The sequence below is a fragment of the Alligator mississippiensis genome, chromosome 5 (assembly GCF_030867095.1).
Source record: "Alligator mississippiensis isolate rAllMis1 chromosome 5, rAllMis1, whole genome shotgun sequence".
NCBI classification, from domain to species: Eukaryota; Metazoa; Chordata; order Crocodylia; family Alligatoridae; genus Alligator; species Alligator mississippiensis.
The window spans coordinates 105003009-105075097 of record NC_081828.1 but is presented as its reverse complement, the minus strand read 5'-3'; the positions used below and the strand labels follow the sequence as shown (position 1 = coordinate 105075097).

Sequence of the window (72089 nt, the reverse complement as noted above, 5' to 3'; positions counted from 1 at the left end):
ATTTTTCACCCAATCTAACCTCCCAAATATCTGTACACACCCATAGACACTTGAGTGTCAGCACAGTTATTTGTGTACTATAGGCTCCTAAAGTATCTAATGCATAATATATGTAAATGGCCAGATAAGACACCATTCGTAAGCCTTGCCACAGGAGCAAGGCTTTGTCTTTAGTTTTGCAGGCCTTGGGGAATAACTTTAGGCTTTCAGGTAGCAGGTTGAGAGTTTTGGCTGGCAGAAGACACTGCAGAAAGCCCTGACAAAAAGGCCAGAGGCAGTAGCTGATTTCTAATCTTCAGAATTGAGTAGGACCTGAATTGTTAGATTTAAAGATGCAGGAGAAGATCAAATTATTGTTCTAATATTTCCTTTTGCCTTTTTATTCTTTATTTCTATCTCAATATATAGTTACTGATTTCTTATGAATGCTCTCATTTTTTATAACAAATGCTTTTGTATATTTTATAATATTTATTCGTTGTCAGTGATAAGTGGGATTTCAGAGCTTTTGACCACACAGGAAAAGGAGAGATTTAATTTGAGCACATGACCAGAACAAGGTTAAATTCATCAAGCTGGCAAAATTCCCTTTGCTAAGAGCTGGCAGGACCCAGTCAAGAAGGTGTCCCCATAGTACATCTCATTTCATTTTCAAGGGTCAAGCCTTAAGACTGAAGAACACCTCTGTATGCATCTCAAAGGCATAGCTGACCAAATACAGGGTCAGGGTGTGTCACATGGTCAATAAAAGAATTGGAGAAATATATCCTGTTAATTTTCTCTCTTAATCTTAGTCCATAGATAGATGCTTATTCACAGTGCTACAGAAATAGAGCATTATATGTTCACAGACTCCTTGCTGGAGGGCTAGAGTCACTGGAAAGACATGCTCTTCAGGCAGGGAGTAATAGGGGTGCTCCACCACTCCAGCCCCCACTCCCACCCCCTACAGCTAAGTGAACCAGTCAGTGAGTCCAGTCACTGGCAGGTTGCTTTCTATTCTTCTGGGAAAGGGGGACCACTGGACAGGCTGTCAGGCTCTGACAGAGGACAGTGAGCCATCAAAGACTATGCTTCCGTCACACAGGAAGGCACTGAACTGACAGATACCCTGCTGCTTCCCTGAAAAGATGGTGAGGAAATCCACTACTTCCTTGGTGATTGGGGCAGCAGCATGTCGACAGTTCATCACCTCTGCCACCCTGGCACCAATTGTCCCCACTGTTGCAACAAAAGCCATTTCTACCACGATCTTTGCCACTTCTGCTGCTGAGGCTATAGCAATGGTCCCACTGCATTGGTGGGCAGAGCTGTTGCTCCACAAGAATGGGGCATCGGGAGGCTGTCTGATGACTCATTCCGATGAGCATAACTGCAGTGCCTGGTCTTGGTTTGGCTGCAGCTGTGCTCCCCAGAAGACCGTCAGGGAGTCAGCTGTACTCCATCTCCCCCTTTGGTGGGGGTGAGGGGAAGGTGAGGAGAAGGAAAGCAGAATGCTGTAGGAGCAAGACAGACTCTCTACCCCTAAATGAGCTGAACAGATTTTACATGTGGCTGTACAAAAAACAGAACTACAGAGAACTTTTCATGTCAAATATGGACCTTTTTTGTAGCTCACACTGTTTTTGTAGTACCACAAGGGTTGTGCACATCTGGGTAGAAATATGGGTAGACATCTCCTTTCATCATCTTTGTGCTACCATAAAAATATTTTTGGAGGCACAGAATGAAAGCAAATAGAGATCCATAGCCTTTGTCATTCCACATGTGGCAAAATTTGAGGCCACAATGAAAAGTAGTAATAAATTGTGCTGTTTATTGTGCTATTTGCTTTGTCTGCACTCCCTTAAGGGGCTCATTCCTGCATGCCCAGGGAACTCTCATGCACAGTTGGGCCACTTGAGGCCCAGGAATATCTGCCCAGCTTTCCCCCATTCCAGAGACATTCCTAGGGACTTCCAGGGGAGAGCCTCTGGTAGCCTGGAACATATCACCTGTTTGTTCTGCCCACTTATCTTACAGGACAAATAAGCAATATGCATTTTTCCCCAATGAAGCAGATTAGTTGAGCTGGGAAACATTTCTAGCCTCTGTTTCCTAGGCATTTGTATTTCTACCAAGGTCTTTGTACTACAAGTGCTACAAATCTAATATCCCTTAGTAAACAGAAAGTGATCCAGTTAATATCTTAGGTTTTGGAACAGCCATCATTATGTTGTACTCAGATAAGTACTCCCTCCCTCTGATTGAAGGGGGATTGTTAGCTGAGAGGTGTGCTGTAGGCAAAACTGCAGACAACTTACAGTTCCCCTCTGTCCCTAAAGAACCAGGTGAGGACAGTTATGGAATGTAATTATGTACACATGTATTAATGTATGTACAACATACAGGAAGAAAGGAATAAAATTAATAACTCTATACATATACATACACGTATATTCAACACGCTATTTATACATATTTAAATTGCTATACATCTATAATTGACTTCTGGGGGATTGCTCTGAAAGGCCTTGAACCCATGCAGGTAAGTAAGGAAACTGGAACAGTTAAATACAGGTGAGTTCAGGTAATCAGCAAACACACATAGGCACACCCAGATAAATACTGGCAAATCACAGGGAGGTGTCAGCAAGGGGGTTTCAACACGATACATACATATCCACATGCATATATAAAAAATAAACAACAAATGGTTATTAATGACAAAAAAATGAGGCACTGGATACAAAATATAAGGCCCTTCTTCATGGTATTAATATCACTGTGATTACTAGAATCTTCTTTAGGGGAAAAGAACCTGGGCCCAGCTCTTGAAAAAGGGGAAAGGGCAGGCTCCCAATACCTCCCTGCCCTCCAGGGCATGGTCAGGATCCTTCAGGGCCCTTTCACAGTTCTCCACCCCCCCCCCCCACCTTCCAAGGGGTTTCCTCCCCTGTGGGAAATTCTTGCCCTGATAACTCACGACTCCAAGGTCATAAAGGGGGATCAGCACTCTTCCACCTGAGCTGCTACTCGCTGCCAAGCCTCTCAGGCCCTGGCTCCATCCTAGCCACCTGCCTGCTAGTGGCCCCAAGTGGTCACACACTTCTGGAGGCTACTGCCTTCTCACTGGGTTGGAGCCCCAGGCTGCTTTTGGACCGAGCCGCAGCATTGAACCTCTAGGACCCTTTGTTCGGGGAGATTGGCCTTGCACCCTGGCCCCATGCCAGGGGTTAAAGACAAGAGCTACTGATATCGGCAACCAGGGTTTGGGTTCCGCTGTGCACCATCCCTGTGCACCAAGGCCCTGGCCACTCACCAGGTGTTCCAAACCTGAGCTGCTTTGCATGGCTCCCAGGGTTCAGCTCCGTGCAGCGGCGCCTGCACTGTGTGCTGGCCACATATCAGAGGTTACAGACTCAATCCCCTTGCTCCCACAGTCTGGCTCCATGCAGTGCCACTTCCACCAAGTTCTGGTATGCCACTCTGCACACCGTGTACTGGAGCTGGAGCTAACCTCTACTCCCCACCACCATTGGCAGTCTTCTGGAGCTCTTCAGGGGCAACAGGAACTTACCCAGCTGGGCAACTCTTCCTAATTCCACTCCATTTTGTTCCTTGGCAAGTCTGCCTTCTACTGAACATGAAGCTGCTTTTATTCACTTTGGAGGCTCCGCCCCCCAGGGTTCTGTTGGACCTTGCAGAGCAAGGTCTTGAACCAGGTCCCAGGCCTTTTCCTGCTTTACCCCAAGCAGGGGCGGGGCAAGCCCCTCCCTGTCTTTCCCCTCGATTGGTGGATGGGTTCCACCAATCACAATGTGGATTCTCCAATCCCGGCATGCCAGGCTGTTCCGGTAAGTCTGCCACAATTATTACTGAACCTAAAATGTTGCCCTTTTTATGGCCTCAGAGTTTACAGCTTTCTTAATTATTTAACACTACAGTTACTATCTGACAGCCTTTAGTGTACTTTTAAAGTCTTATACATGTAGACTCATTTTACAAGACATTTACAGCAATTACACATCATGGTTCTCTTCACCTTAGAATTGTTTGTTTGTTTTTTTTAAATAATACATTCTTTCAGAACCAGGACAAGACACCCAATTCTTTGTACCTGGTCTACTTGCCTTGTTCTTTATACCTGCATTATTCTGTTCTCACAAGCTTCAAAGCAGTGCAATATCAGGCTTAGAAGATTTCAAGGGAACTAGGTCATGTGGATTCTTCCAAAATAATTTACAAGAGCAAAATGGAAATGTTAAAGAAAAAAAATGAATAATTGCAAAAGCTTAATCCTTTTAGTATTATACATCCTAGAAATAGTATGTGCTATTGTACTTGGATCATAGGATCCTATGATTATAATAAAATAGGGCTAGAAGGAACCTCACAAGGTCATCTAGTCCAGCCTCCTGGCAAAATAACCCTTGACTGACAAGCTTTAATTAAAGCACACCTGCCGCCATTTTGAAGCGCAGGACACTGAATACACATGACACTGCAGGCACCCTCTTTCACCCTACAGCATGTGTATAGACACCTTTTGTTCTCTTCTAGGTGTTTCCCAATAGATTACTGGAGGACCCACTTGGTCATCTTTCCAGGTATTGAAGTCAGGCTAACTGGTCTGTAATCTCCTGGACCCTTCCTCTCCCCTTTCTTAAAGAAGGACACTATATTTGCCCTTTTCCAGTCATCCAGAACCTTACCCCACCTCCATAAATTCTCAAAGAGAACCAATGGCTCTGAAACTAGCTCAGCCAATTCCTTCAGTACCCTAGCATGCATCTCAACAGGCCCTGCCACGTTAAAGCAACTAGATGTATTCACGTAATCCATAATCTATTCTTCTACTGCTCTAGGCCAGTGTTTCCTAACATTTTCCAGCCCAAGGCGCACACATTTTTTTAATAAATAAAAATTCCATGGCACATCTTTTAAGGAATTCTCCATCCCCACAGCATATCTGCTCATTTCTGATGAGGGTTTCTCTCATAAGGTTAATTTGCTTTGCATTTTCTTTCTGTAACCTCTTTAAAAAGTCCCTCCTTTGTTTATATAAATTGGGTGTTTAGGAGAAAGGTAGTATTTCAACTTACTTGGGACCATAGATTTGTTTGAGATTTTTTCTCTACATATTAAGCACTCAGGCATAGGAGATGAAGTGTCACTACACCAGAAAAAAAACAAATTCCACGTAGTCTTCATTATACTGCCTGATCCATTTAATAAAGTTAAGTTGACACAAAGATTAAATATTACAAGACCACTTTGGGCACACAATAAAAGTGAAAGCAAAAGAAGCATACACATGGTATTTATATTACAAACTTCACTGCTCAAGCCTGAAGGCACCACACACCAAAGCGAATGGCATGAACTGAGCCAAGAGGCTTGTGAACTGTGCATCCTCCACAGCAAACACATGCTCAATAGATAAATTTCCTTCTGCTCCACTAGCTCTCTCTCTCCCCTTTCTTCCCATTATTTCAAAATTCTTGTGGCATAGCGGGGAGCTCTTCATGGCACACTGGTGTGCTATGGCACCCTGGTTGAAAAGCACTGCTTTAGGCTGTTTGTCACCTTTCTTATCTTTGATGCTAACTGTACTTTTCATCTGATGGCTATCCCTGTTTGTGACGACTGAAATAAAAAAGTCATTAAATACTTAAGACTACTCTGCATCATCCTCCACTTAACTTTTGACATGCTTGCAGAATCACTTTTTTAATTACCTTTTTTGTTCCCTGCCATGTGCATCTCAAATCATGCTTTGGTCTTCCTAATTTTCTCATTGCATGCCTGTGCAATACTCTTATACCTTTCCCTATACTCATTTCTATGACCAAGTTTTCACTTTTTGAAGTTTCAACTCATTGAAGTGATTGTTGTCTAGCCAGGTTGCTCTCTGTTGCACTTCATAGTCTTCTGATGTATAAGGATAGCTGTGTCCTGAGCCTTAAAAAGACCTCCTTAAAAGTACAGCGAGCTTTCCTGAATTCCAGCATCCTGGCAATCTAAACTAATTTAGACCACAGATTGTCCTCAGGCTACTACAGTAGAATAATCTTGGAAGGAATAGTAAGGAGGCAGACAATAAGGACAGAAAGAATTGGATGCAACATTTATTAATTACATACACACACAAACACATGCTTCCTTGTCTTCTCCTAACCTTACTGAAATGATGCACCTAACTTTAGTCCTCAAGGTTTGTATTTTTTCCTTCACAAATATGCGTATTCATAAACCTTTTGGCCAAATGCTGACTATTTAACCATGACTTCAAGGGAACTCCCTTTCCCCAACTTGTTAAACTTAAATTGCCCACTTCTAATAATTTGGTGACCTACATTAATATTTACATTAATGTTTATATAACTAATTTAAATTAGTGTTTTGGTACCAGCACATTTGCAGTTGTATTGTGGTCTTAATGCAGCAATTATCAGTCTTTGACTTCTGTAATTTTTATTGCCAGATGTTCCAGAATACCCATTAGAGCATGCCTGCAGTTTTTTGCATGACTTAAGTCATTTGCTCCCCATTTCATAACTAAGGATTAAACATTGATTACTCACTCAGGCCAATAGCCTGCTTTACTTCAAGCCTAGAGTCATGTCAACACTTCAACTACAAGCCTTATCAGTCCTGCTTTATCCTACTATCCATTAGACCTATGCAAATAGGAAAGTATTCAATTCAGATTCGGGTTTGGCTGATACTGATACAGAGGACAGTAATTCAATCTGGTGATTCAAATCACTGTCCCCATTTGATTCAGCAGAATCAGAATTGGAGATTTAGCACCAATTTGGAGATTCGGATCAGCTAGGGAGAGGCAGGCATAGCCAGGTGGCTGCACATTCTCCTCCAGCTCCTCCAGCTGTGCATGCCTCTCCCCAGGTGGGGGGAGCCATGGAAAAAGTCCCTATCGCTGCACTGCCTGGCCCCATCTCCCACCTAGCCCCAGCATCCCGGCAATTAAAAAAAAAAAAGCCCCGCACTCACCGGTTCTGGTAGTGGTGATTAGGACCTCTGGGCACTCATGGCAGAGTGCCCCCCCACCCCCACCCCGTGCAGCGCAGGGCAGTGGGGGGCAGAGGGGATTGCCCCCACCACCTGGCACCTGCCCCATGATGCATGTACAACATGGCTTGGCAGGGCACTACGTGCTGTTTGGGAGTTGGGGTGGCTCCACGCGTCAGCTGAAGCATGGCACTGCTCAGCTCCAGTGGTCCCAGCTCCCAGACAATGCACAATGACCTGTGGAGCCATGCTGCACCTGCCCCATGGGACAGCTGCCACACAGGTGCCAGGTGGGGAGGGGGGCAATTCCTGTTGCCCCTCACTGCATGGGGGGGGTGCTCTACCATGAGCCCCCAGAGGCCCTAATCACCACTACCAGAGCAGGAGCAGCTGAATGCAGAGATTTTTTTTTTTTAATTGCCAGGATGCTGGGGCCAGGTGTGGGGGGAGGAGCATATGGGGAGTGCAGGGTTGCACAGGGGGCTCTGCCAGGAGGCCCCAGAGACCCCACTGCAGCCAGTGAGTGCAGGACTTTTTTTTTTTTTTTAAAGTTCTAGGACTAGGCTGGGCTGGGCAAGGGATGGGGCTGGGTAGGGCAGCCATGGGGCCTCCTCCTATGGCTCCCCCCATGCAGAGACAGGCAGGCATAGCCGAAGGAACTGCAGGAACCTGCAGCCACCCAACTGTGCTTGCTTCTCCCCAGCTGATCCAAATCTCTGCAAATTTATTTGGAAGCTTTGAATTTGATTTGGACCATTTAATGGGTCTCCCAATTCAATTCAGATTAGGAGATTTGGCTGCTGAATCAGGCTGAATCTCCTCTGAATTGAATTGGCTACTGAAGCATCACCCAGCCCTACTATCCATTGCCATCTTATTTTCTTAAGATTATATTATACCTTAAACTACACCTGACAATAAAGGAGGTGCAAGTACCAGTAGAAAGAATTAAATCTAAACCTTTGATCAGTGACAAAAGAGTGGTTATAACCATGGGCACGTTTATCATGCCAGACTGGCAACATACTGTTATTTAGGAAATGAAATAAACCTTTTTTAAAGCAAAATCTGTTGGTTTTTTTTTTAATTAGCTTTCTCTTGCCTTCCCACCAATTGGATAGCCTGTGTGTGGTCTCTGGCATCCATTGATATCAGTGAGTCATTTTGCATAGGCCTGTACAAACAATAAATGCAGTCTCCAGCATGACATCACTGAAAAGTAAATAGAAAATAATTAAAGGGAAAAAAAAATTATTTTATATACAGAGAACTGAGACAGAAAGACTAAAGCTATGTACAGACAGTAAAAAAGCCCAAGTCTGAATTGATTCAATCTTCACAGATTAATCTAAGCTGCATAGACTGAACTGATATGCAAGTGAACAGACATTCACTTCTGATTCTAGAAATGTAGTCACATGCCTGCAGCAGGAGACTGATTTAATCTAAATCAGCTAAGTCTGCTACTACATCCATCCAGTTTATCTTAAAATAGTTTTGGCCATTTTGAAAGTGGTTTATGTGCACTGAAATTCTTTTTTGTTACAGATTTGAACCAGTTTTTGACTATGTATACCAGTTTATGTATAATTTCTGTCCCTAGCGTAAGTGACTGGCATACACAAGTCTGTGTTAGTGCAGCACTTAAACCTCAATATTTTGATCCATGGTCCAATACCTTAATCACAAATCCACTTCCTCCAACATCCTGAAGTTTAAAAGACTAGCTCAAGGCTTTTAGTAGTTTTGATATTAGTGCCAAGTGTGATGTGCCAGGATGAGAACCATTTACTATATGCATGTGTTTTTATATCAGTATGCATAAAGCAATTGCAATTGTGAATTTTTGGTATAGAAGCAATGCATGTTTCTTTTAATTCTTAAGAGTCTGGTGCTTTCTTTAAGCAGAGGAACAATGTGTCATCTGTGTATAAGTTTGACACTAATTGCTAATTCTAACAGTCATTAAAAATGGATTGCCCAAACCTGCATATTACAATAAATACAAGTAAAAATTTTAGACCATTGTTTCCTGTCCCCACTCACATAATACTTTAAGAAAACCTGGTGATCTCGCAAGGTCCCTTCCAGCCCTAACACCAATAAAATCTATGAAAAACACAGTGCAATTAGCACAGAATAAAGCCACGGACACTTCTAAATGCATCTGGTCATAGATATCTTCAAGGAAGTTAATGTGCATCTACCGTTTCCATAAACATAAGCAGCATGAATGATGTTTGAAGGTTACAAGCTCAATAGTTATATTTGCTCTCAGGCCATAGAAGAACAAACTAAAAATAAGAAAATTTTCTATTAATTTCCTTTAGGTGTCCTTCCTTAGGAAGCCAAAGTCATTAGGGACTGTGGGTTTTCACAACCAGTCTTATAATGCAAAGATGTTTGCAAGGCATCATGAAAAGGATGTGTCGGGACCGAGGGTCGGTCTGAGGCTATGGCCAGTAGCCCGGACCGTCAGGTGGGGTTTTTCCATGATGGAGTAGAGTTAGTTATGGAAACGTACTAGTTTTATAAAGAAAGCTTTACTTACACTGCCAATGGTCACAGTGCAGGAAGGAAACTTGCTTGAGTTGCAGTTGCACACAAACAAACACAAATGAGATCTCTTCCGAACCGCACTGAACCGAGATGAGTCGTCGATATACGACTCCACGAGCGCTTCACACGGGGGATACGTCAAATTTACACTATGACGGGGAGCGGCTAAGAGCTGATCAGGCCTCTTTACCCTCCTCCAAGACACACACGGAGTTTGCTAGGCTCCACAGCGTGCTCAGAGTTCCCCACAAGATGGTTGTGGAGTCCTCCAACTTGGGCGGAAACTGCTCTGACCTTTTATACGGCTAGCGAGCCAATTGCTAGCCACCACGTAGGAATAATTTAGAATCAGCCAATAATGGGGTACAAATTTGCATGTGTGTGGCGGGAACTCTTTGCACCGGGGTTTTCTTTCTGCAGCTGAGAAATCCACCATGCAAAGAAAGCTCCATGTGGCAGGAAAATTCCAATGTGCCGAGGCACTAAAAATCATTGGGTTATGACAGGATGGACTTCAGACTCCTTTGCAGTCAAGTTTGCCTTCATTATAGGATACCTATGGTACATCAAAATGAGTTTAAAGCCTGTCTGCATGTATTTCCTATCACAAATGTATGCACATACCATACACACCTGGAAAACAAAATGTAAGTTATCATAAAAATCTCAAGTGTAAGTGCCTATGGTCATATGGTCTATAATTGCAACTGCATGTATTCTTTATCTCATACCCTCATTAACAAGCAGGTTGGGGGGCGGGGGGTACTTGTGCCCGTTTTCATTTTAGTGGGGCCTGGATTTTATTGTTTGTGGTTAAAGTGTGCTATTGTAGAGGGTAGGTGGGACAGATTTTGTGCCCACCGGACTTCCCTTCCACATTTGTGAAGTATGTAGTCATACAAATGTTGTTAATGCAAAGTTATACAATGTCACCAAAAATTTCAGTCTTCACCATGTACTGCACAGTAGGGCTTGCAGTGGGGTGGCCCTCTTTTCTGGTGCCAAGTTTTGTGTGTACAGAGAAGAAAGATTCCAAGCAGAAGTTATTCCCAGGATAACTCTGTGATTCACCTTCTCAGAGTAAAAATGTTTTGAAGCTCAGGACTGTATAGCTTGCATACCAGCTTGAAGACAACTGGCAAAAGAGTGACGGGCACCTGGTAATGGTAGTGGCCAAAATGGTGTTCTCAGGAGTAATCCCTAGGAGTGCTGCCCAGTATGATTGGCAACACCTCCAGTGTGGACATCCATAGCCTGTGCTTGCTACTTTGGCTGGCATGATTGGTAGAGCACCCAGAGCAGAGCAGCAACCCCTGGCAGCAGGGTCATCTGTGGTGGTTCTCCCTATCTAGCACTTGCTACTTTGGCTGGTGTAACTAACAGAAATCCCAAATGGCAGCCTGGGTAAGTCTTCCTTTCCAACTGACTGAGCTATGTGGTAAAATTACCTGGGTTAGTTTGCCAGTGACTGTCACCTGCTTTGGAATTCAGTTAGTTTAATAGTTAGGGAGTTAATACATCTCTTACAGAAAACTTCCTTTTCCTTTTTATAAACCCTGTGTTAACTTCACATTTGTTTGTGAGTGGGGAAGCTTTTTCACATTAGAACAACCAGTTAAAACTTATTTTCTCAGGTTTCTAGATGGTGGAATCAAGTTAAAATTTGAAAGGTTGGTGTTTAACCCCTAAATTTGAACCCAGCCCTTGTTACTGCTGTCAGATGCCTGGCAGAAGAGTTGCACAAGTATTTTTGGAAGGAATGGTATATATTATATGGAATTTTACTTATGATTTATATGGAGTATAATGCAACAAAAGTGAAGGACAGATTTTGAGTGGTGCAATAAAAACTATCTGTTGTACACCAGCTGGCACTTTAGGCAAGTTTCCTTCATAGTTCCTAGCCTCCCTCTCCAGATTCAGAACAGAATCTGATTTATGCTTGCTAAGTAGGCCAGCAAGTTGTGAGAATAACTTTCTGCTACCATTAAAGCCACAGACCACATGATACATGCTATATCGGGTGAGATTCTACTGTACTATAAGTCTAGTACCCTGACAAAGGCAATTAAGGGTACATTCACACTGCTATTTAGAAGCAATGTGGAAGGCTCCTTCAAATCCAAGTATGCCTTTAATCCAAGCCATAATCTTCTGAAGGCAGCCTCCATTTGCATTTATGGGTATGCTGGTTAGCATTACTGATACTCAGGGTTGGAGGGCAGGCCAGATTCTTAGCTCCCTCAATATGGGGGGAGGGGGGAAGAGGCGGGGGAAGAAATCCATTCATGATAATCAGGAAAAAAGAGGGAGAAGCCTGCCAAATCCACAATACTTTGTTTGTCATTTCCACTGCCCAGATGCTGCCTGTGCTATTTAACCCCACCTTTTGTAGTAAGCCCCTCATTGGTCATACCCACCTACTTCTAAGGACCTGCACAATGAGGCTTCAACATACCTGAAAAGTACAGATGTAAGTGTGGGATGCACGTGCTAGAGTCTGCAACGTTAGCAAGAACTCCAAGAAAGAAAACATCAGTACATAAAACAGAGAAATTTCAAGGAATTCATAAAGGCAAAAAGCAGGTGAAGCAGCTTACCACTTATGTCATTAAACCAAGGAGAAAAAGGAGCTGCAATCTTCAAGTCACTTGTCTCTGTATCAGACCTCTGAACCAGTTCTTTCAATAGCCCCAGACCAGTGAGCCTGAGGCATTTTATGACCCCTAACTCTCCTGTCTGTAACTGTCAGTTAGAAACAGATCTGCCACTCCAGGCCATCTTTCCCACAGTTGGCCTTAGGGACTTCAAGTAACTTTTCAGAAGCAAGCCCATAGAGGATGAAAGCTTGAAGCCTCAACCTGGTAGGTGGAACCTGGCTCCATTTTTACCCCATTGCAGGGAAAGGTAATGGGTTTTCTGGCTGGACAACTGTTTTTGATTCAGGAATTAAATAAGGGACCCACCAAATACATCATTATACTGATGGCATTTCTATCTCCCAGGCAAACATCCTTCTTGGACCCATTCAGACCCATACGTAGGTATTAAGAGAAGGCAGAACTGTGGAAATTGCCTGGAACATAATGAAAGTGATCAAGTCAGTGCCTAGTCAGAAAATGGACACACATGGCTCCATGAGTATGTCAAAAAATTAGGGACATCCAAGGCCTCACAGTTGAGCCTCCAAACCCCACCCACTGCCCTGAAATGGGGCTGCACAGGTAGCTCAAAAAACACAAAACAGAAGAAGGTTTATTAGTGTGGCAGGCTTTCTGGCAGCAGCTGGCTTCCTGGCTCAGAAGGGCTCTGAGCGATTGGTGGGGCATTCCCACCAATCAGGTGATGGCAGGAGTGAGGCTTGCCTCATCCCTACCCAGGGGGCGAGGCGAAGAGCTGAGAGGGGGCTAACCCCCTCCCTCTCCATTTGGTCCATTTGGAATCTGGGGCAGAGACTCTGGAGGGAATAAAAAGGCAGCGTGCCCGGCCCATGGGCAGCTGCATTGAGGGATGAAAAAGAAGGAAGAAGAAGAGCTGCCAGAGCTGGACAGTGGGGCAGAGCAGTAGCCCCAGAAGAGCCTAAAGACAGATCATTGGACGGGAGCAGCAAGTGGCCGTGTTCCCAGCCCTGCCATGAGGAGGCATGGCATCTGCACAGGTGGTGCATGGAGGGTCCAGGAAGGACCAAGACCCTTGGAGCTGCACGAGGCCACTCAGGGCTCCAAGCCTTTGCATGAGGCAGGGTGAGAGGTGTACAACCAGTGCACGGAGGATCTGGGAGTGGACCAAGGCCCCAAAGCTGCACACGGCAGCTCAGGTCCCCAACCCCCAGCACAAGGCTGGGCATGCAGTGCACAGGTGGTGTATGGAGGGTCCAGGAGTGGACCAAGATCCTAAAAGCTGCACAAGGTGGCTTGGGCCTCCAACCCCCGGCACAAGTTAGGGTCAATGGTGAACAGAGTGGTGCACAGGGCCCTGAGCAGGCCAGGGGCTGAGAGAACCTAATAACAGCTGAGGGCTCCCTGCCGAGGGAAGAGATGCCTCAACCTGGAAGGCAAGGGCAGCCTCACTGGGCCCTTAGAGGAGTCATGAATTGCCTGGGAAGGGGATTCTCACAGGGGAGGAGGGTCTTCCGCCCCATGATGAGCAGTTGGAGTATTTAAGTTGGTTAAAGGGATAACTGGAGTATCTGGGCCTCCCCACTCCCCTCCTGTCATCTAGGGCCACTCCTTCTCCTGGTATGTTGCTATTGTTTTAATATAACTTATTGACTTTTTCTACTTTACTCCACACTAGGCGCTGCACTTCATATTTTATGAGCCCTGTGCCTCACACTTTGTAAAGCGGCATTCTATTAGAGTGTAAAATTTGCACGACTTCTAATGAGACTCTTGCTTTGATCCCTTCTGATTCCTCACCTGTATATAGTATTTGCATTAATCTGTATGTAAGCTGCTTTTGCTCCTATATCTTATGTGTAAATATGTTAACCCTATAACTTTTATCTCTTATTACTTTTGTACATAGTTAAGCCTTAACCTGTGTTCTGGCCTTATTCTATAGGGAAGAGGGAAACTGTGCACCACAGGCAGTTTCACCCCACAGCACACCTGCCCTGCTAATATTCCCTTCATCTGGAGTGGGGAATACATCATTGGGTGCCACCCAGGTTACATTAGCATGGAACGGCAGGCATACAATGAATTAAGCCAAAATTGCAGTACCGAAACCACAACTACTGACTGGCATGCACTAGGTATCAGGTGCTCCAGCACTTTAGGTTAAGCTCATTTCTATGTTTCCTCCCCACTTCCTAGAGCTTGGGGAAGCACTATTTAAATCCAAAAAACTGTTGAATTGGAGACAATAGTTACCTCAGATTCTTTTCTTCTGCCTTTGAAGGAAGATACTAACTTTATGCCTCAAAGACATGGTAGTCTGCTCTGCAGTTATTGCAGTTATACACACAGCATCCCCAACTATGGTCTTTAAATGGTATTGGAGGGTTTTTTGCAGGAGGCTGAAGGAGAGATACCATTCAGAATAACTGAACGCTCTGAAACCATATGCTGACAGGATGGAACCTCACAAAAAGTCAGTAAAGCAGAGGGGGGGAAATGAAGTCTGCTACAATGCTGGTAGGCACCTAGTATCAGTGAAGCCAAAGAGCTTACCTCTCCTACATGGATAGAGATATTGAGATTATTATTCTGAATTAAAGTCATCAGAAGAGGCAAATTTAACTGCATACAGAAAAAAGTTTCATCTTTCCCAATTTTCTAGGTACTAGTATCAATGTGGAATCTAAAGAAAATTATAGGAAGCTTTAGAAGTATACAGTACATCAACCAATCCCTAGTAAAACACACGAGACATGATTTATATGAATAAGGGTAACAATTTTTAAATTTAGTATATTACATAGTGTTTATACTCGCAACATAACCAAGTCAAGATGAAAACAAGAAACACAATACATAAAATCATTAGCCCAAGATGCTAAATTCACTTAATGAATTGTTTGCCACACTTTTTTGCACCCAGCTCAATTAATTATCTGTATATCACCAAGCCTGTACATCCTATGCACTAGTGTAATGATGTTAAGAAGCCACCCCAGGGAGTAGAATCAGTATCTATTTTTTAATTATTGCCTTTAATATTAGCTGACATTTGATGCTAAATAATATGTAAATAAAGTCATTCTTCCTACAATTTGTTCATCCATAGAGTTTGTGAATTAAATATCAATAGGCACCCACACCAGGGACCAAACAACTAGACATCCGAAATCTTCAGATCAAAATTCTCACTTAATCCATTAAAAAAAAACAAAAAAAACATTTTGAACTTGAAGTGTCAATCAACATGGGCAGTTCTTTTTTGGGGGGGGGGGGAGTGGGGGGAGTGTTGTTTTTGGGGTTTTTTTAAAGCAGCAAAACTGAAGAAAGTGAATTCCCAAAGGATGCAAGGTTACACTGGTGCTGAGGTCTGCTTGGGGATGATAAGCTTATTTCCAACAGAACCATCTCTCTCCTTGTCTCTCAGTTGACAGAAGATGGTTTAGATAACATTTTCAGGCAAGAAACAGTTACAAAATGAACATTCTGATAAGAAAATAGTATTCATTTTTAAGTGGAGTCTTATTACAAAATAACAAACAAACTTACCACTTTGCACAAGAAATATACACAACTTTGTACTAAATATGACACAAATGTAAGCCAGGAGGAAGACTCAAGATGTACATATAGAGGAGTTTCTGAACTTCTTGACATGTTACAAAACATGTCAATGAGTTGTGTCCTATCCTATAAAAGATACAATATGAAATCCAGAAATAGTGTTCAACTCATATACAGCCATCATATGATCAATACATTTTAAAAAGCTTCTTATTTATGAAATATCACTCCTCCTTATATTGCACTCCTATTATCACAACTTTTATTAATGGATAACTTCAATACATGATCATACAAAAAAAGCCTTATGTTTATTGTATCACAAACACTGTCACACCCCATTTAATATCAACAACTTAAGTGATCTTTACTGGGGAAATTCACCTCTTAATGTCCCAATTAAAGGCTGATTTTCCTAGACTGATTCAGTCAGCAGACAATTACTGCTAAAATAATTTGCTTGCTGAACAGATATACATAAAGCTACTCAATAGATATATCTACATAAAAATGTATTTCTTTAAAATTGTAAGATACGCTCACAAGCCACTTAATCAGTGCCTGGGAGTTTAGACCATCAATGAGCATGGATGGCCTATGACTTTAGTGCTCTGCATGTGATTAACCTTGCCATGAGTTCGTATCACATAATTTAACTTTTAGTACAAGCTTGTGAAAATCTTGGACCCTGCCCTATTAATAATTGTAGTAATAATAATAATAATAATAATAATAATAATAATAAATGTTCAGAGATTGGTGGAAGCTCAGATGTGGTTCCACAGATAGACAAGGCTTAAGCCCTTCCTGTTTCTTTGTGCAACATAGCCTGTCCTCCTCACATATCATTTTTTAAACACGGTATAATTTGAATTGCTTTTTTCATGTTAGGTTCTAAGCAAACAGCACAGTTGGACATTACACAAGTTCACAAAACAGTACACAAGAACAGTATAAACCCTAACTTTCCAAACTTAGAGCCACAGCACCACCTATCATGAGGCAACCAGAACCTGAGTCAGCATGTTGTGTGGCCATACTGGGCAAAATACACATTCAGACCAAAACATTTTTACTGCTTACCTGCAAGCTATGGACCACTGCATGTGCCACAAATTGGTATGCAACTCCTGAAACAGAGTTTACCATACCAAAACAGGCTTTTATAAATCTTATGCATGCCTTGCATTACCAGGATTGGCTGTAGTTTATTACTGCAGACATTTCCTGTTTAACTACAATTCAAGACAATGGACGTATCTTAGTATCAGGAAATACAAACACAACAGTCATCCACTTCAATTAAGAGTTTTGTCCCCTGTTGTCAAAGCTAAATTTTAGTCTACTGTTAGACGAGGTTCTTTGGGTAAATCTGACATCTTATATTAGACCAACTTAAATAGATGGAAACATTTTTTTTAGCAAGATTTTGGGTTTAAAAACCCTTTGTCAGGCTAAGGAAGTTTCTGCAGTTGATGTGTGCTCTTCCTGGCTGGAATGAATAGTAAAGAAGCCATAACTGGGCTGGTATGCATGCAAGACAGGCAGTCAGTAAAGATGTAAAATGTGGAGTCGGGGGGGGGGGGGGAGAGAGAAGGGGGATGAATGTAGCAGTTAAATAGTGCAGAGATACCTGGGGAGTCTATTGCCTGAGGAGTCTATTGCAAGAGAACATATGAACCAACTACCTATCCCTTGGACAATAATAAGCTTTAGTAAAGTCTACCTTCCTAGAAACCCAAATATCTGTGATCATTACCTGTCTATACTTAGAGGATCAAGCATGATCTCAAAGCTCTGACTGTAGTCAGCAGTAAAACCACTTACAGAGTCAGAATCCATTCCTGAGATGGTCAATTAAGAACATCAATTTTGCATTCTTGCAAGCATTTCTACCACCAATAAAATGAATAGAAAGCAACTCTAATATAATTTGAACTGTCAGCTGAAACTGTTATGAACAGCATAACCTAGAACTATTAAAAGTGTTTCATTTATAATTAGATCTTGAGTCACCTTGACCTTTCCTCATACAGAGCAAAGTGCCCCTGTCAACCAACAGCAGCATCTGCATCCTCATTCCATTTTAATCAGAGCTCAATTTGGATTTCTATGTCTCGGCAATCAGTGCATCGCAGAGCAAGGAAACTGCAGAAATAAATGAGATGTTGCCTTGTTCCAGCTGATTAAAACATGATTCAAGGTGACTTTTAGGTGACACCACAAGTTGTCAGAACAGCAGTGTACTTTACTTTATGGGGAAAAATATGTGAGAGATGTTTGTTTCCCCTATCTGAGATAAGTGACAAGAGTTGAAATGAGAGTGCTGGTTTGTCCATGAAAATATATAAATGTTTAAAGAATCCTATTATTAGGCACAGTGGAAAGAACATCTTGGATAAGCCTCCCATACTGTGGGTAATTATCACAAGCCAGAATGCTAATTGCTTTTCGATCTGCAGGCTGTGCCTCCGATGAGTCTCACTGAAGGCTACTGTGGCTGTACCGTGCACTACTACTTAATGAGACTGACTTTTGTCAGAGTACAGTATCAGCTAATACTAAGTGGAGAGCCAACATTAGAACAGAAGCAACATGTTCTTAAAGTCTGCAAAAGCACAAAATAAGAAAGCAAGTAAAACTGAGAACTGTATTCCTTGTACATCTATCATGATGGAATTATATCCTAGTTCAATTACTGGGATATAAATGCATTCAGTATATTAGTAGCCATCCATTAAGTGGTATGATGTATATTATATACTACTGATTGGCTGCCTGAAATTAGTCTGGAGACCTACCTAGATACAGATCTTAGTTCTAGAGTATGAGTTATAAGGGAGGGGAACATTGCATCCCAGTTTACTGTAAGGCAAATAAATAAATAAAATAATCTATGGAGAATCTGGTCCTCAATGTGAGGTTCTCAAAACAATTTCATGAACATTTTTATTAAACTTGGTTACCTGAGCTGGTCAAAGAGTGTGTGTGCATGCATGTGTAAGCTCATGCTCATGTGTTATATAGGAGGGTACAAGGGGTAGAGGAGGGAAGACCTTGATCAGAATACTTCCACTTTTTAAGCAAACCTTCATCCAGAAATAATGTCAAAGAACAAAATATAATGGTCCTGAATACTAAAAATGTGGCTCACCATGATGTGCCAGGAACCTTAGACCAAAAGTGCAAGACGGGGGCCTGAAGTAACTTCAGGTCCTAAGACATACAGCAGTAGTATTTCCAAGGGAATGATTTCCATGCTTTGAGTTATATTTTTCAGTTGGAATATATTTTTTTCATTTTCCAAACCCCAACTGAAAAAAGTTAATTTTCTGTAGGCGTCAGAAAGTTCTCATTAAAACTTAAACAATAACCTGAGTTTCATCAAACACAGACACTGTATGCATCAAAACTACCAGTCTGATTCTCAATACCAGTGTGAAAAATTGCCACATTGAAAAAAGCCCATACGGAAGGGGGACGGGGAGCAATGCAGACACATATCATTAAATTGCTTAGCCTACCTAGTTTTGTGTAGCATGCTTGTGAAAAAACTAAGAATAGAACCCAGATTACAATAGACTTGGGAGTTTACCAAACAAAGCTATATACTTCTCTGGCAAATGTTAAACCCTCAACAAAAGAAAATCAAACACTAAAAGGTAACATGACTTTTGAAGTTAAAATTGCACAAGAGAAATGCTTATTGTTGAGATTAAATATCCCACACTATCCAGAAAGACTTGTATGTTTTTCTAAACTCCGAACCACCCACAGACTCCCCCACAGGCACTCTAAAGTTTTAAAACTTCCCCCTCCCCATTATTCTCTTTCATCGTATTTGGCTTTGGATGGATACAATGATTGTACCAGAAGCTGAAAGACTGTATCCATAGCCTTGCAGGAAAATGGCCTTCTTATACAGTGTAAAATGTTAATATTGTAACAGTTAACAGGATTAGGGCCAACGTGTTAAAGATCTCAACAGTTATAGCACCATAAAGAATCTGCCTGGGTTGTAGAGACAGAAGCAAACCTGAGCAGAAGAGAGGGACTGGACTGTCAGTTAGGTCCAAAGGTACGATGCAATTTGTTTGACTTTATTCCTCTCTAAGTGAAAAGGTGTCACCATTCCTCTAATTTTTTTTTTCCCATTCCTGAATTACCCTGAATAAAAGAAAAGAAGAGAAGAGAGAAAAGGAGAGAAAAGCAAAAGAATTTTATAGTTTGTTTCAGTTCTGTTCATCACTTTGAATATTTTTTTTTACTAGACCCTAATCTTAACTTCTCATGTAACAAAGGCTCTAACTTTCATTTTAATGAATAACTTTAACACCTGAAATCACATTCACCTTACTTCCCTTCATCTCCAGGGCAATAGTATCCTTCTTCTGAAAAAGGTGACCTACTTCTCTTTGCATGCAGTATTAAGATACGAGCTAACACTTGGCTTGTACAATAACTGTATTCCTTTTATTTTTCTCCCCCTCTCACTGCCCTCCTTCAGTGTAGTTCATTTGCCTTTAAAATCCCTGTCCTAATATTTTTGTCTGTTTTCTGAGCAACTGAGCTCCTGACTATTAGATTTCATATAAAGTATTAGACCCAATATGATTATGTTGCCTACAAAGGACCAACTCACAGGATCATCATACATTCTAGTTTATTAGACAGGATGTGAATTTCTAATAAAATTATAAATGCAAATTCCAGGGGATTACAATAGGTACTAGTCATGTTAACACACACTGACACACACATACACACATTCACATAATTGCTGCAATAGTAGTATAGCACCAATGTTGGTTTATACCTATCCAGGGTGCTGGAGTCTGTTGTCCATAGTCAGCTTCTCCCAGGGTGATGTCTTCTCCAGAAGAAGGTCACCTGCTTGTCCTTCTGGTCTCGGTAGGTCAGGTGCTGAATGGGAGGGCGACCCTGAGGTTTAGGCTTCACTGTCTCATATCCCTTTCTGGCAAACGTGTGATCCCCCAGCATCATCTTGGCTGCCCAATCTGGAGGTTGCTGTCCCACAGACGTCTTGAGTAGTGCATGACCACTGTCAGTCACAGAGGTATGCATCCACCTGCTGGTACATGGAGTTTCGGGAGTCAGTTTATAATTTTGATTAATTTAACAGTGGTATTGTTAAGGGTTCCAGGAGCAGTCTGTGGGGGGACATCCAGTCCCAGAAACCAGTCTCCAGCATTGATTAGCTTAAACTGGATACCTTGTTGCATGCACAATGGAGTTCCAGGCAATGGCATTGATCCTTCCTTGCTGATGGTCTGTGGTAGGTGGTGTTAATTACCACTCACTAACTTGTAACCGCAGCTGGCTCTGCCTCTTAAATCGCTTACTCATATTTGCCCTCATTCATTCAGGAAACCAGCCCAAATACAGCAACGAAATTCCAGTGATTACTATTCCGATGCATTCTTATAATAGTTCTAGTAATACAATGTATGACTTTACTTTAAAAAAATACATTTGTTAAAAGTTAAAAGGTATAAAATACAAAATACAGAATGCCAGGGTAAAGATGAGACAGATTAAATATTAAAATGCAATGTGAGGTAGTGAGGATCAAAGGCCACTGGGGACAGTGAGTTAGGTTAGATGCAGTAGACTGATTTAGCATAAACTTTAGATAGATATGGGAAGTTTTCTTTGGGAAATAGGTTTTAATTAAAGGGGAAATGTGTTCAGCAGGATATATTTACAGTCATGCTTTCTATACACCTTGGCTTTTCTTGTCTCTTACAGGCTTTGCTTTGAAGTGGATATTTTAGTTCTTTTCTTTTCTGTGGTGACACTTAGCTCAACTGACATGTAGATGTAGTTTCCAGGTTTCTCCTATAGAAAGCCACTTCAGCTTTTTGGTTTGCTCTAAGCCTTGCCACACCCACGCAATGGGTGTGCTAGGTCTCTGCCAATACTTAGAAGAAAAAAGAAAATGCGCAAATGGGGTGGAAGGGGTGCAGGCAAGAAAGGACTTCTTGTTACAATAGATATGTCTCAATGGCAACAACATTTTTCTCCAAATTCTCTATACACTAGGTGGGCGTAAATGTTTCATTTCATACGTCATTTACCACTGGGGCTCCAAAAATACTGTAAATGAAAAATGAAAAAAATTGCACTTGCAAGGGATGCATGACTGAGATTATATATTATTGTAGCTCTTTCCTCTCTCTCATCTCTGTAAGCAATATATTGCTTGAGTCAGGTGACAAGTGGGGTTGTGCGGGGACAGGGGACAGAAAGAGATAGCTCAAAGAGGAAATACAACCATATGGTAGCACCCTATGGCTACTATTATCTCATTAAAAAAAGAATCTGACAAACTAAGTGGGATTTTAGTGTGGGGTCATATGGAGTCAAAGGAACAATTCCTACCTATACTCAAAAAAGTTGCTCTCCGATACAAACAATTTAAATAAAACCTAGATGCTGTTAAAGCATCATAAAAACTTCAAGTGCCTGCTTATTGCTATGTGAAAGGTTAATAATTGCAATATAGCTAGAAAGATGGCTAAGAGGTGTGTGATGGGATGTAGAGATGGAAAGAGAGCTTGTAAGCAGATGGATGCACAGAATATCTTTAAAACAGAGCAAGGATAAAAAGCATGGCAAGTGCCACATGGAATACAACCCCACAAGAGACTTGGGCCATATTTGTATGGCTCCCCTCTTGACCCCAGGTCTTCCATCAGTAAAATGATTATTCACTACCTCTTCCTGCTGGGAAAGAGGCAAAATGAATTCCAGCATTTAACCAGAAATGATTGCTTACAGCAGTGATTCTCAGCCAGGCACCCTGGGGTGCCTTAAGAAACTTCCAGGTGATGTGGGGTGCCATGCAATGTTAGCACTGTTAAGCATGCAAACAACTTACACAATAAATCCAGGGATTTCAGACTCTGTAGTGTTAAAAATATTTGACCTGCTGTGGTATTTTTAAGCTCTTCACAATAGAAGATATTTTTTACTATAAAAAAAACAACCCCAGAACAGAGTGAAAACAAAGAGCTAACATGTTCTAAGGGAGAGGCAGGGGGGCTTGAATCTAAGAAGGTTGGGGATCACTGGTTTAGAGTAACACTATACTATAGAACCCAGGCCTAAGCACACATCTGTCAAAGAAAGCTGTGATAGAGGGATACTCAGTCATCTATTTTGACTATTCCAGGCTTTGGTGATTGCAAGTGGGTCAGGGCAGGGTGGTCACAAAAGGATGGAGCTGGCTTGAGTGCCATACTGTCTCTCACTGCAGCTACTGGAGGTAAAAATATGGGGAATGAGGGCAGACAAGGTTCCTTGGGTGAATTTGATATCTTTTATTAGACCAACCCAAATAGTTGGAGAATAGTTATTAAGCAAGCTTTCGAGTTCAAAAACCCTTTGTCAGGCTAAGGAAGTTTCAGCAGTTGGTGTGTGCTCTTCCTGAATGGAATGAAAAGTAAAGAAGCCAGGGGCTGGGCTGGGGAGTCAGTTGCCAGGCAGATTATAACATATCAAAAATCCGATGTCTATGTTTAGTCCATGATCTCTAGTATCCAGGAGTTTGATGAAATGGAGCTCATAGGCTCGTCTCTGGGAAGTGTTGTGTAAGTTTCCCTTGAGAATCAGAACTGAGAGAGAGAGAGAGAGTGGCCCTCCTGTGAGAAGTGTGCCCCCACCGGTACTTGGGTATTTCTGTCTTTGATAGATTTCCGGTGTGCGTTCCGGTGGGGAATGAGGGCACACTTTTGAAATCTTGGAAAGAGAGATGACCTACCAAGGCATGGTCCCATGAAATAATTAGTTTTCAAAGGTGACATCAAACCAATGTCTTTGTTATTCCTATAGGGTAATATTCACTTGTATCTTGGTGCACACAAACTTCAGAACTCTAAAAATAAAGTATCATGATAAAAAGGGAGGCTAGACTATTAGGCACCCTCTACATGTTGCAGGTCTTACAGTAACTGGTTTATTGCACAATTACCTTGAGACCAGCTACACATGCAAAATATTGATGTGGCAGCCTTGCTGGTAGCAGCCCGGTTCACTGGCTTGAGCAGGAAGGCTCAGATTGATTGGTGGGGGCATTTCCCTTACCCACCAATCAGGTAAGGGAAGGGGTGGGGTGAAGGAAAGAACCTGAGGGGTAACTAGCACCTCAAGAGTTCCTATTGGTCTGCTCCCAATCCAGGGGTAGAGACTTCTAAAGGAATAAAAAGGCAGTGTGCCCAGCACACATGTGGGTTCAACATAGAACAATGAAGAGGGCTGACAAAGAGCTGGTGTAGCTTACTAGTGGGGCAGAGCAGTTGACCCAGAAGTACTCAGAAAAAAATCTGCTCCAGATGGGAGCAGCAGAAAGCAGTGTGATGACAATGCACAGGTCGGTGCACGGAGAGTCCGGGAGCAGACGGGACCACGGCAGCTGCACAAGGCAGCATAAATCCCCAACCCTGCATGGAGCAAGGGTAGAAGTACTCGGTGAATGGACTGGTGCACAGGGCACAGAGGATCTGGGAGTGGATGGGACCTTAGCAGCTGCGCAAGACAGTTTGGGTCTCCAACACTGCGTGAGGCAGGAGCCGAGTCCCATTCAGTGCACGGGGCTGATAGAGCTGAACTGGTCTGCAGCAAATGCACAAGGGAGCGTGGATCTCCAACCCTTCACAAGGCAGAAGCAGGGCTATCAGTACATGGAGCACCATACAGGGCCATAGAGCAGATGGGACCACAGTAGCTGCACGAGGCAGGAGCAGAGCCATTGGTACATGGAATGGTGCACAAGGCCATAGAGCAGATGGGATGCCAAAGGCTGCCCTAGGCAGCTTGGGCTTCCACCCCAACCTGCGTGGGGCAGGTGGCCTTTTGGTGCAGAGGGCAGAGCACGGGCTGAAAGGTTGGGAGAGCTGCACGAGGCAGCTCGGGCCTTCCTGCAGAAAAAGGGGACACCTCGCCCCTCCAACACACACTGCTGGAGATGCGTCTAACCGCCTCAAGCCCACAGGAGTCATGAGTCATCCAGGAAGGGAATTCCCACAGGGGAGGAGGCCCCCCCCCATTCCATAGGCAACTGAGGGGAAGCCCCTGATGGGAGGGGACAATTCACCCTGGGGTGTAGAAAGGGACCCAGGGCTCCTGCTTATCAGGGGAGTTCCTGGGTTAAGGGCCCCACCAGCTGAGTAACCCAAGCAAGGGTAAGGGTGTCTTATGATGTGAAGGGTCCCTGCTTAGGTTCTTTCCTTTGCTGGGTAAAGCTGCTATGCCACTGTTACATTCTGTTCTTCCATGCTGCTGGAATTCCTATTGTAATCCTGTGCCTTTACTATTGTATTAGAAGAGGAGTATAAGCAGCCCTGTGTTGGTATTTATTCCATTGATTATTTTATGCAGGTGCAACCTTATTGTATGTATGTTTATATATTGTCCTATCATTGTCAGGTATTCCTGTCATTGGTTTATAATGTTATTTGATGTAACCTTATTGCATATGCTTAATTATTGACCCTTCACTACCTATTATTCTTGCTCTTGTCTGTTAGTTCATTTTACCATGAAGTGTCCCCACCTTTCCCTGTGGCGTAGAGGGCCCCGACAATAGGCAGGGACTGCAACTAACTCAAAGGCCACCGGGAATCAGGCCTATGCATGAGTTTCAGAGTTAATTAAAGCTTTTATTTGGGTAAAAGCCAATATCTGTGAATAGCATACAGGAGATCCTTGCAATTCACAAGGGATACATACTAAAGATCCCTGTGAATGGGGAAATCCGTAAATACTGTACTGCATTCGTGAACATCACGTGCCCCCAGCGGCTGGTGGGGCATGGCTGCACTGGCAGTGGTGGGAGCCCAGCAGCAGTAGCAGGAGTCTAGCAGCAGCAAGCATGGAGCTCCCGCAGATGCCACCAGCATTGTAACAAAGTGTCATCATGCTGCAGCAAGAATATTCAAAACCATGAATGCCAAATCTGCAAATAGCAAGCGTTTCTTGTATATATTTTCAAAAGCTTCCAACCAGCTACAAAATTACACGTTGAAAATATGCATTAACTTTATAGCTGGTTGCTTTAGTTTGCACATGTAGCAGGCTGAGAGCACTGCCAGCTGTGGGCTCCCTGCCCCAGGAGTGCACCCTGCCCAGTTTGGGCTTTGAGTCCCACAACTTCTGGGACTCTCGTGCCTAGCACCTGTGGACTCTAGGTCCTGGAAGCAGCCTACCTCTTGCTGGCACTGGATTTATGACCCAGTCCTGATATATTGCTCATGGTGGCCCTGAAACCTCAGACAGACCACAACTTCTTCCATTTAATAGGCAAATTTTATTTATACAGCGATAGCAGGTAAGGAAGTCATGCAGGCAAAGCAAACAGAAAAGTAGGAATGGGGAGGCGTTATTTTACCAGTTCCAGGGTCTCAGAGAGGGACAGTACAAGAGTGCCACTCTGTGGTTTTTTTTCTTGAATGTGAGATGTCAGCATACCTTGGAGGTCAAGGACCAATGCCCACCTCCCCCCACCAACACCAATAGGGTGGGTGAAATGTGCCAGTGGTGTGCCCTCTGCCTAAGGTGGCCTCAGCATCCATGCCCTGCTACACTGAAAATCCCTTCTTCTGTATTCTTTTTCCTCCCCTGATGACTCTTCATTTCCAGGCATGGTTGACTGGTGTCCCTTTGGTCATAATACTGTCCACATTCTGTTCTGTCATCATAATCCATTTTATCAAACATATCACATTCACACATCTTAATTGGTCATTTACTGGTGTCTTAATTTGAGCATCCCTGGTGCCCTAATTTGGTCAGTCCACCAAAACCATAAGTCCCAGGGGTTTTGCAACTAGTTACTGTGACACGATAGCAATTCTTTTGGTCCCTTCAATTTGTTATGGGTTTTCAGAGAACACTGTTGCACGTTTTCAATTTCCCAGGATGTACATCCCCACTTCTCTGTTCACTTCAAAGCGAAATCATCTACACATTCATTAGTGCTCTGTGGTTATTGCACACTAAGTTTACTACTCGGATAACCAAGTCAGGTGGTGCAGTAACTGGCACTACTACACAGTAGTGCCAGCACACAGGTTTCACAGACACTAGCTACACTATAGCCTAATAGTGCTGTGCAGTAGCCTAACAGGTTTTGCCCAGAATGCTACTGCACAGCGTTATTAGGCTACTGCATAGTTATTATCTCGTGTAGACACACCCAGTGTCTGCTAAAAGGCTGAGAATGTGAAACTGTCACAAATAGACTTTAGAAACCAATTAACCCTTGCTGTTTCCCTGGACCATTGTTCTAATGCAATAAGCCCATCAGCTGAGTGGGCTCCCAGTCACAAGAGCTTGCTTCTTGCTGGTGCAGGGGAAGCCTGGTATTGGGCTGAACCTACACCAGCAATAATGTGTGATGGGAGCTAGTGCACGATTCCAGTTGCATCCCCTACTATTCATGTGTGCCATGGCATGAGATGCAATTGTGTGAATTGTGCATTAGATCCCATTATGACTTTACCTGCACATAGAGGCAGGCCTTATATTTTTTGTAAAACTCATAGCACCTGATATGCTACAGAGGTCAGACAGGTTTGAAGGAGATTTGGATGCAAAACATTTGGTCACCATCACAACACTGGTGGAATCTTGATGTAGAACTGATGGGAGACCACCCAGAATTACAAAGATCATCCAGTAGCATAAGGATGTTATATCTTGCCCACCTTGGTAGCAAAACAGAACATGGTTAGGACTCCCCTACTCCTTAAAGACTGGTTACTACTTTAGCTTCTTAGGAGTGTTGGCAATAGCTGCAACTTGTCCTGGGGACCAGAGAATCAATGGGCTGAAAACTACCTTTGTGCACAACTCTTAGTAGATAATATATTAGACTCAGCCAGCAACCTTTCCTACAGGCTGTTTGAAGAAGAAGAAAAGAAGAAAATAAAAATAGAATGAGGACAGAGTTAAAATTGGAAGGCTATGTTTTCACTGGAATGGACCTAGCCAACAGCCAGTTTCTCTGGCTAGACACTGGTTTCTTGTCATTCCAGGATTCCTGCATAGTACTAAGTCATACCGGTGCCTGAAGTGCCTTGGTGATGTTTTTCCCCATTGCTTGGATGTTTTGTCATTCCATCAGGCTGTTGATGCCATGATGCATTGTATGTCAGATTAAATTTACAAGCACATTACATTGCCTGACAGAATCATTGAGCCAAACTGATTTCAGTAGGAGATATAGTTTATAACTAGCTGAAAAACAGAACCGAGAATAAGGTACAGTTCTTCTCTTATTTAAATTTTCATGAACCTGAGCTTCCCCTGAACTGGCAAGTAACAAGCTGTATGCCCAGTGTGCCCAAGGCTGGGAGTTTATCAGCTGATCTGCACTCCCAGCCATGGAAGTGCATCAGAGCAATGGGCTCTGGTGCTGGGAGCGACATTCATCTGATCAGCACTCTAGCTGCTGAAGCACTTCATGCCAGGGGAGTGCCAGTCAGATGATAGGTGCTCCCAGCTGCAGGAGCACACAAGAGCTTGAACTCCAGTTCAAGGCTCTGATGTACTCCCACAGCTGGGATTGGCAATAAACTGCCTGGCACGCCCAGCCCTTCAAGGTTCCAATGTGCTCCTGAGGGTAGGAGCACCAGTCATTTGATTGGTACTTACCATACATTCAATTGTTCAATTTAAGACATGATAGGAACCAGACATTAAATTACTGCACAAAAAACATTGCAGCTTATTCCCTGTTTTACCATGCCATTAATTGCATAGACATGTGGCCAGGTTACTACCTAAAAAAAAAAAAAAAAAAAAAAAAAAAAAAAAAACACACACACACACAAACACATGTGTGATTAACTAGTTAATCTTATATTATGAATAATATATAATACTTGCCAGGAGCCTGAGTTTATAAAAGATAAAACTATTTATTATAAAACCAGGAGCAGTTATAAGTACTCAGTAACCATAATATGACACACACACACACAGAGACTTGAATAAAAAAAAAAAACCTCAAGGAAATAGCAGAACAATACTCTGATCTTACTTTGCATTCTAAGCCTAGGAATGCAGCTGCTACTCAGGTCTATAAAATGCATAACACCTAGTTGGCAGCACTACAAATATGTATCTGTCAGTCTTGGTAGATCATAGGAACTCAATAAGTCTTCAATGTGATGCAGCTACACTAAAGGCAAATGAGTTTGTGATGCATCAATAGAAGCATTAGGTACCAGATGTGGGAGATGATAATGCCTCTCTACTTGGCACTGGTTAGGTCTCATCTGGAGTGTCATGTACAGTTTTGGGCACCTCATTTTAAGAAGGATGTGGAGAAGTTAAAGAGGGTCCAGAGGCAAGTGACAAAGATAAGAGGACCTGGAAGGCAAGTCATAAAAAGGAAAGGTTGAAGGAATTAGACATGTCAGTTTACAGAAAAAGGTGCTTAAGATGAAACATGATAGCAATTTCTCAATACTTGAAGGGCTGCCATGGAGAAGAGAGAGAATACCTTTTCTCTCTTGCTGCAGAGAATATGACACAGACCAAAGGCTTGACACTGCAACAACATAGATTTAGATTGGATATCAGGAAAAACTTCAGTTAGAACAGTAAGGCAGTAGAATAGACTGCCCAGGAAAGCTGTGGACTCTCCATCACTGGGAGGTGTTGAAGAAGAAGTGGTAGGACAGCCACTGGTCAGGGATAATCTAGGTATAGATATGCCTATATTCTACTACAGATATTTCCCATGCTTCTGGGCTTTGCTGGTTGCTACATGGAGCCAGGAGGGAATTTCACTCCTCCTTCCCCTCCTTGCTGCTACATGCATCAGGGATTTGTTTGTTTGCTTGTTTGTTTTAAGCTTTCCTCTGAAGCACTGGGTGTTGACTGAAGCAAAGGTTGGGGATTTTGACTGAAGTGTGCCAGTGCTCCTGCTGGGATAAAGCCAGAGGTTCCTGCTAGAGGGTCTTACCCCTCTGTTCAGGGTCTGACTAACTGCAATATTCGGGATCAGGAGGGAATCTTCTCCAATGCCAGACTGTTACAGGGAAAAGGGGAAGGGTTGCCTCTCTCTGTAACAGGGTTGGGGATGGAGCAGGGCATTGTTGGCTTAGAAATGGCATTTAAAAATCTGTTTTTGGGGAATTAGCTTGTAGGTATAAATATATGCATTATAAAAGGGGTCAAAATGGGCATCAGAGGTTAAATGAATTGCTAAAAAGCTTGGGAGACACTCGCAGCTTCTCATGGCCCTGAAAACAGACAGGCTGTCTAGCACAACAAGGCCAACAGATGGACACAGCCTGAAAATTAAGGGGGGCATCCCATAACAAGATCACAGCCTTCAAGGCAGATAGGTTATCTAAAACAATAAGGCCAACAAGTGTAGAGTCTAGAAAACAGCCTGGGAACCAGAAGTGTGTACTATACTGTCCCATAACACAAGACAGTGACACCAGCAACAAAAGTCCCAGAGCAGCAGGAGAGCTGAGGCCCGGTTTGGGGGGAACAGACCAAATTAGAAAAAGGCCTGGAAGGTTATGTGGATGTGGGACCACAGAAAGACAACCAATCAGAGATAGCCACAAATGAAGAGTCATCAGAAGTCAGTCATCAAGGGGGAAGGAGAATACCAAAGCAGAGACTTGAAATTAACAGAGTCCCTCCCATCCCTCCCTGCTGTCTCTCCTTATCATCCTCCTCTTTCTTAAGAGAGGTCCCCATCCCCTGGGAAGGGTCCCTGAGGCCACCATGGATTGAAGGCATACCAGTACCCCATCTCATACCCCCACAGTGGGGGGGGGGGGGGGGGGGGGGCTGTGGGCCTTGGCATCCCACCTCCAGACTGCTGACACCTTAAAAACAAAATTTAGAGAGCCTCAGAGTGGAGCCTGCATCCTTTGACACTGATGACAGCCCTAAGATTAGTAAGTGTAGAATTGCTAGATTGTTTCTATTATTGCTTTTTTGTTATTGCTATCAAAAAATTCACCCATTATCATCTGACAGATGTTGTAGTCAGTCTAAAAGTTGTGCCCACCCAGAACAAAGGTACAAGGGCTGCGTTCCTAAAATCCAGTGTCAACAGGTATTACCCTCTACCTGGGATCCCTTATATTAACAGAAGGAGCATATTGGCTGCCCTGGTCTCACTGCTTTATCTGGTGCAGCTTAGGGTGTTAAGTGTGGTGTGGTGTTAATTTTACTAAGTTAGCTTGTGGATTTGTATAGGATGGATTGGATAGGGATGATCCTGCCTTAGGCAAGAGATTAGACTAGATAACCTATGAACGTCCCTTCCAGCCCTACTTCTTTATGGTTCTATGATCCAATTATGACCAGGAGAATAGTTCCATCTTTTTAGAAATCTCCCAAGGATACTCTCTCTCTGTTAATTTCTCCACCCAAAGAAGTCTCCTTCCATGAATAGCCAGGTGTTGTTCTTACTACCAGCCTCTCCTTTTAAAAATGTAAATTCATCGTCGTCTGGAAGGGCCCGACAGGTGCCTCAGGCCATGTCCACAAGGGTGTGGATTGATTGGCTATTAAACACACTCGCGTCACATGCCAATTCTTAGCAATTACTTCTCTCAAGTCTGATAGGGAAAGAGTGTTTAAGTTAATAATTATCCTATTAAACCAGTTTTAGCCCAAATATGAAACGCAAGACAAAAATTACATTGATATCAAATACATTTTATACCAACAGAATAAATTTAAATACAGTTTGATGCCATCTATACATATGAGACAACATATGCCATGTCTGTAAGATGAATTCAAGAAAGTATGCATGACCTCGTGAATACCTATGAATAGTGGGGATTTGTGATACTTCACAAATATGCTTGGTTCACTACTGCCTACTAGTGTTTGGGAGCTTTTTCTTGATTTCTGAATTACAAGGAAGAATAAGCATAGTCCTTCTCTGTTTATAGGTATATCAACAAATATTTGTTGAAGGACTTTGTTTAGGGCATAACTTTCATTTTATAAATATCCTGGAAAAAGTCAAATAAGAGTATTTTGTATGGACATATATTGGGAGATGGCAGGATAGACTTGCATGTTACAAAATACAAAAGTATGTACATCCTTAGACCAACATGGCTACAACCTATACCCCTGAAAGTAAGTACTAGTAACTATGGCCCACCAAAAAGTACTTAGACCATTAAACATCAGAATAGAGACACAAGCAAGTCATCCTAATCCAATGGGAACAATCTCTTAGACCCCTAAGTTTTCACCAGGAACATTCTATGGATGCCTGAAGTTCTGCTTGTACATGTCCTTGTTGAATCCATTTTCTTGGCAGGGCTGAGCTATTCAGGACCTATTGGATCCTCAAATTAGGTGTCCCTGGTGTCTGGTGATGTGCCCTTGGAGAGGCTTGATCTGGTGGATGTGCTCTCAGGATGCCCAACATTTTTACTCAAATCCAAGACAAGCTCCCATTCCCACCAGCAATCAGGTGCATGTGCAATGGGGGGGGGGGGGGTGAGGGGGGCAGGGGAGGAGCTGAGGTGAACAAAACAGCCTCATCTTGGATTCAGGTACCAGCCCAGGGCAGGCAAGGACTCAGCTTGGGGCTGAAGACAAAGCTAAGCTGCTACTGTTCCTGGGCCAGGATGTTTGTTTAGTTCACAAGGGGGTTCACAGCCAGGGAAGTGTTCGGGAGATTGTGTTCAGTTTGGGGAAGGCATAAGAGAAAAAGCACAGACTTCACCCACTGCCCCCACCCAGTTGCCCTCTGCCCCCCTTACTATCTGCTCTGGCTCCAGTTTCTCCAGCCCAAACCATTTCTCCCTGTGTGAGCAGGGCTTGGGCTACCACTACTACCAACTTCCCTGAGCTGGGGCAGAACTGTAGCAAAAGGTAAGTGATGATGCAAGGGTGGGGGATAGGTGGCAGAGTTCAGCCATAGGTATGGGGGAAGTGTAGGCACAGGCATGGTGGATGTATGGAGAAAAGGGTGAGGGAGCAGAGGACAGAGGTCTGGCCCCTCACCACCACCACTACTCCCTCCCCACTCCCCGTCAGAAGTGGGGTGGCAAGCAATTTAAGATAACCCCTCCCCCCAATAATTAGATTCAATACAGAGAAAATTATAAAAACATTCATAACTTTCCATATATAGAATCTAACTGTTGGGTGGATGTCTTGAATTTGGGTAAATATTGTATGTTGACAAAATGGAATTCTGCACACAGTTTATTACTTAGAAAAACTTTTTATGGCAAACTGTGGCTATTTTGGTGTCCTTGTTATAGGAAGTAACCAAGGAGTAAGAGCCAATATTTGGGAAGTGGGAGATCCATATTCAATTCATTCCTACCTGAGAGGACTAAAATCCACATTTTCCATCTGCTAGGACACTGCCCTATCTTCCAAACTGCAGAATATTCTGAGATGCAGGCATCCTCTATTCCTTTTATTTAACTTCTGCTCGCTGTGCAGAGAGAATTCAGAAATCCTTCTGCCATATTGAAGGATCAAGGGAAAACATGACAATATCCCAGTGAGGGGGAGACTGTGCCACTGAGAATACTGATAAATTACACAATAGATAAATTACACAAAATTAATCAACACTGCCATGTTAAAGTGGCATATCCCAGCAGAGGTGGCACAATTGCTGTACATCTTTGTGGGAGGTAAAGTAACCAAAAGTAGCATTCTGGAGGTGAGGAGGAGTGGAAGTTCTGACCTGTCCCAATCTGCACTTTGTGCTTATGCTGATTAATGTGATGCAAGATCTAAACCCTGCAGCAAGAGACTGTTTTAGTTTATGCAGAAAGCATCCCTGCTAGTGTTTTGTGTCCATGTCAAACCCTCCCCCTTCAAACTCTTGTCTCTTTAAGCAGCTTGTACCATGCTACAGGCCATTCTTACCTAGTTTGTAGGAGATATGTTGAATGAAAGGAACTGAAGGAAGCAACTATGCAAAATATAATCGCCTTTAAAACGTTGCTGTTGTGTTGTTAAGGAAAGATATAGTGATACCAGACTTGTACAATAGCCTTGAAAACCTGCAGAATGGAATTACTAGAAAATGCTGCACCTGATTTTCACACTTGTTGATACTTCCAAGCCTGGAGCTACAGGAATATACTGCAGTGTCTTGACCAGCCTTTTGGTAAGAACGTCTTTATATAGTGCTGTGGCAAGGCAGTTTGGCACCCAGGGCAAAGCCCACAGCAACAGTCTGTCCTGACCCCATGCACAGATCCAGGGAGAACATACCCCTCCATGCTTGCCTGGGAGTGTATGCAGTGGCAGGAGCCACCCTCCCCCCCCCCCCCCCCCCATCCCCCCCAAATAAGCCACTCACAGCTTCATCCTGTGTCTTGCCCTGGCTGGGTAGCACCTGTTGGCACCCCTTCACTTTGGCACCCAGGGCAGTCATCCCACTCACCCCCCTTCCTACAGGACCATCTTTATAGCCCCCAAATTCAAATTCCTAATGTTCCATGTGTGAGGAGCAAAAAAATGAACTTCAGTCATTTTAGAGAAAAAAATTAAAATTTTACAGCCATATTCTGGTCCTATTTATTCCAGATCAAATTTGAGATAATTCCATTAAACTAGTGGATTAATTCTTGTGCAACTATAAAAGTAGAATCATGCCCCTGGGCTTCTCCTGCACTAACAATAGAGCACATTAGGGATCTGATCCCCGATTCTACAATTGGGCCTCTTGCTATGCATCTGTGGCATGCAGGAGGAGGCCTGATAATTAGAATCCCATCATGCCTAACTGAATGTTTATCAGCAGCCTTAACCCCAGTGACAAGTCAGAGCATTTGACCAGGAGGGAGACCTCTTCCCATCTTTTCCAAACATGTGACCAGACAAGGGGGGTTTTGCCATGTGGAAGAATCACACAACTGTTCAGAGCTGGTACAAGTTAAGTGAAGCAGGTAAAGCTGAGGCACCATACACAGGGATGTAGCCTTAGAAGCATCTTAGTCCATTCTCAGAAATCAAGCAGCAGATAAGAGGTGTTTGAGGCTGAAGAGCATGCCCCAGGAATGTGCCTCAAAAGCACATGTAACTGAATCCAGTATCAGTGTGCATCACGTAAGTAATCATTTATGAATGATTAGAGGTCTGGTCGACAAAAGATATATTTCATTGTAATGGACTCCAACACGTGCAAGGCATTTGAATGAACATTTCATATTATTTTGATTTGGCTGTTTTGACTAGACATAAAATTAGTATGGCTTGCTAATAGATTTTAAAATGGTTAACAGACAGGTCTCAAAAGCAGTGGTAATTCTTAAGACAACCCATTTTTAATTAGATTCCAGAGCAATGCATTCTTGGCCTTTGCAATATGGTCTGTCTGTCTGTCTGTCTCAGCAATCAGGAAGAAAAAAAATAAATAAATAAAAGAGTAATTTCTGATTAAAAAAACAAAAACCCCAAAAGATTGCTATCACAAGCTACTGATAGCTTTCACTTCAGGAAGTGTGCACTACAAGAAAAGAAAAAAAAAAAAAAAACAGTCAACAGGCCCAATTCTCTGCTGTAGACCAAAGAATCTGGATCTCTACCTTTTAAAAGCTAAATATCCAAATGTCCTTCTGAGTTAAGCCACTATGGCTCAATTAAGTCACAGTCTTTTACATTAACTGAAGACCATACCTAGGGTATGTATTCTATCTAGTTTCCAACATTAAAATATTCTCTATCCATGAAGAGAACTGTGAATTTGACATTGGGAGAACGGAAAGAAGATATGGATGCATTAAAAAGATGACAACATTTGAATTTGTAAGAGTGTATTGTCATTAAAAGCTGAAAATAAATTATTATTTCTCCTGTACCTTGGTTAAAGGATAATGCTTGGGCTAAGAGAAGAAGTGCTTGGGGGGGGGGGGGGGGGGGGGGGGGAGAGAGAAAGAGGAGTATCAGCTCAAACTTTACATCTTGAAGGCCTTACTACTTTTAGATATACATCAGTATTTTGAAATGGAAGATTGTACGTCTTCTTATACCTTGCATTTTTATTCTCTCTAGTCTCCAAATTTACAAAGGTCAGGTGCCAGTATGACCTAGAATAAGACCATTTGTAAACTGATTTTGAAAGGTTAAAGTAGAGGAAAAGCTCATGCTTGAGAAGTCTCAAGAAATGCAGATGATTCCTTCCTATTGCCTAACAGGGACAATATCCCATTAAAAAAGACAAAGTATGACTAATCCTTCAATATTTAAAAGGCACAACATATCATCATATCAAGCAGCAGTAAAAGTCAAGTCAGCCATAGCTGTATTATTCAGTTAATTTTTTTATATATAATCTAACAAATTAGTGCATTCCTATAAAGTGATACTGATTTTTAGGTTTGATGTCAAAGAACACAAACTAAGCCAAAATAGTCAAAAGAAATTGTATTAGTCCTGTAGGCATTATAATTAAATGTGCATCCCTTCTTTAGATTTATAAAACAGAATCTAGTCATCATGACCACCTTGATGGCATATCCAACACTTCACTGTCAGATATGTTCACACCCGAGTTCATGCGAGTTAAAATTACCACACCCAAGTTAAGTTTTTTCAGTGAAGGCTAAAAACTGTCTGAAGGGCTGTGAAATACAAGAGATAAATTGCCAGGAGTGGCTAACAGCTAGTCAAGTTACTGTTGAAAGGATAGGTTGATCAATGAAACATCAAAAAAATAAAAATAAAAAAGGAGAGAGACTCATTAACACCTGTGAAACAAAGAGAGATTAACAAGGATCAGGTAGATTATAATAAACCATTAAGTCAATTGACCCCCTGAGGGTTTCCCTGAATAGAAAGACTGCTGTCTTTCCTGAGTAGTTGGTTTTAAAGCCGGATGCACGTGCACACCCCCTGCTGAATTTGCCCCTGGGAGAGAAGGTTCAAGCTAGTGCTGGATATTGAATTTCTCAAGGATTTAGAGAAGTTACTTATATAAATACTTCTTAAAATATAATTACAATCTTACTTATATTTGGATATTAGCCCCTTCTCCCTCCATGTCTTAGTTTCTAAATATTAGCCATATATTTGCAGTTTTTAGTAAATGAAGCTTCATGTATCCCTTTGCTCCCTGTGCAAAAAAAAGTTGCATCTATGTTGTATGGTTCATATCATGCAGCACTGACTATAATCCCTACACTTCACAGCTTGGTCCCATCTCCAATTATTTCATATGATCAGGTAAGCATGTGACAGTAGGAAAATTGGTACTTCCTTACCACCAAGATTTGTATTTGTTGGAATTAAAATGAAGGCAAACAAGCAGCACACCAAACCACATAGAAATACTTGCACTAGGGTGAGAGCAGGCTTCTATTTACATACAAAGATGAAAATATCTTTGGTATTTCCTCTACTGATTGCTAGTCCCAACTCAATGATATCCAGGTCAGTTCTGGAGTATGTATGTGATAGGCAGTCTATAAATTGCTCAATACACTACTGTCAGGAAACTCCCCATGATGGGTAGCATGTGACCTCCAACGGAGATTTAAGATTGCAGTGACAGCCAAGGGAATGAGAGGGTTGTGATGTACCAGAGTGTCACGGCGGGGTCCTGCAGGAGGGCCGTGGTCTCCTCAAGGCCCCCTTCCCATGCCAAGTTGGCCCAAGGGCACCCTCAGATTCTTGCCCGCCATGTCTTTGATGTTCCAATATATTAAGGAAGCTGCCTTATGTCTTCTTGGACACAGTCCGCTGTAACCTCTGGCCCCATGGACTCCCCGACCCCTCATGGGTCTTGTCCTGCAAACGGGCGCTTCGGGGCACCCTAGCCTTATGGGCTATGCGTGGCTCCAACCATCCCTTTTACCACGCCCCAAGCCTCGCAGCTGGAATAGATGTTGTTTGGTTTCTCTCTGGCTCCACTCCCTCTCTGGCATTCGGGCTCTCAGCAGCCCTGTCTCTCTCTCTTTCGGCGCCCTTCTCTCAGGGTCATCTCTGTAAAGCCGCCCTCCTCTCAGGGCTCACTGCACCCGCACTGGGACTTCCCAGCAATGCCCCCTCTCCGGGGTTCAGCGCACTGCTACCCACCTCCCCCCCCCCCCCTCCAGGGCTCACTGCACTGCTACCCCTTTCTCTGGGGCTCACCATGCCCGCACTAGGGCTTCTCAGTAATGCCCCCTTCTCTGGGGCTTCTCAACTGCCCCTCTCTGGGGCTGGGGTCTATGTACCCCAAATGCTGCACCTTCACTGGTGCTTGGGTCCCCACACTAGTGCGAGTCCCCTGAGGCCTCCTGCAACCCCTAATAGCCTCACCCAAACCACCAGTGATAAACAGCAACAAACACAAGCCCATAGGCTATAACAAACAGAAGTTGCCCAGCTATAATCACACTCAAGCCTACCGGGGTTTCTTCATCTCGCAGCCGTGTCAGATGCTGCTTCTCTTCTCTTCTCTTCCATGGCAGAGTTCCTTCCTTCTGGGCTGATGGCAGGGAACTGCCAGCCTAGCCTCAGCCCCTGGGCTTTATAAGGTCCAGGCCCTGCCTCTTACAGTCAGCTGACCGCTGGCAGGTGTGGGTAGCTTGCTAGCTCCAGTTGCCCTGGCAACCAACAGCTGGGCTCCTTACTCACTGCTAGGGCTCTTTCTCTAGCAGTTTCTCCTCTTTAGCAGCAGGGCACCTCAGTGCCCTGCAACACAGAGAAAGAGAAATATCTGCTCTGGCTGTGAAATTCCATTCAGATCAACATAAGGTAAGACTTCACTTCTAGTCAATGTATGATGACTTCTGCAGACAGTATGAAGAGCTAGTACACTGATAGGGGAAAAAAACCCAAAACAAATGAAAAGCAAATAACCCCCCCCCCACCCCACCAAAACAATGTTACTATTAATTAGATCAATTATGTTAGGCTTGATGTAAGAGCCAAAAAACCTCAGTCTCTTTCACAAACACTGTGCTACAAACACCCTACATTTGCTCTTAAATTTGCTAACGTGACGTCTACCCCTTGGGATTGTGGATTCATTCACAATCAGAGTAAATGCATGGAGATATCCACAAGGTGGGAAAACTCTAAATAGATACTTGTTAGATTTAGCAAGGTTGAAGCTGTGCAATGTCCAGGAGTTATAAGAACACTGAAATGCTACAGCATATAACAAACTTGTCCTATGATATAGTCAATGTTTCTGAAGCCTTATGATTAGTATTAGCATGTAGGAACATATGAAAACAGGGTTGGAAGGCACCTCACAAGGTCATCTAGTCCAAACCCCAGGTCAAGGCAGGATCATCCCCGACTAAACCATCCCATCCTAGTGTCCGTCTCACCTGCTCTTGAAAATTTCTAGAGATGGAGATTCCAGTTTCTTACTGAGGTTAGTCAGGCATTGGAACAAACCAAGTAGAGAAAGTTGTTCCTAATCTCCATCCTCATTTCCTCTGCTGCAATTTGAGGCCATTGTCCTGTCCCCATGGCCTACAGAGAAAAGACTACCTCCTCTCTATAAATTGCCCTTCAGGTATTTGAAGACTTATCAAAACCCATTTTCCTCTTCTCCATCTTAAATAACCATAGCTCTTTCAGCCTTTCCACTCAAATCATGTCCCCCCAGGTTTGTAACCCAATTCATTACTCTGCTGGCTCTTTCTAATCTTTTAATCTTTCTAATCTCTTTAAGTGTCCAGTTTTGGGACCCAAATAGTACTCCAAGTCAGGCCTCACCTCACCAGTGCCAACAGAGCCAAAGAATGTAGAACACTACTGGAATAAGTTATAAATAAAGCATGGGAAGTTCTGTATGCTAATATGACAGCAGAATCTACCTGAATTTGTTTTTAGATTTGTCAAGAGCTGTATATATGTCCCAGTGCCAAATGAAGAAGACTATGGTCACTAAGGCGGGGGGGGTGGGGGGGAAGAGAGAGAGATGCAAGACAGTGACTTCACCTTCATTTACCCCTTCCAATAGGTTAACATCTTAAAAAACAAAACAAAACAAAACAAAAAAAAATCACTTTTTGCAATTTAAATGCTCAAGCATTCATTTGCAACAGAACCAAAAATAGTTTAGCCCCCTAAGGTCCATTAATTCATGCTTAAAATGGGACACAGTAAGGAAGTACAAGGTAACCAATATGGGTGTGCGAAATGGGCCATATTGGATTCAGATTTGGCCTGCAAAAAATAAAAAATAAATAAAAAAATTCGGGGGACAGTGATTTGATTAGTCATAGATTTCATAGACATTAGGGCAGGAAGGGATCTCGGAAGATCATAGAGTCCAGCCCCCCGCCCAAAGTTCAGGAAGTCAGCTGGGGTCATAGGATCCCAGCAAGATAAGCATCCAATTTACAATTCAATTTATATAGTCGATTAAGATCACTGTCACAATTCGATTTGGCCAAATCTGAATCTGAAGATTTGATGCCGATTCAGAGAATCGGCTATTCGGCCAAAGACACAGCTTTAAATGTTTTTTTCTACATACCTCAAGGTACCAGGCACAGCTCATGAGTGCTGAGATGGTGGGGTGGATGAAGCATCCCACAAGAGTGCGGAGGGGGCCCTGCCACATGCTCGGCAGTAGACCTGGAGGTGGACTGGAAGGGCTACTGATCCACTTCCTGGTCTGCCGCCGAGCATGCTGGGGACCCCTCCGCACTCCCCTGAGATACTCCAGCAGCTCCACCATCTCAGCGTTCATGAGCCGCCTGGTACCTTGAGGTATGTAGAAAAATAAAAAATAAAAAAAACAAACAAACCACCATTTAAAAAGCTGTGTCTGTGACTGAATCAACGAATTTCTCTGAAACAAAATCAGAACCCACCAAAATAGATTTGGAGGGATTAAAAGGGCCTCCTGATTTAATTCAATTCAGATTTGGATATTCACCTGCCGAATGAGGCTGAATCTCCGCCAAACTGAATCAGTGACTAAAGTGTCACACAGCCCTAGTAACTAACTGTTCTGTCCCCTCTCATCCCACTATTAAGGAAGAGTATCTAAAATTAAGGGATGGAGGGATGAACCACAAGAATATTTACACACACATTGTGCATTGCCAGATACTGCTGGTGAAATGAGAGAAACATGACTGATGGTACAGGTTATAAAAATTAGAAATGCATTTCCCTGACATCATAGCATAGCATGCTTTAACTGAATTTACAATACATTAAAATTGACATTTAATTTAGTGTAATATTTGGCTGTGATCAAGTGATGTAGATACAAAGGACTAAACTCTGTTACAGTAGAGTTCCAGCAAGGCTCTTATTTAAGTGCTATTTCACTTGGTCATCATCAAGGATGTTACTGGCAGAATACATAAAAGTGATTACACTGATTAGTACAGCAATGGGAATGAGGTTTTATCCCTTATCATTCATCAACTTTATGTAGCTTTCCCAATGAGACAATGAGCATGTTGTTAGTCACTGATATATTGACTTTATGATAGTCTTGGAAGGGGGATTTATTGCTTTACAATATAAATAAAAATGAAAAACAGAATTAAAAACAAGTCTCCTTATTTATTTTTAGCTTCTTGTTTTTAGCTGAAGGGTGAAGGAACAAGTTGCCTTGGCAGTTGTGTACTCTAAACACATTACATCATGGAGTATAATGTAAATAGAATACATAGACATCTCACTATAAAACCCGGTTAACATCTTTTCTCTGTTTTTGACTGGAAAATTGTTTCAGACATATTTTAAATCAATTTTACTCTGCATGTGCATATGCATGTAGACTGTTTCTACAAAGCTTAAGTAAAATTCATTTTCATGTTTTAAATGCATAAGTAATAGGAAATATCACCCTGACTTGAAATTAGTAAGTTTAACTTTTGTCTTCTTGTAGCTTAAAAAAGTTACTATCCTTTAAAAAACTTTCCAACTACATGAAAGAAACCAACAAGGCAAAAGCCACAGTAAGACAACAATTTGTAATTGAGCAAAGTTATTGACATTATGTTAATACTTTAGGACCCAACCTAGCTTGAAAGGGTGTTGTAGACACAGCTACAAATTCCATCTTGTTCAGTGACAATCATTTAAAGGCGAGTTCAATGGAAAAGTAAGTACTATTTGCCAGTTTGCTAACCTCCACTGGCTCATTGCAGCTAAGAATCAGTGGGGACGTCTTTCTGTTTTTAAAGAATTGGGACAATCTCCCTATAAATCAACTAGTGGGGTTTTGTTTTCTTGGGCGCCCCCTTTCCCCCCCCCCTTTTTTTTTTTTTTTAATATTTGAAACCAGTCATAAGTTCTATGGACATGAAAGTGGCAACATTAAGGCTAAGGGTTCATTAGACATCTCTGTTGGGACACCATTATTCTGGGAGACTAAAAAAAAGAAAGAAAAAAAAAAAACACACCCCACCACAAGCAAACAAAATGTGTTAAAATAATTTGTCACCTATGGGTCTAAAAAAATTAAACTTAATAATAATCAACTGCATTTAAGGAAAGTTACTCATGTCAAGGTTTACTGTAATGGATTACTTTAACCTGCTTTCTGTTCTTAGACACTATAGTGCACACTGTTATAACCAAGAGCAAGTTGACATGCAACAAGTTAAAAAAAAAAAAAAAAAAAGAGCTTTTTTGCAGCATGCCTTCTTACTGAAAGTCAAAAGGGGTATGAAATACTCATCTCATTTAGATCATGGCTACAAATGCAAGATAAAACTTGTAACATTCACATTACACTCATTTCATATGTATACAGGAGGAACCAGGGGGGAGTCTGCAGAGCTATGCTGACTTAATTTAGACTAAAACTCTTAGAAATCCCCAGGGGTTGGGGGGCAAGAGAAAGAAAGAAAAGGAATCTTGAGGCTGGAGTAAGGGGAAGAGAGAGCAGAGTGCACATGGAACCTGGCCAGCCCTACACAGAGGAGCACACAGAGCTAGAGACCTCACTGGCTCTGTCAGCCAGGACTGTGGACTGAAGGAGCTGGACTCAGACTCGGGGGCAGCTGCAGGCTGCTGATTGAGTGCTCCAGGGACTCAAGGCTTGTTTGGGGATACCTCCAGAGGTGAGGGTGTGAAATTATAAAAAGGTGCTGAGTATATATGTTACCACAGCGTTGATGCTTCTTTACCTATTACCTGTTCCCTCCCTTTGGCCTATTAGCTTGTGAACCTAACCCCTACGATTTTTTTTTTTTTAAATATAAAAAAGTGGGAGCTCCCCCTTGCTTCTTGTGCCAGTTTCTGGGGTTTCAGGCTGGCACATGAGAACAAAATATGTTATGAATTCAGTGCAAAGTTTCATGTACTTCCTTCCAGCACTGTTGTATTGAGAGTAAATATGAATACAGAGTTTTAAATGCATCTTAGATTAAGAACTGAATATACCTATAACTATATAAATGTATAATAAAAAGCTATAAATATAGATAAATCTTTTAAAGTGTAGGAAATCTTGAGGGAGGAAAAAAGAGGGAGAAAAAACAGGTATACAGCCAAATGTAATTTGAGAATTGAAGATCTAACAGCAGTGATAAACTCATGATGATCCCCAGTCCTTGAATATATATATATATTTTTTTTTGTTAATACAGTACATTAAGCTGAACTACTAAACTATAGCTAATAAAAAGGTATGGCTCATAAGTCCACATTAAGAAGTGGTATACTGTGTGAAGATGACATGTATTAAGCACTCTTTAGAATAGTTTTATGAAGTGAACTAATTCATGTTCACTCTTCTTTTGAAGTTTTAATACCGTCTTTTCCAAACGTTATATATTTTTAATCTTCAACAAGGTCAGTAAGTCTCACTTTCCAATTATTGTAACTCTTTCTTTGTACTGCTAGGAATTTGCATCCAAAAAAGTCCAGCAGAGTTATGGAGGTCTCATATTCTAAGTCTTAGGAATACATTATTACTTTCTATGTTATAATTAATCTGTTAATTGCCCAGTGCTCCTGTAGAAAGAGGTGTGAGATTAATGCAGTCACACACCAAATGTCACTTGTGCCTCCTAATAATTTTTCTGCCAGAATTCCATCGTGTGAAAGAAGTTTAAATGGATTAACCTATGAAATGTTCAGAATTTTCCCCTCTGCCTGCCTCAAATACAACTGTTTTTAATAGAAGTAGCTTAGCTTTATTTGTTTTTGTTCTAGGTAAAACTTGTGCATGGCCAGATTTCATACTCTTTATGCAAGCAGAAGGACAGAAGCTGTCAGGATTCCTTGAGATGCACATGTCTAGATAATAGTGGGTGTTTACTCAATTAAATAAGATACAGTACAAAGGTTCTTGTCCTATGAAACTTGGAATACAAGTAACCCCTAGGCCAGGTACAGACATTACACTTCTACTGATAAGTGACTGGAAATAGGTGTATACAGCAGAACACAAGTTCAGCACACATGGTTTTAAAATGGTGGAGCCCAGTCTAAGATTCCCTCCCACACCACCCCCTGCCCATGACCAAATGTGTGTCCTGTTCACTGCCAATCTAAACTACACTGCTTTTGGAAAACTGTGCAACTTAGATTTATTCCACTTCGGGCTTTTTGAATGTCTATACCTAGCCCTAGACAGTGGGCATGGCTCAAGTAACGATTTATCTGGACTACTGACAAATTAACTTTATGAATACACTATGTTAATATATTCAAGAACACAGTCTTGAGCAATGGTTTCTTGACATTTGTTCTTTACCTGAAAGAAATGAATGCAGGATTGATTCATCAAGATAAGACCTACGATAAATATTCTTCACTTTCACAGAAGCACAGAGTGGGTGCTAAATATAGGCTACATGGACTGATAGTCCAATCCAGTAGGATATTTCATCTTCTTATGAGAACTGCAGTAAAATATTACACATACAAAAGGTGTCATTTTCTGTTGTAGTTAACATCCATGTTAAGTCCAAGAAAAATTGGAGTAGAATACTGGGTAGCATTTGACAGTGACTGCACAAGTCAGTAAGAGAAACATATCTGTCAGCCCAAAATGTCCAGTGTCTAAACCCACAAAACATAATCCATAAGAGAAGTAGTCCAATTGCCCGATATGCTGTGGTCACCAAGCTCTCCTTAAATCAGACCATCTTTATTCAGGACTATAATACCACATTTAAGTTCATGAATTTAAACACTTGCTTAGAAAATTGGCCAATACATCACAGAATGAGAAACCACCAACCCCCATCCTGCAAACTCATTTTTTTGCCCACCTTCACTGCGTTGACTTCTTACTATGAAGCCCTGTGATTTCACAAAGATTCAGGCTATTTCAGCCAAGAAGATACCTAGGTTGATCAACTCTCAGGGGAAAAAAGCCTTTCCATAAACTCAACTAACTAAAGAAACTCCAGCAACAGAGCCTCTACTGCTTGCCACCAGGAGCACATCCAGACAAGTGTAGCCATGCGGTATGTGAAGCTACAAACACCTGCAGAGCCACGTACTGCACAGTCAGATGTTCTCTGCACTGCAAGGGTGTGCTGCCCGTGCATGTTCTACCCCCCCCCCATGGGTTTTTGACCCTTGGGTATCCAGGGGCCAAAAAAGAAATCTGCGGAAAAAGAAAAACAGAGGAGTACATACTTGGGCACTGTGCCCTGCTGAAAAGCGGAACAAAACTTCCCAGAGCTGCACTGCAGCTGCCAGCCAGGCTTTGCCTGGCACACTTGGCTCAAGTCATCTCCGGGAGGCCCCCAGGACCCCAGGTAAGGTACAGTGCTGGCTCCAGCCTCCCCTATGCCACTCAAGGTAACTTGATGCATGCCAAAGCACATGTGGCATGGGTGTTCCCAGGGGACAAGTAACTACGGTGCAAGGTGCGCCGCTGCTACTTGTCCCTGGGGAACCAAATGTCTGCGCTCGTCTGGACACATCCCAGGGTAGCATAGCATAACCGATATATTTACTGCAGTGAGCACCTCTCTAACTTCTCTCCAAAGTAAAAAATAAACCGTTTTAACTGCACTTTTTCCCTTAAAAAAACCCCAAATGAATAAGAGTTGCCAGGTATCCAGCCAGCCCTTAGTTCTCCTATTTGTGTATCTTATACATTCCAAGTGTAATTTAGTTCACTGAACAGTTAACTCTATAAACATTGAAGACAAGTATGTTAGGAACCATTTTAAAGAAGAGCAATCAAAAGTGTTCCGAATTACAGTAAAATATAGACAGATTGCTCCACCTTAAAAACAGTCTTTCAAAACTAGTACAGTTTAAATCCATTCTCTTTCAGAATTGACCAGCATTTAAAATTCTCTCTTTCAAATAACTCAGGACTAATTATTTCCCAAGTTCTTGAAAATCCCTCTTCAAGTTTCTACATCATTCTCATTTCAGTCTTCATTTTTTATAATATATTAAATATAAGAAAACAGTGACTGGAACTGCACACATTATTCCCAATACCCTCATCACTTCTTTCTATAGGACTAGAATAATGTCTTTTGATGCATTCAACATTTGTATTTATGTAGCTCAGAATTATTTTAGCTTTTTTAATGTCATTCTCATTTGTCAGAGAGCAAATTCCCTCAGAATTCTTATTTACAGTCTTAGCTACTTAAAACTGATTGTTGTACGCAAAAAAAGATTCTACGTTGGTTCAAGTTGCTATGAATTTTAGCTTTCCCATTCCAGCCCTGTATCAGTCCTACTACTATGGATACACAGACAGACAATAACATATCTTACACTGGTAGGACATAAATTTGATTAATTTGTAAGGCTCTTACGTGAATGTTTACATTATTTAAGTTTTTCAAACCTGTTGCCTTTACCAAAGCTCATATCCTACAATGGATCTCCTAGTACACAAACATACACTTCCTAACACCCAAACATACACTTCCTAACAATGCTACACGGAAAGTCAAGACTTTTCGTAAGTAGGAGTTTGTAGAGTTTGCCTGGTAGCATTGCTTTGTTTAACTTTCCTATAAAAAGGCAGCAAAGGATTCTCTTTGCATAATCACCTTGGGGAAATGCTCTTTTCCTGGAACTTGACAGAACAGGGAACTGTAGCATTCTGGTTCCACCCGTTCTTGGATTTAAAACCTGCAATAGTTCTGCAAGCTGTTCGGCAAAACCTGAGGCTCTTCTACTTTACACCAAAGTTTGCTCTATGATTTAAACCAGGGCTGCTCAATTCCCAGCTAGGGAGCCGAATCTCACAGAGCCACATAATCCAGCTCACAGGTCTCCTCATGGGCCTGAAAACTTGTCAGCATTCCTCCACTGCCAATTAATACTGCTAGTGTTCCCTGCCACAGGGTACTATCTGCAGAGATAGCCATGAAGTCTCTGGAGAACAACATTTTTTAATTTTTACCTTGCTCGGTGGGCAGCCTGTCATTCTCACCCTCCATGTCTTGATATTATGTTAAAATGCCAGTAAAATACAGGAAGCTGCCCTGGTTTAAATCTTAATTACCACTCGGTGTTTGTGCTCGCTGCCTTATAGGCAAAATGTGCGTCTCCATTCTTCTCCAGCAAGGATCCCTAATCCTCACAGATGTCATCTCCACACACACACACCCTCTCTGGGTCCTCAGACCCCTCAGTCTCTTACCCAGACCCTCCTTGGATTGCCAGACCCTTCCGTCTCCCACTCATCCCTGCTCTAGGCTGCCAGACCCCCCAGTCTCTTTTGGATGCTTCTGAGCTATCAGATCCCTTTGTTCTTTTATACAGCCCCTTTCTGGGCTATCAGACTCCTTTGGTCCCTTGACGGGCCCCTTCTTTGGGTCTCTGGACACTTCTGGCCTCACTCCTTCCTAGGACCTCCTTGGACCTATGGATTCGTCTAGTCCCACTCACTCTCAGTTTCCCCTCTCTGGGCCTTGGGTCCTACTAGTGTCACCCTCAGCTCCTTCCTAGGCCTCTGGACCCTTGTGGTGTCACAGCCTCCCTCCAAGCCTCTGGACCCAGCTGATCTCACTCTTTCCCCTCCTTTCTGTTAGAATGTGGTCCCTTAGCCTTCCCCCTCCATGGGGTGACCCACAAAACAGTGGGGGTTGAGGCTTAAAGCACCCCATAATCACCTTTCTTTGAGGTGGCCCATGTGTGGCATTTAATGGGGGCTACCCCAGCCCACTAACCAACCTCACTAGGGTGCAGTTTCAGATCTTTCCCTGATCCAACTATCCTGGCCCCTCCTGGATTGCAGGCTTCCAGGCCTAGTCCTTGCCCCTCTTAGGCTACAGACCTCTGGGGCTACAGACCCTGGGTCTCTCAGACCCCTTTTCTCAAACCCTCTTCCTCAGATGGCCCTACATCAGCTGTCTTCTTCCTAGGTCATATGCTCCTTGACCCCTTCCTGTCTGCTGTGGCCACACATGGACCTTCATCCTATCATAGGCCCTTACCCTGCCTCAGGCTAGTAGAGATCTCAGTAGAGTATGCTCCTCTTACTGATTTGTGTAGTCACTGCCAAATGCTACCCAGTGTGGGGGAAAAAAATCATCAGTATTCTACTCCAATTTTTCTTGAATTTAACATGGATGTAAACTACAACAGAAAATGATACCTTTGCACTTCTTTAAGATGGCTCCTAACAAATTTGTCTTCAGTGATATAGAGTTAACTGTTTATGAACTAAAATTACACTTGGAGTATATAAGATACACAAGTAGGAGAACTAAGGGCTTGCTGGATACCTGGCAGCTCTTATTACATTTTTTTTTTAAAGGGAAAAAGTGCAGTTAGAAGGGCTTATTTTTGACCTTGGAGAAGTCTGATATATTGAAGCACCTCTCTCCATCATTCTGTGCCACCCTGCGATGTGTCCAGATGAGCACGGACATTTGGCTCCCCGGGGACAAGTAGCAGCAGTACACCTTGCACCATAGCTACCCTTGGCAAAGTACTTGGGGCACTTCCTCCCTCAAGCTCAGTCTCTCTGGCTCAGGACTTTTTGGCATGGTCTCTCACATGTAGGACTCTGGCTCTATTTGTCATAGGCCTGACTTCCTGCCAGAGCAGATCTCAGTACAACTGAGCATCCCATGACACCCTGCTGCCTGGCCTCCAAACTGCCACTATAGCCACAACCTGATCCTCTGGTTAAACACAAACACAAGCAAACTGCTGTAAACTAAAATGGTTCAAACCCCACTTCTGTCAGGGTCCTTCAGCTGTTGGATGGCTTTGTTCCAAACTGCTGGCTCCCTCCTGCCTTTAGGATATCTGTTTCCACTTGCAGCCTCTCCCCATTGTCTGCAGGCAGCAGCTCCTCTGCAGCCTGGGTCCCATTACTCAATCAGACTGCCCTGCTGATGCAGCCAACTTAGCGGCAGTCTTCATTCCCCCAGCTACATACTGCAGTGAGGCTAGCTCCAGAATAATCACCATCAGTCTGGTCACTCTAATCCCTTTGGCCTTTTGTCTGCTAGCAGCTGTCCTTTGCTCAGATGCCTGTCACAGACAACAGGCTTCACCTGTTGCATTTCCCTCTTAAATTTAACAGGAGCCCCAGGCTCCTAGTTACACATGAACATTACTATAGGCAGAATGTTACTTAATGGAACTCAAAACAACTGCATCTTTGCCTTATAACCATATCCAATATATAACCGTAAACTAGAAATATAGAGAAGAAAACATTTCAAATAATTCTTTTACTCCCTACTGTTGAAGGAGACAGGCTATCATCAAGTTTGGAAACAAAAAGGATAGACAAAAGGTATTGAAATCTTAGAAGATTTTTATTCTTTTACTACTTCTGATTATTCTATTCTCTAGGGTAATTCTGCCTTCCAGAGCAACTTGGTGGCTTGCAGGTTAATTAGAAAACCATTCTCTCACATAAGCACAGTTCACTTAAACTGTGTCCATTTGTACTTTAAATCTGTGTATTGATGGTATAAATTTTCTGACCACAGCATCCTCAACAACCTTGAAATAGCCTTGTTTGAAGGAGCAAGGCTGTTTGATATTTCCTCAGAAAAGCTGGATCACTAGTCCTCAAATGGCTACACAAACCATATTTTAAAGTATATATTGAAAGGTCAATGCATGGATAGGACACAAAAGAGCTAAACTCTAGAATTCTTGTTGGAAGAGATTTAAAAACAAACTGTCAAGAGGGGATGGAAATAGATACACATGATCCTCTATATCAGTGGTTCTTACAATTTTTGTACCAGGACCCATTTGTAAACATTGAGGGCCAGTCCCAACCCATTTCCCCACACTCCCAACCTGCTGCCCCCCCCTCTCCCCCCCCATCTGCAGACCCCACAGACCCCAGTGTGTGGGGCAGAGAGGCCCCAAGCAGCCCCTTGCAGGCTGGAACTCAGACAGCCTGCAAGAGAAAAGCCACAGTTTCCCATATTTTTCTCCTTTAAAAGGAGAATCCATTTTTAAAACTGGTTTGTGACCCTTTCATATATTCTTGCAACCCACTTTCAAGTCATGACCCATGGGTTGAGAAATGCTGCCCTATATGATGACCTCTCCAAAATATCCTGAGTTTGGAGAACTTCCAAGAGGTTCCTAAAAGTTTGGGGCAGAGCCCCCACCAGCAGTCAGAGCCCTTACATTCACAGATGCAAAGCAGAACCTAGAAGACCTCATGTCTTCTGTCCCACACAGTCTACCTGAGGGGAGGAATATTTTGAAGCCACGGATGCTGGAAGTCCAATTTAACCCCACAGATTTTGTACCTTTTACAAGTGATATGCCTTTTATTTGTCATCGCATAGTTTGAAAGTATGCTGCATGTCTTAAGATCACTGAAAGAAAAAAATCTCTAGTGGCAAATTTTAGAACCAAAATGGAATATATAAAAAGGTAAATGGCTATACTAAATGTGAACCAAGTTGCCTAAGAAGGTTATCTTGTATTGCTTTAAAAACTTAGTTAAAAAAAAACACTAAGATAATGAATTCATGCATGGTCTTCAATCTCAATCCTATAAAGATGTTTAAGTAGCTGTAACTCGTATGAACATACAGAGTCCCATCTGAACCAAGAGGACTACTCATGTGAATAGCTATTCATTTGATTAAGTCATTGCATTTGGATTTGTGTTTAAAAGCTTTCTTGGACTGACCAACCATGACAGCAAATGACAGTCAAGAAATAAGAGTATAGTTTATGCCTATGACAGCAGTTTACAGGACTAAGCATTTTTTTCTTTACCCACTGTGAATCTATCACTGACATGATACACCAAAGACAACATGCCAGAGGGCAACAAAAATCACTAGAGTCTGTTTAAAAACAGCATTCAACTGTTCAAAATAATTCAAAGCACAAGAAGGGCTATATTTGGGACAAAAAAAAAAATCTTTATCAAAATATTATTTTATGCAGCATACGAGTGCTTTTTCTTCACTGGAGCTTCACTTCCACTCCACGTACAAACGTCCATTGATGAAGTAAAATGAAAGCACCAGTTTCTGCGCTTCAACTCTTATTAAAAATAAATAAATAATATAATAGTATTCTAATTATATAAAAATGCATAGTGAAAAAGGAGGCCTACACATGGTGAGAGTCCAGATAAATATCCAAGATTAAATGATTTTGTAAAATCACTGATAAACTAACTGGCTGGAGGGCCATACCCAGAGAGTGGTGGTGAATGGGTCGTTTTCGACCTGGAGGGATGTGGACAGTGGGGTCCCCCAGGGCTTGGTCCTCGGACCCGCGCTGTTCAACATATTCATCAGCGACTTGGACGAGGGGGTAAAAAGCATCCTGTTCAAATTTGCTGACGACACTAAGATGTGGGGGGATGTGGGCATGCTAGAAGGGAGGAATAGGCTGCAATTGGATCTAGACAGGCTACAGGGGTGGGCAGATGAGAACAGAATGGGTTTCAACACTGAGAAGTGCAAGGTGCTGCACCTGGGGAGGAAGAACCAGCAGCATACCTACAGGCTGGGGAACTCCCTTCTTGTCAGTGCAGAGGCAGAAAAGGATCTTGGAATCATTATTGATGCCAAAATGAACATGGGCCAACAGTGTGGGGACGCGGTCAGGAAGGCCAACCACACCTTGTTGTGCATCCACAGTTGCATCACAAGCAGGTCCAAGGAGGTGATCCTCCCCCTCTATGCGGCACTGGTCAGGCCGCAGTTGGAGTACTGCATCCAGTTCCGGGCGCTGCACTTCAGGTGGGATGTGGACAGCATCAAGAGGGTCCAGAGGAGGGCCACCAGCATGATCAAGGGGCAGCAGGGAAAGGCTGAGGGACCTGAACCTGTTCATCCTCCACAAGAGAAGGCTGAGGGGGGGAATCTAGTGGCCTGTTACAAACTAGTCAAAGGGGATCAGCAGGCATTGGGAGAGTCCCTGTTCCCCCGAGCACTACCAGGAGTGACTAGAAATCAGTCACAAGTTGGCAGAGGGTAGATTCAGACTAGATATCAGGAGGCACTACTTCACAGTCAGGGCAGCTAGGATCTGTAACCAACTTCCAAGTGAAGTGGTGCTGGTTCCTACCCTGGGGGTCTTCAAAAGGAGGCTAGACAGACACCTTGCTGGGGTCATTTGACCCCAGTACTTTTTTCTGCCATGGCAGGGGGTCGGGCTTGATGATCTGCTCAGGTCCCTTTCAACCCTACCAACTATGAAACTAAGATTACACAGAAGAGATAAGGTAGCCAACATTCAGTGGGCCAATTGAGTTTATCAGTGCTCTGGAGAAGGCGTCTGACCAGGACACTTGCTACATGTACAAACGCAAACACTTCCTGCTTTGCCATAGCATTGTATCAAGTCTTCTCTACTGGACCTATTGGCACAGGCCAGAAAAATATTTTCTCCTGCTCATCTTTCTCCAGTTAAAAAGGAACAAGATATGACAGGGCTTTCCCTTTTACTTATCTCCAAGTTTGTCTCTGGACTGAGGTTCAAATAAGGGAGAAGGGGTTGGGAGAAAGAAGGACAGTCTGAAAGACTACAGTTTGGCATCATCTTTAAAACCTTCTGCTGGGAATCACAGGAATCCAAATTCTTAAAAGAAAAAAAAAAAAGACTGCTTCTGTCCAAAAAAAAAAAAATAAAGAGAGAGAAGACTCTCAAGACCCACTTCCTACCACTAATTCAAGCCTCTAACTTTCCCGCTCAGGGCCAAACTTTAAGCTATTAAATGATGAAAAATAAGTAATAGCAACAAACATGGCATCATATATCCAGAGATCACAGTGATGGATGGCCTTATGGAAAAGCTTAGATATCAGTTTAAAACATTTCCTGGGTATCCTCTGTAACTATTTTTTCTTTTTCATTAGGCAGCATTTATTATTGTTGTTACCCTCAGAGCCAGTCAATAGTTATAAAAGATTATTTGCATATACACACAAACACACACACACTGCAGTTGAATTAGCAATGGATGGAGCCCTGCTTCAATGCCCTTCTAGGTTAAAGAAGACATTCTTATTGCCTGAACGGATATTGGTTGAGACTCATTGTCAGACATTCTATTCTGACCTTGCTATTCTTCTAGTATTCTTTAAAGGGTTTTTTTTTTGGCTACTTAATTTTTGAGTAAAAAGAGCATCTTTCAACATTACTAAGTGTGGAATTAATCTTCATACTTAAAAATCACTGTGAAACACATACTGTTACAGAGTAGTTAGTTTTAGAAGAATTGTCATCTAAAGATCTATAATCCTGTAAAGCATGAATTCAAAGTCAGAGGAAGTTCTTAATTTTTGCTTCGTAATGCAGCAGAAGATTACACACTTCTCCCAGTATGATCACTGGTGCATTTGTTTTGTCAGAATAATCAAGAGAAATCTACTTAAAACAGAGAATGTTCCATTTAAATCTCAAGCTCTATAGGTCAGGTTAAAACTGTCCCAGTAGATTGTATAGATTGATTCAAAGTTGAATCCTAAAACCATTTTAGACATCTTCTAATTAAAGCTGCTGGCTACTGCAAGAGTATTAGTGTCATACAGTCATTATCTACTGTCCACTGAGAATTTCTATTTCTGGTTGTGAAAGAAAATATTTCCCTATAATTCTATATGCCCATATAGGATATCAGTTTTACAAGCTTCAGTAGCAATTTTTGTATTATTTACATTACATTTCTTCATGGACAAGCATGCAGAAAAGATAAATAGAAGACGATTTACAGAAAAAATTACAAACCAAGTTAGGTAAGTTACTCTTGCCAAAGATTTCAGAATTTAATAACTAAATGTTGGGAAGGAGTTTACCTCTTGTTGTATTATTGTTTTAAATGTTTACTCTTCTGACCTTAATAAATTCCTTACTTCTGCACATGCACACATACACTTAGGTATTTCCTTGCAAAAGTCTGTCCCAAATTCCACATGTTAGAAGAATGTAGAAAAATCATTACTAGTCTGAAAATACCACATCCCAGAAACTGAGAAAAAACCGTCAGAAGAATATTCTCATTACCGAACTTTATCAAACCTTCACATGTTAAACTTTTTACAAATGCACAGATCTGGGGATGTCACAGCTCCTTTGCATAATAATACTTCTTGTCGTGATACTTATCAAAGTAACATGAATACCACTGTAACTATGATGAAAACTACATCTCAAGGTTAGGTGGATTGTTTATGTACCTTGGTGGGCTGGTTATGCAATACAGAACCTGATTATCCTGTCAATTACACAGGAAGACCAAGAGAATAAATCCGATCAAGTCAAATGACTTTTACTACTGTGAGTGTGAAGAGAGGTACTCTTACAATGATCACTTATATACTATCCCCCCAACATCCCCCTCTCCAGCAAATATAGAAGTTCTTCCACAGCCCTAACAGAATACTACAGTCAGAACTGAAGGGAATGGGGAAACCCTTTTGACTAAGTTCTCAAATAAATGTGGCATAGTAAGTTTTTTCATTATTTTATATTTCTAAATAAGTTTCATGGGCAATATGATCCTGAATAGCAGGAGCTGGCAAGGTCTTCATAGCACTGGGGGTGGTGGACAGGAGGGGTAACCTCACTTGAACCAAACTTAGCTGTGAACATAAACCTCTCTCAACCTAGCCTGTACTGTCATAGCCAGAGCCTCAGTCACCAACCCGCCACCCCCACCCCCATGCCCCCTTCCCCCACCACAGCTCCACAGACTAGATAAAATGGCTCCATAGGGTGGATCCGGCTCATGGGCTGTAAGTTGCCAACCCCCACTGAATTTTGAACCGTTTTCCTCCAACAGATCCTGTTCTCAGTAAACAGTATATACTAAGAGTTGAGTCTGCAGCCATGTACGAGGGACCGCCTGTGCACATGGAATAAAACATTAAATAGAGGCCCTGCTAGGTCCCAGAGATGCTTAGTATTGGACAAGACAAATCTCTAGCATTATAGACTTGAATACCTTTGCCAGAGCTTACTGCTTCCCACCCCTTTCCAGCTCTAGAAGCCACATACGGGCTGGCTTTGGGGAGCACTTTAAAAGGTCAGACAAAGCCAGCTAGGTCCCCAAGCAAGTGCCCCCCCCCCCCCCAGGCAAATTCATGAACTATGTTTTACACATTTTAATTTTCCCTTGCCATCAAGTCCTATAATGCCTGCTAACTACAGTTGTTGTCCATCCATTGCTTGTCATGCCTGTTGATTACAAAATAATTGTTCTTCACAAGGAAGACAGTCATCTTTTTCATATTAAACAACTCAACTCCAGCTTCCCTCGCACTTTATAAACATTAAATAGAATTTAATGTATGTACTTCAACTATGTACTTCAACTATGTTCAAACTCTTTGGAGTAATTTTCCTTCTGCTCCTGCACCCCAAAAGAGAATCACTGGTGTCAGTTTTGGCCATTCACTCCTATACAGTTATTAAGATACAGACTTTGTTTAGCCTAGCTATTTTATATTATTTTCCAGAAACAGGCCCTGCTTATTTCATCCATTGGAATTACTGTGCAGATTCCCACTACAAAAAGACTATATTTAAGCTGTGGCATAAGCCAAGTAGAAGTAGGACTTAAGGCAACTTAAAGCTGTCACATGCTCTGAGCCCTAGAACACATGCCACCATTCTGAGGACTTATCATAAAGCATCCAGAGATCTAAACTAGTTCTTAGTAGTTTTTGCTCAAGGCAGTATCTGGCATGAAGTGATCACAGTTGTCCAGGTTCAGTGCCCAGAGGGAGGTTTTATGGGACAGCTTATCCATGAACTACTAAAATCATAAATGTGTTCTACTAAAATTAGGTCCTGAACAAGGTATAAAATGACACTTCCTGAGTGAGCAGGGAATGAGTGAATTGAGACAGCAAACAGGGCAGTTTCCTGGGAGCAAGAGAAGGAAGAGGAGTCAGGCACCAGATACCAGATCATGCTCCAGGATGGTAAGTGAGCCAGGACTGCCTGTATTAGACTTGCTGAGCATTTGTTTGGTAGCCTGTGTGTTCAGCTGTGTGCTCCGAGCACCTGGGCGTGCTACTAGCAGAGTGATTTTTGGGCGATTGCTGCCTGTGCCTGACAAAAGCCCTAATGGGGTATAAAAAGGAGCCAGGCCCAGCAGGGTATAAAAAGGAGACTCCCTCAGCGACAAGGGATAGTAGACAGGACAATTTGCCACCTCCCCCTTTCTGTAGGGGAGCCTTTAAGATGAGCTCTTTAATTAAGAGTAGCTAAAAGACTCATGAGTTAGACCAGTATTTAAGCCCCTTGTTTAGTAAACTCCCCAGTGAGGGGGTATGTTCACTAAGGAGTTTGCCTGGAAACTCTCTCTCACCTTACAGGCCAGATTACAGGGAAGCTCTGCTTGGAAAAAAGAGCAGAAAGAGAAGAGGTAGATTAAGAGACCCAGAGAAATGGTTGGGTACATTGCAATGCCAGAGCCAATGCTGCTGCCAGCTCTACCTCTGCTTTCACCTGTGAGGTGTCCGTCCAGGCAGGACTGCTTACAGTCAAGTCTTCCACCCAATTCCTGGCTTGGTGCTGTAGACTGCAGCTTGTAGGTTCTTTCCAGTTACAGCCATGTAAAAGGAGTGCCTGTGATGCAAGTGGTGCCTCCTGATTATTGTCCTTCAGGGAGCAAGCAAGGAGGAGGTGGCAAGGCTCTGAAGCAACCTCCATCATGAGGACTTCATTGATCCAATGCTGGATGAGACCTCTAAGCCTGCAGAGGAAGTACTGGCAGAGGCAGCACTAGAGAAATAAGATGACGTGGACACCCAGGATGGTGTAAGTTGGAAGCTTGTGACCTCTGGCAGTAAGCAAAAGTCTTCATCTCCAGCAAGATCACTGTCCCCAAGAGGAAGGGATGATTGGACATTCCCTTCTTTAGGCAACAGAGAGATTCATCTACCAGCCTGACCTGCTATCTCAGGAGATCTGCTGCTTGCTGGGAGCCTGGATCTAAAACATCATGGATGGATTACCAAGACTCATCTGGCTGCTTATCCATGCAGGCACCAATTATACTGTCAAGTACAACCCTGAGCAGATCAAGAGCAACTAGAGGAATCTGAGTGCAAGGGTGAAAGGGACAGGGCTCAGGTGGTGTTCCCCTCAATCCTTCAGGTCAAGGAGAACAGCCTGGGCAAAAGCAGGTGCATACTGCAGATCAATGCTCGGCTGTACAGATGGTGGTACCAGCAGGGCTTTAGCTTCTTTCATCACAGGATGTTGTTCCAAGAAGGACTACAAGAAAGAGATGGGACCCACCTGACAAAGAGAGGGAAGAGCATTTTCACAGACAAGGTCGCTACCTTAGAGAGGGTGGCTGTAAGCTAGGTTTACCAGGGGAAGGAATCCAAAGTCCTAAGGTAAGCGGGGAAGTGGCTTAGTGTGCCCCAGTTTGGGGCAGGAGTGGCCATACCAGCCTGACTGACTTTCAACTGGATGAAACAGTGAGACTCATAAACAGGCATTTGCAGATCTACTGTCTGTTCTATCTTATATCCCTCCTCCTTATCGTCAACATAAACAGGCTACTTAGAGGCTACAAAAAACTACCAATTTCCAAGAGACCTAATGGTGCACCTAGGCCAAGGTTTAAGTTGAGAAGGCAAGTTTGAAGTGTGGGGAAAAAGCTGAATAATGAAAGCTTTGCCATGGAGGAAAATGGATCCAGCAATGGAACACCATTGACATCATTAATAAGTTTGTTATCCAAGAGCCCACATTTAAACCGCCTGGCTTGGCTTTACCAAGGTGGACCTGGACAACGTTGAACCAGGATCATACTCGAGAAGGTAGATGTAACTACTTACTGTGTAAAATGGAATTTCATTAAAGACCCCATGTGCTAGTGTGGAGAAATACCAACTATAGCACACATTGTGGAGGAATGTCCTATTTATCATTTTAATGCTTGCACTGAAGGCCTGCACTGGGCTACTGACAATACCTTCTGATGGATTTCAAAATTATGAGCTAAAGCACAAACAAGGAAACTTTCAAAACTGGAAACTTGGACAAACAGTTAGGAAGAAATAGAAAAGCCTTGCTCAGGCACGCAGGAGTGAAATCACAAAGGCCAACCAGAGTTGCAGCTAGAAAGGGACATGAAGGGTAATAAGAAAGGTTTCTATAAGCATGTGAACAACAAAAGGATGATTAAGGGAAGTGTGGACCCTTTACTAAGTGGGGGAGGCAACCACTTAGTCTCCTACAACATGCTTTCAAGGAAGCTAAAGAAATACAGGTTTGGATTAATGGGCTGTAAGGTGGATAGAAAACTGACTGGATTGTCAGGCTTAAATGTATCATGTATACACCAGGCTTAAAGTGTAGTAAACAATGGTCTGATCTCTAGTTGGCAGCCAGCATCAAGTGAAGTCCCCCAGGGGTTTGCCCAGTATCTTCACCAGTGACACGACATACGGGATGGAGTGCCCCTCAGCAAGTATGTAGATGACATCAAGCTGAGAGACTTTGACAAAAATCAGAAGATTGGACCAAAATAAATCTCATGAGGTTCAATAAGGACAAATGCAAAATCTTGCACTTAGGACAGAAGAATCCCATTCACCAGTACAGGCTGGGGACTGATTGGCTAAGCAGCAGCTCTGCAGAAAAAGGACCTGGAGGTTACAGTGGACAATAAAGAAGATGAACATGAGCCAACAGTGGGTCCATGTTGTCAAGAAGGCTAATGCCATGCTGGGCTGCTTTAGCAGGAGTGCAACCAGAAGATCAAGGGAAGTGGTTCTTCCCCTCTATTCTTCACTGGTGAGGCCACTTCTGGAGATTTGAGCCTCTCACTACAGAAAAAGCTATGGATAACTTTGGAGAGAGTCCAATGGAAGACAACAGAGATGTTTAGGGGGTTGGGGCATATGACCTCTGAGAAGAGGCTAAGGGAGACCAGGCTCATCTGGTCTGCAGAAGAAGATACTGAGGGGGGATTTAATAGCAGCCTTCAACCACTGGAAGGGTGGTTCCAAAGAGAATGGAGTTGGCTGCTCCTTGTTCTGTCAACTGCCACCACTAAGAACAATGATCTCAAGTTGCATCAAGGGAAACTTAGGATAGATATGAGGACTTTCTTACTAGGATGGTAGTAAAGCACTGGAACAGGTTACCCAGGGAGGCTGTGGAATCTCCATCCGTGGAGGTGTCTAAGGCCTAGCTAGACAGAGCCTTGGCTGGGATGATCTAGTTGGGGATGGTCCTGCTTTGAGCAGGGGGTTGGACTAGATAACCTCTTGTGGTACTTTCCAACCCTCATTTTCTGTAATTCTATTATTGCCTACATCCACACTGTGAAGGGGGATTAGGAAGTCAGTTGATAAAGCAGAGCAACTAGTTTCCAACAGTCATTAACCACAGTCCTAGTACCTGATCACTCATAAGTGCAAACTGCAGGCAAAGCTCCTGCTACACACTTCATCATGTTCTCATATCACAGACAAAGCAACAGAAGAAATATTTAAAATATAAATTCGATACTTCTTCAGAGTTTATAAAAACAAAGATTGAGTGCATGCAATTATGACTCCCTCTAGTGGCTGGTTTAAGTAGGTATTGAAGTCTGTTACTGAACTGCAAAGCAAAGAGACACTTCATTAGATCATTAGTGCTTTTGGCTTTGAATGTGTCCGGTATATTCCCTTCCATAAGGAGGTGAGCCCTACACTAATGTTTTCTAGGAATAATGCATTAAGTAGTGATTATTGGCTCAGGAAGACAAAAAAGGTTTTAAAATCTCCTAAAATTTCTTGATTCTGGTTTCTCTATTTTCCTCAAAGTCACAGGGTTTCTGCAACTGTCTTTAAGCTCCCCTCCCAATGCAAAAATAGCATTAATCCAGTCAAGGAACAGAAATAACAGGATCCAATTGTTATGAGTAATCACAACTAAGAGGGCTGAAACTTGGAACCAAGTTGAACATTTACAAGAAGATCATGTTAAAGACCAAATTAAATGAACATCATTAAACAATAGAGGAGGATCTTAGAAAGCTGAGGCTAGAGCCAGTGACATAGTTCCTGTTCGTTCACAAATAAAACCAGTTGTTTGTGAAAACTACAAATTTACATTGATTGTCATCCAGTTCTCTGAAAGCTATAATTAATATGAAGGCCATGGAAGGTACAAGTAGGTTTGGGTACACATCATACACTGATCCTACATGAGCACTCTGGGTTTTATGTTAATAAAAAATGCAACCATTTGATTCTCCATATATGTTTACTGTTTGTCTCACGATTAAGAAACAAATATGTATTACAGTGTAGCTCTGCTGCATTAAGTGAAGGGGTTTGGGGTTTTAAGCCTCTTAGCAGAATCAAGCAGGGATAATGTCTACTAAAAATGTGTTATTTTAACAGACTGTATAATAGCTAAGGGCCTCCATACCTTTTTAGAAGTATTTCCTGTCTACAGTAGATTTTCAATATAAAATTGAATTTAGGACACTCGAAGAAACAGCAATGTTATATCTTAAGAATTAGCACTGAGCCAGGATCAAAGGAATTGGAGAACATCACAAAGATACTACTATATGCTGAAGACCTAGCTAGTAAGTTTACTTCAGTAAGAATGTAGGCAAGTAGTTCTTTATTTATCAAGATGTAAGAGGTTTCCTTCATCTTTTTCAAATTGGTTAGTCGGGGGGGGGGGGGGGGGAAGTAAGCAAAGAATGCAAACACTTGGAAGTTAGCTCTTTGGATAAGCATAGAGGTTTTCCCATAGGTTTACCTAAAGCCCTGTAGTGAGTAAAACTAAATCTCAGGTTTAGCAAACAGTTGAATTATAAATACACAGGGAATAGGCACATGAATTACAACATTAATTATTGTCTCATATATGATAATTCCCAAACAGAACACAATGCAGATCACTGACTACTTTGTATTGATAGGATAATTCAGCAGATATCCATTCAGCAATGTCACGATTCATCCAGCCTTCAAGATCTAGATGCAGCACAAGTATGTAAAAGGCAGCATGGAAAATGTATAATACTATCTAAACTGCAAGAGGAGATCCTATTCTCTTTTCTTCATTCTAGGATATTTTTTTCCATTTGGTTGGTTTTTAATTTTTTTTTCAATTTTTGTCTACTATTAAAGCTGAACCTTAAAAAATAAGTCTTTCCTAAATACTTACTGTTACACTTTTACAACTATGCTTAGGTGCCTGAATTAAAATTCTCAAAACTGACCAGTCTGTGACCCACCAGACCCATCTTGAGGACTTAGCTTTCCAAAAATATCCAGTACTTAGCTTCTTTTTTTTTTTTTTTAAACGTTGTGGTTTGAATGACAATCACTGGGTTTGCTGCACTTTTGAAAGTTGGGATAGTGTTCAGAAATCTATTTTTAAAATTTCTCAGTAGATAATACTCTTAGTAAATTATACTCTGCTTGCTCACTGGTAGATTATGCTCTGGCTGAAGGAAAAATTGTCTGGCACAAGCCCTGAAGAATGCAGACACAGGCTGTTTCTCAAGAACTCCTGTGATAAGGCTGAGATCAGTGTTGATGCATTAAGCCCAGGTCAATAGTCTCTCATGTATAGGAGATCGTAGGCACCGCTGCTGCCCATACGGCAAACCAGTTCCACAGCTGAGACTATCTAGAGTATGCTGAGGCCAATGGAATAGCAAATACAAGCAGTTTACTTTGTCAAAACCGGGGGGGGGGGGGGCGGGGGGTGTTGTTTTGTTTTAGTTTGAATGGCCATGCAGAAGAACACAGGTATGAATAATCTTCCTGCCATGTGCCAATAACAGCAACAAGGGCTATGTTGATGTGAAAAACAATGGCTTTAGTGTTCATCCTTTCATGCTCACACTCTTATTTCTAGGTTTGGAAAATAACTGGTAACTTTTATAACAGGTTCTACCCCCATGCTTAAGACTTACAGTAGTATTTTGATATTGGTATTTAGATGGAGAGAGAAAGAGAAACCATCAAAACATGACAGTCTATATAGTCACATAGTAAACCGAGTACAAAAAGCAAGTCACAGTTAAACCTCCCCACCCCACCAACATTATGTAGTGTCATTGATATTGTGAACAGGTTGAACAGCACAATTAATCTCCTGGATTGCTTTCAATAGTCACTGGGAGATCAATGCCAATTCCAATAGACTCACAGCCAACCAAGGAGGGCTGGCAAGCCTACTGAACAATAGATGAGTGTAACAGTGTAATAGGGGAAAATCATACTAGATAAGATTCAGAATGGGCATGGTGGGAATGACCACCTTCCTACTATTGACATTGAGCTGGTGTGTGTTCAGTCAGAAGAGTTAGACATTTATAAGTTATCAGGGCTGGATGAACTTCATCCAAGAGTGCTGAAGGAGCTGGCTGAAGTCATTGCAGGATCTCTGGAAAAACTCTTCCAAAACTCATGGCACTTGGGGGAGGTCCCTGAAGACTGGAAGAGAGCCAGTGCTCTGCCCATCTTCAAGAAGGGAAGGGGAGAGGTCCCAGACAACTATAGGCCAGTTAGCCTGACTTCAATCCCAGAGAAAATCCATCAAGGAGTGTATGTGCAGTAGGCTTGCAGAAGGCAGGATTCTGAATGACAACCAGCATGGCTTCATTGCAGGTAGGTCTCGGCTTACCAATCTCATCTCCTTCTATGATGAGCTAACTCACCACCTGGATAAGAGAGAGGAGGTCAACATTGTATACCTGGTCTTCCAAAAGGCCTTTGATCTGGCATCCCATGATGTTCTCAAAGGAAAATTGGAAGATTTCAGGCTTAACTGCTTGACAGTTAGGTGGGTTAAAAGCTGGCTGTGGGGTAGGACCCAGAGAGTTCTAATGAATGGATCTATGTCTTCCTGGCAAGAAGTGACCATTGATGTCCCTCAGGGGTCCATGCTTGGTCCAGTATTTTTCAATGTCTTAAATCAGGGATTTGGATGTGGGGGTGAAGAGCTCACTGGCCAAGTTCACAGACAACACCAAGTATGGGGGAGCATGGTCATGCTTGAAGATGGGCTGCAGATACAGGCAGACAGACAGGCTGGCAAGTCAGGCAGATCAGAACCAGATGAAGTTCAACATTGAGAAGTGTTAAGTGCTCCATCTGGGGATGAACAACTCCCTACATACTTACAGGTTGGGTGGTGCCAAACTGACTAGCACCACAACTGAAAGGGACCTAGGGGTAATAATAGGCCATAGTATGAATATGAGCCATCAGTGAGATGCTGTAGCCAGCAGGGCAAACAATACTCTGGCATGCATCAACTGATGCATCTAAAGCATAACCAAGGAAGTGATTCTCCCACTTTACTCAGCATTGGTGGGACAGCAGCTGGAGTACTGCATCTAGTTCTGAGTGCCACACTTCAACAAGGACATGGGAAAGCTTGAGAAAGTCCAGAAAAGATTATAGACTTGCAAGGCAAGCCATATGAGGAAAGGCTGAGGGACTTGGGCCTCTTCAGCCTAAAAAAGAGAAGGGTGAGAGGGGACTTGGTAGCAGCTTACTGCTACATCAGGCAAATACATCAAGGGCTCAGCAAACAATTGTTCACCAGGGCACCCGTGGGGAAAACCAGGAGTAATGGCTACAAACTCCTGGAAGACCATTTCAGGCTTAACACACAGAGAAACTTCTTCACAACCAGGGTGTCAAGTCTGTGAAAAACTCCCTCCAGAAGTGGTGCAATCACCTACCCTGGAAATCTTCAAGAGGAGACTGGACAGTCACCTTGCTGGGGTCACCTGACCCCAGTTGCCTTTCCTGCTTAGTGCAGGGAGACTAGACCTGATGATCTTGCAAGGTCCCTTCCAGCCCCTTACAATCTATGAATCTATGAACAGAGAACCCTGACCTTGTTACTGGAGACCAATGTGGCCCCCTTAAGGGCAGAGTCTTTATAAACATAGGCAGGCAACAGACCAAAGGCTAAAGGACAGCCCTATAGTCAGGTCAGCTGACTGGGGCCTCACATGACCAGAAGAGGGGTCAGGCCAGAGCTATAAGCTCTAGGATTGAGCCAGTCAAGGAGGCCAGCCATGAGAGTCATGGAGTATAGAGCTCCTGACAGCAACATGGTGGGGTCTCTGAATCTACAAGGAGGCTGGAAGGAAGTAGCTCTGCAGGTTAGGAACAAGAAGGAGCTACTTGTTAGGGGGGAGATGGAGAGGCTTGCTTAGCAGGCAAGTGGCCTTTATTTTATATTATATTAAGACCAGTGGCTTGGTTTTGGTGCTAGACGGGTGGTTTGGACATCCCATTAGTGTCCTAGAGGCAGGCAATTGTCCTAACCCTTTGGGGGCATATTCAAGGCAAAGCAGAAGCTGGGGCCCAGAAGCTAGGCTTAGAATAGTGGGCCAGCTGCAGGACCAGCCAAGTAGAGGGGTAGAAGCTGGGAAGTGTCAAACCCCAAAGGAAGGAAGGAAGGCGTAGAAACAAAGGGACAAGTGTTTCACCCAATTGGGCCCCAAAGTCTGCAAGGACTAGGGCATAGTGTAGGGGAGGTATGGAGCCATGCAATTAGCTCATAAGGCAAAGGACCACAACCTACCTTGTGGTCCTTAGAAGAAGACCAGTTCTGGGAAGCCCTGGAGCAACCTCCCTTTCATAACCATGAAAGACATCAAGATGTGGCAGGATAGTGAATAGGAAACTGTTCTCAGAGTGAGCAGGGCAAAAAATAATAATAATAATTTTTTGGTGTGGCCTCCTGGGACTTATGGTCACCCCTGGGAATGAAGCCTTGCTAGAGTAAGTAACACCATGAAATGACTTTGTTATTCTTTATCTACTCCAGTTATGATAGAACCTTTCCACAAGGTGCCACCCTGACATACAGCTACCTGGCCCAGTTCAGTAATTTCAACTCTACTGCAACAGCTGGGGGGTTGGGTTGGATGGGAGTTGTTCCAAATAAATAAATAAATAAATAAATAAATAAATAAGATGAAGGTTGATACTGCCACAATTACCATTTCTTATTTGCTCATGTAAGTTTTACCTCTCATCACCATGATGCAGTGCAAAAGTCCATGCTAGAAAATAAAAAAAATTGCTGGGGACAAGAAGGGTAGGAGGGAAATAGGATATTCCACACCAGGTTTCAGTTAATCCCTCTGATACCACAATTAGCAAATTGTGAGGGAAAATTGTTTAAAAGGGCTAGATGAAACTACTGGGAGCTTAACAAGCAGTTGCACCTTGAGACTCATTCTTCATAAACCAATTGGAGGCATTTCAGTATTCATTGGGTTTAGATGTTCTAAACCCAGCAACCCTTAAAGGAGAGATGCACAATCTGGTGGGGACAAGAGAGAAGGTGTAGGGAAGACTTGTTCAAGCTGATAAATTACTAGAGATTCTGCCCCAAATATTCCCCTTCATCATTATACTTTGTATGTCTACCTGGAAACATGGTATAAAAACTGTATTGAAACCTGAGCTATAGAAACTTACATAGATTAACTGCTTAATGGTTTCTTGCTGAAAAAATTAAATTAAGCACTTATCCTATAAAAAAAAATAAATAAAAGGAAAACTGCAAACCAATTCCACACATCTACGTAGTCTGAAGGATTATTTTCTGTTCAAACAGAGGGTAAAAAAAAACTTCAGAGTATGGCATGTCTGCCAGCTGTTACAATAAAGAATAGTTAATCAGACCTTAATATGTTGTCATTAGCAAAGAGATAGAGAAAGACAATGTAAATATTTGCTCAGCAAATCACTTTACTTGACATAATGAGATGTTGTTCAAAACATCACAGTAGAGATAATTGTGTAAAAGCTGTTATTTATTTTATGATCTGTCTGCTCATATAGTCTGTGCAATGTTTAGTCTAGTCCACTTTTCCTTAAGAAAGTTACTACACTTATTTCCTCGCCATTGTTATAGGAATGTTGCAAAGGTGTCTGGAAATGGGTTACTCAAGATCTTATACTTAACTGGGGTATCAAATTCTTGTGATTTTTCTGCAGTATTATTTCACATAAATGCTTATGGTAGTAATACAAACTATTTACTGACACAAAGCAACACAGATCAGAAAGTTTCACATTTTAGATGACTATTTTATGAGATCAAAAACATTTTACATTGTAACATTTATTGCATGTACGAGACTGTCACTAGCTGTTTCTGTTTCCATAGCTGATGGTAAGTAATTTACTTTGATAAAAGCATACCAAGGACAGAAAAATATGGAATTCATTTACTAGTGTAAAGATATATCTAGTACCTTGCAAGTTATGTTGGGTTATTTTGCAGAATTGAAATATATGCATCCCAAATGAGATAGGGAAGCTGGAGGTCAAAGAACATATCAACATATGGAAACTAACACAAGTCATTTTGTAGGAAGCTGTAAAAATTTCACCCGAAGTAGAAAGACCATGAATTGCTTGGACAACAGCTCACCTTGAAAGTTCATTGCAACTGAGAACTAACTGATACAAGTGTCTTCAAACACTTCTACACATGCTTATTAAACCTACAGGAAGTGACATACTTAATGTAGAAAAATGAAATGTCCTCAACTCCCTAAATCATTAACAATGTTGTAGCACTATGTGATATCTTCAATAAAGTCAGGGCCTTTCTGTATCAGCCACTGTTAAATCTGTAAGAGATACGTATAATCCTTATCCCCCAAAGCTGCACCTCTATCCACCACAAGGCAGTGCAACAGTTAGTGCTAGAAAATTAAAAACAGATGGAAGAGAAGGACAGACCTGGGCGTTCTGTACCAGATTTCAGACATGTACACCCAAAGTTCGCTACTTGGTAAAGCTATGCAGGGAAAGGCAAATCAAAATCCTTCATGATATGGATATTTCAGGGTTTGATTGTGTTCCATTTTGGCAAGAAACAGAAAATTTCAGCATATTTGCATTAAGACAGAACTCCTGCTCTGAAGCCGTCTCCCTGACAGACTACCCTGCAGACCTGGTTTCTAAAAGCCTGAGTTCTCCCACTCCAAGGCAATTTGCAAAATAGAGTGCTCTTTCACTGAGGAGCCAGGACATTCTTGGATCATCAACTCCCACATATTCTCCATACAAGATTCTTTGTGCAAATCTGATATATTTTATTAGACCAACTAAAATTGAACCTGTTGAATGTTTCCAGCTATTTTAGTTGGTTTAATAAAAGATATCAGATTTACCCAAAGAACCTTGTCTGCCTATGTTCTTAAACCACCACAGCTACAACCAACACCCCTGAAACATGGAAGGTATTCTTCATGACAGGCTGCTGACAATCCAGGTGGCTAAATTGGTAGGAACCCTTTGGAAAAACAACAGAATGAACGGTTGTTTTTTGAAATGGAGAAAGGTAACTAACATTAGAGTAAGCCAAGTGTATGACAATGAAGCAGTCTTCTACTCTGAAGAGCTTATGTTATCAGCAGAAAATTCTTATGAAGCATGCATAGTCCCTTGGGTAGGAAAGGATAAACAAATGCATTTTCAAAGGATGAACTAAATGTTTTTTTCTTTAAAGGAACACAGTCTGTTAAAATTTGTCTATCTTAATCCTGCTTTCATTCATGCTGCGTTGAATAACTCCATTGAAAATAGTATTATGCTACTGTAAAGGTAGGTTATGCACGGTGAGAATAAGACCACATGTCATGAAACACAATACAGTTATGTCAAATGAATTTGTCTATACTCAATTCTGTTAACACTTTTTGACTCACAATGACCTTTACCCAATTGCTCCACTGTAAAGCCAGTTGCTAATGGCCCATTTTTCGATGACATTCTTCCCACAAGAATGTGAATCAACACAACTGAAATATTACTACAAATCGGAGACATAAAGCTTTGCTTCCAGGCAGGCTAAATGCGTTGAACAAGCACACAGCTTTTAACAAATAAACAGGAAAGCAGACTGGGATAGATATAAAGTTATCTTTTAAAAATAAATACCAATAGAAGTTGTCTTCTATAGATTAATATCCAAAATATTTTCCATAAGTCTGAAGTGATAGTATAACTTCAGCAAATGCCAGTTAGAAAGTATACACAGACGGAAAGGCAACTATTACAAGTTGTAAAAGCTCATAAAATACTTGCACTTGTGGTGTTGCTTTGTGCAATAAGCTACTCTCATATACTGGGAAGAAGGGAAACAAAAATACACGCTTATGCATCAATTAGTCTATCAACCCACTCTTCAATACTGTTTTCTTCACTGGGCCAGCCCTGCACTAGAGGAAAGAGACATATAAAGAGACCCTTCTTTTTGGAAAAGCCAGGTTTCAGCATACAATCATAAGAATTTGCTCCATTCAGTATCCTTCATTATTCTTTAGAACCATCATTGTCAGAGCCAATCCTTAGACTGTTGACATGCACATGCTTTTGAAGTACAGAGAGTGTACTTTTTCTAGTATACATACGTTTGAAATTTAGCTGAGGTAGGGATGCAGAGGAAATTCACTTAAAGGGGATAGAATCTCTGAAGAGAGTGCTGGATGGAGCCTCATGCATTTCTTTACATAGCCTTTCAAGTAATTCAAGAACCCAAGGTGATGTGCAGATGTTTCTGGGATTTGATCTACAATCATGCCACAAACTTTAAGTGTCATGATTGTCAATAGGGTGCCGATTGTGCAGATGTCCACTGGTGCTCAGACCCCAATCTAAGTAAATTGTGGTGGATGAGGAGTGGGCTGGATGTGGGTGACCTAGTAGGTTGTGGGGGTTAGTTGATCTGTGAAGGTCAGAGGGCTGGGGGGGGGGGGGGGGCAGGGGGTTGGCATAGCATACCCCAGGGCCAGGACAATGGTCTGGGCTGCAAACATGTACAGATATTACCAAGACCCAATTTACAAATAACACAGCTCACTTTAATCCATGCCATTATAGATCAGGTCCCACATGTGCACACATTTGCTGGTTGGATAGTGGTCCAGGGGTTGGGGTAGGTCATGAGTCTATACAGGGTGGGTAGCAGGGCTAGACTAGTACATACTTTTAGCTTAGATTGGGCATGGGGTAACCTGTTCTACCTGTTAGGTGTACTAAAGTTGCATCAGAACAGCTATTTTTGCTCCACCTAACCTTCCCAAATGTACATACAGATCAGCACTTAGATCAACCTAATCATAGTTAGGTCAATTTAAGTGTAAAGTCTACACATGACTGAACTAAATTAGATTAGGCAGCCATTTTTGCCTAATCCAACCTCCCCAAATGTGTACAAATTCAGCACTTAAGTCTATCTAAGCCTAGATCAATCTAAGTGCAGCATCTGCACATACCCCAAGGCTAAAATACATTCCCAGATAGTTCAGCCTTTGCCACTGCAATAAGCCCATGAAAACCAGAAAGGCTCTTCCAAGTTAAAGACACTACTACATAGAGCCTATTGCAGACCTGAGGCCCAGATCTACTGCCATATGAAACAAAATTATACTCAGACACATTAAGCGGTCTTCATTAATTGTCTTTAAAAATCACTGAATTAAAAAAAAGATTGTTGATCACATTTAATTTGGGAATGTCAGAGCTTTCACATATACATTCCTTACTTTAGAAAGACTTGCTATTGCAGGAAGGGCAGTCCTATTGTCTGCTTGGTACAGTAAGTACCAAATTGTTTTATTTAAAAGAAAAACTTGAAAATTCATAGGAAAAAGTACAAGAAGAAAGAATGACGCAATGTGCAAATACTAATGAACCAACGATACAGATTATAAATTATGGAAACAGCTTTGGAAAAAAAGCACATTCTGTCCCTTAATAAATGCTGGGTTTAATAATGAATAATACAGTTTCCAAAAAAGAAAATTGCAAAGTAGATGAAACCCAAGTGGAGGTATATGCTTTAATTGTTTTATAATATAAAAGTAAGGAATACATCTATTTCACTCAAACCATGTATAACTCATCCTCCAATTAAATATGATACTTAATTTTTAAATTAAATAGCATTCCATCAAAAAACCCACATGGAATAATAGTCCCTGTGCAACATAAGCTGTTTTACATAAAACTTTTTAACTATAAAATAAATGTGCCTTAAGAAAGCCAATTTATCAGCATGCCACATTTAAATTTAATAGGCTAAATCTTCAGCTGGGGAAGTCAGCAAGTCAGTCTCTTTATCACCACTGAAGGCAAAAGAAATACACAACTTACTCTAACTAAGAATCTCACCTTACAGCTCTGGTTTACCATAATAAAGTGTACAAAGTAAGGCTTAATTAAGCACATTTTAAATGATTAGGACACAAGATTTGCATCTGATATTATAAGAAGTTTTATTAACTCCTTTTAACAGCAATATCCAAAATTCAGGATGAAGAAAAGTGAACTCCCTGAATTATATTTGGTTTAACTAACTTAAAGACCAAGTCCTATATCGTGATTATGCATAGGAAAGTTACTTGCTTGGGACTTCACTAAGAATACAATAACACAGGAGCTTACCTGTGCAAATTCTTATAAATCCCAGTGTTACTTAACACAACAGAAAAACAAAAATCCAAACTTAAATGTATGAGACAGCTTAGACAGTTACTCAAATGCAAGTTCTTCTAGGACTCTGCAAGCAGATAGGCTTTTTCTCAAACCACAGCTCTTCTAGGGCATAGTAGTGTTCTTCAACATAAAACACAAGCAAACCATCAAACAAAGCAGGTCCACTGCCATCGGATTTCCTCCTTCACTTTCAGTCCCCTATTTCAAAAAAATTATTGCAAAATCCTCTCTCCCTCCTCCAGGATATCTATCAACTGTGCATAAAGAACACCTGATCACTTTTCAGCTAGGTCTGTCTTCAGCACAGGCCTGGCTAACCCACACCCCTGAAACTTTAAAAGACCAGGACAGGCTATTATAGTTTTCTCTCTCAGCCTGGATCTATAGCAGTCAACATTTTTAAATAGTAACTACATAAATGATATTAACCTTAGGATCCGGAACCTCTCCAAACCACATCATATAAATGGTAACCTCCTTGACAGGCAATGAAGCATGAGTGTCACTCAAGATTCTTCCACGTCTGCAGTATGCCTACACTGTAGTAGCTGCAGCTGGTGTAGATAAACCTAAACTATCTGTAAACTGCATAATTCAAGTGTGGTTAACAACAGAGATCAACCTGAACTAATGGCCCAAGAGCTTACCAAGACTCTCAAGTGGATTTGCAGCATGCATCAAGCTCCCCGATACTGTGGCTATGCTGCCAGCAGTACCTGATTTAGCCCATTCAGTGCTAGCTCATGCCAGGTTATGTGAGCTGTAGTCACTTAGCAGAGCGTTATTTTGTCTAAAATATAAAACCATTCAGTCCATTAGACACACATGCAGTGTTTCCCAATCTCAGGTACCAATAGCAAATAGTTCAATTTCAAAGTTTCCTTATGAAAATCTTGCTTAGAACACTCCAAAACAAGGGCATGCATTATCTCTGTGCTATTATTACACATGCACATGATAGTGCAAGTACGGTGGGGGAAGCAGGCCACCAGCCCCAACTGTTCACTGGGATGGGGGCCCACAGAGTCATCTCCCCAACATTCCTCCACCTGGGAGTCTTTGCCATGGCAGAGGCAGCCCTGTACTACATTGTCTGGCCATAGGAGCCGGGAAGGGTGGTGTTGCACCAAGCAGTGTATCTGAGGACAGAAGAGGAATGGCATGAATGGAAATGTGTTCGCTTCTCCCCACATCTTCTAGCCTAGACTCTTAATAAGCTCACTATGTACATACACATACACTGTTCCTACTTCACCCAGTTTCAGGAAACAGTCAATAGATTGATCTCAATAATTGAGAAATCTTATAAGTAACTAGCATACTTTCTCTCTTTTCTCAGCTCTTAATTTATAGCTCAGTTACTGCTCACAGAAGGAGGTGACACTGCAAACACAGGTGACAGATGACAGGCAGCTATAGTCTTTCTCCAGTGTATTAGTGAATACCCAAACACAAAGAGAAAAAAGCAGTGAAAACTGCCTGTCCAAGATAGGTAGGA

The 72089-nt window shown here is 42.2% G+C and overlaps 1 long non-coding RNA gene across 1 annotated transcript; it reads right to left on the bottom strand.

The window, feature by feature from the left end:
- Positions 1-17338: 17338 nt before the first annotated feature.
- LOC132250854 (uncharacterized) lies at positions 17339-38226 on the bottom strand. The gene is made up of 3 exons (XR_009462511.1): positions 38144-38226; positions 20575-20850; positions 17339-19925 (listed from the first exon to the last, which is right to left on the bottom strand). It is a non-coding gene; the product is annotated as an uncharacterized LOC132250854 (long non-coding RNA).
- Between the last annotated feature and the right edge of the window lie 33863 nt (positions 38227-72089).